This window comes from Mytilus edulis, chromosome 8 (genome assembly GCF_963676685.1).
Source record: "Mytilus edulis chromosome 8, xbMytEdul2.2, whole genome shotgun sequence".
Taxonomy (NCBI): Eukaryota; Metazoa; Mollusca; class Bivalvia; order Mytilida; family Mytilidae; genus Mytilus; species Mytilus edulis.
Window position 1 is genome coordinate 85,487,923 of NC_092351.1, and position 72,089 is coordinate 85,560,011.

The window sequence follows — 72,089 nt, forward strand, 5'->3', positions numbered from 1 at the left end:
TGTTTGCCTCACTTCAAATGACATATTCAAATTCATGATAATATTTCAACAAATGTTCAAAATAATATTGAGAAGTTGTATGTGTGCCCTACTTGTAGAATCCGGATAACACGCGTTCATCTATATTTATAGAACCACCAAAGGGTAAAAGGTGCTTACGCACGCGATTTTCTGTACATCATATTTGAATTAAACAACATGCATGTATAGCCTAGAACCACCAAAGGGTACAAGGTGCTAAGGCACGCGATTTCCTTTGCGTCAAATTTGACATATACAACATGCATGTATAGCCTTTAACCACGGTAGTCGGAGGTAGGACACGCAAACATGTAGCCTTCTGAGTCGGATTTAGAAGAAACGCAAATTCACATTAATTGATAGATAAAAACATATGTTTTATGTCAATTGAAAGAAAAGCGATTGGTTCATAATCGAACCAAATGAACTAAGTAACTTCTGTTCTTCCTTAATTACGATACATATTTATAAAATGTAAGGTCCATTTTGAAAAAAGACACCCGCGAGAAGGATGGTAAAGCATAGCAAGGTATGGATTAATATATATTACTCATTATAAAGTATAATGATTTAGATAATACGAGTTTTATAAATCATCTTAATTCTTATCTTTTTTTTTCCATTTTAAAAGGAATTAATCAGATGTTTTTATGTTATCTATTAAAATTTTTGATTTCAAGTTTGTTATTATGCCTAAACGATTTGTGTCTGAACAAAATTACTTGTTCAGCAGCTATATGAAGGATATTTTCATTAAAAAAAAATGGTTCCGGTTTCATATAAAAATCCTGCTTACTTTTCAATTATTTTATCAATTTTTATTGCCTATAATATTTATGTTAAATATAGTGTTTTTATGAACTCCCTCTCTCGAATTTGCTTTTGAAAATTTTTGCTCTTGTTTATTTTTGACAAGAAGATCTGCATTTGCTAGGTTATTTTAAAGGGCACAGAACCGTAAAAGGAGTTCATTCTGTAAAAATCGGCTGAACATTAAAATGATATATCATAAGTAAAGAGAAATAAAACTTTGCATTGATCAACCTTAGTGTTTTTCAAATTAATACATATATCTAATGAAATTAAAACTGATATTATGCAAGATCACAATTAGGCATGTTTTAAAACCTTAAAAGTATCCACTCAAATATAATGTTGTCATATGAACAATGCGATGAATGCTAAACAGGAGGCATGATCTCCTTACCCTTTCGGTTCAATTTAAATCACCCACGGTTTTAGTAGGGTATTATTGATCAGTGGTTTGATTTTCTATAATGTGTTTTCCGAATTCCTGTTTATCAAATACTGAAAGTTGTAGATTCATTAGAAAGCAAAATGTGAAAGTTCAATTTGTCAAAACATGACAATAGATTAAGACAATAGATAAATCATCAATAACCTGGTGTACATTTCAATCAAACGCATGCGTAGAAATTTTGCTCAGAATCATATATGTAACATCGACGGTAAGTGGCGCTTTCACATTCCTCAATCGGCACTTGTAAAGATGCGCTGTTAAAGAAACAAGTCTTACAGGAAATACTGGATAAAAAATTGCACATAAAAGGAATGCTCTGAGATTGAAATAAAGAGCACATTTGAAGAAGACAAAGACGTCAGGGGAAGGACAGGAGGCTCGGTCACAGATCATTGGTGAATTTCGAGCATGTTGATGAAGGACGTATAATCACAGGAGAAGTATGATAAATCGACGATTCTCTCTTTATCGATTACCTAAATTGTAACACTACTGCTGGTGTTCATGTTGGATGAAGGATGAATACCATATGATGTAGAACCATCTCTAAAAGTACAAAACTAAATGGTATCACCAGCCCAGTAATCTGCACTTCTGTGTTGACATATCAATTATATGGTCATTTTCATAAATTTCCTGTAACAAAACATTGAATTTTTCGAAAACTAAGGATTTTCTTATCCCAGGAATAGAGTACCTTAGCCGTATTTAGCACAATTTTTAGGAAATTGGGGTTCTCAATGCACTTTAACTTTGTACTTGTTTGGCTCTATACATACATGCTATAACTATTTAGATCTCACTGATCAGTCTCATGTAGACGAAACGCGCGTCTGGCGTATTAAATTATAATCCTGGTACCTCTAATAAATATTTTTAACATGTATGGGTAGGCGTGTTTGATGCCGCTGAATTTAATCTTGAACAATTATAGTTATTAACATGATTAAAGTACGCAGTAGAAGATCAAAATAAAATTATTTATTTTAAGAACCAGTAAAGGTTAAAAAGATACATGTTTAGATCAATTAATATTTATCTTGTAAATAATTTATCTTGATTAACGTTTTGTTAACAAATGGGTAAAAGGTGTAGACGTATAACTACGAAAGCCATAAAGGAACAATGAAAAAAATTGACTCGTGATTATCGGATTTAAAATCTGTGATCTCGGATTGAAATCCGTGATCTCAGTTTATTAATCGGTGATCTCTGATTGATAATCTGTGTTCATGAACTGCTAATCTGTTTTCATGAATTGCTAATCTGTGATCTCGGATTGGTAATCCTGAACGGAATAACAACATGTATGACAACTGAATCACTTTTTTAATTGATACATGTAATACAACTTCCATTTACCGAAAGCTAGCTCAAAGTCATTGTAAAAACTAAATATTTCAAGGTTCATTGAAACATTCGGATGATGTTATTTACTTACTAGCGTTCAGTAACAGATATTAGTACGTTTAGTCAACTTAAGAAATGACAAGTTATCAAGACATTAAATAAAATTAAGAAAATAACTTTAGATTTAGTTATCATCGTTTCCCCAGCTACAATCGTATACCCTATAGCCGGCTTTTATTTATGTAAACACAGAGACCATTCGTGCCTCCTTCATCCAAGCCCTACTTATATTGCCATCATTTAAGCTAAAATGTGCCTGTATTTCCGAATCAAATGGTTAATCTCATCTTGCTAACAAAATTGGAGGGTTCTGGTTACGATACCGTCTGTCCTTTTGTTTGTCAAATTTAGCCCGCAACACCCTTTTGACTAAACTTTGTCTTCATGAATATCTAGAATCCTATACATTTTTGAGGTCAAAGGTCAAGGTTACTATTATACTTGTTTATGTGATATCCTTTTGATATTTTGATATCCTTGTTAACACTATAAACTCGATTTTGACTTGGAATATACTTTACCCTTTTGAATATATAGAACCCTATTAATTTTCAAGTTCAGTGGTCAAAGGTCAATTGAAAACAAATTGTTACACCATATAAGGGACATCAATTAAGGCAGAAATCGCCGAGCGGAAAAAGAAATGTAAATATTAAAATAAAAGAATATCAGAGTGTCGTGTGTATGTTGAACTTGCAATGAGACGTTTGAGAATAAACAGGGACGTTTGGATTTTTTTGGAGACATCAAAGGAACGAACTTAAATCCAATAGTGGAATTGTGTGCCGGACTTGTTGAGAAACAATCGTAGACATTTTCGTATTTAGGAACCAATGCAACTGAATGCGTATGTTTATAGGCACGTGACCACAAAATCCCAAATTTGCATTTTAGAAAAAATCATCAAGCATTTATCTTGTGTTTAAGGGGGACTTGTAGCTAGTTTCCAAAATGGCTTTATTCTTATTATTTTTAATTTTAAATCGTTTTAGAATGATAGTAAAACGATGTTTTTTTTTTATTGGGAGATACGGCGAGACAAAACTCCTGTTCCTTTTTTTTTTGCAATAATTTGTTGATTTTGAAGCTAAAATAAAAACATGCCCCCCCCCTCCCCCAACTCTCCCCACAACGGGCAAATGTTTGCCTACTTGTTTTATTATATTTTGAATTCTTTATTAAATACAGTTACATGTATGGTAATAGTTATCTTCAATACCAGTATCTCACGTAATTTATTTTACATTTAGTTATTAATTTTGGGTCTCTAAAAATATTGTTTTGCATACTATTAATAAAGTATTTCAAAGGTCAAGCAGGTACACTTTTATGTCGTATTTCTCTCTCTATATATATGCATTTTTATAAAAATGGTTGCAATGACATAACGATCGTTTAACAGCTTATGTGATCCGAAATTTCAAATTAAAAGAGGGACGAAAGATACCAAAGGGACAGTCAAAAAATCACATCCACAGGAAACACACATTCGAAGGGTTTTATTTGTTTTTTTACAGTTCATTTCAAAGACTATAAACCTGACTTTAGGATGAAACTAGTAAATTTAATTACACGGATAATTATGTTCATGCTTTTTAATAATTCAGATCTGTAATTATCCTACTTAATACTTTATAACCGTAATATTACTGAAATTTACATTGACGTGTTCCGGGGAAAAAAAATCAATATTTGAAAGCGTACATATATTTCTAAACAGCATGCTTATGGCATAATGCTGAGAACGAGGCGTAGGTTAAAGTAACATTTTCTGGAAGTCGCCAACTTCAACTGTCATACTCATTACAAAGTTATATGGATAAATATTTCAAAACACGTTTGTTGTTTATGCTTTCTTTCTTGGAAAGAAGTTCTGGTAAGTACTCTAATCAGATAAATATTTGGTAAACATATTCAGAATAAGTTTAAATTGTTCAGATTATACAATAATGCAATAATATCTTATTTATATGGTGTGTCATATATATTGACATTTATTCACATAGCTACATGATTTGTATTTGTATAATTTTCATTTCGAATTTTATTTATTTTTATTTTTTACTTTGAAGGATGATGGGCCGATTTTCTTCTGTTTCGGTGTATAAAACAATTCTGTTTTGTTCACGCATCGTTGTAAATATAATGGAATCTTTTGGCGACAGTCATACAAGTGAATGGTTTAGCGCTACAAAACCAGGTTCAAGCCACCGTTTTCTACATTTGAGAATGCCTAAATATGACAGTTGTTGTCCATTCGTTTGATGTGTTTCATCATTTGATTTTGCCATTTGATTAGGGACTTTCCGTTTTGAATTTTCCTTGGAGTTCAGTTCTTTTGTTATTTTACTTTTTGAATACTTTCTGAAACAACTTCGGTTTACCTAAATTGTAAAGACAACAAAAGACGATTGATGTATAAGCGTTTTCGAAAATAAATATTTTCAAAAAAGAAATTTATTCTGTCAAGTATAACAACATCATCCAAAGTAAAAATAGAAACATCGCCGGAATAAAAAAAATAAGCTTAAAATAACTTATGGAAACAAATATATACAAAATAATGTTATAATTTCAACAACAAAAAAACCCTCAGAAAGTTCGATTTGCTCGAGTGTGAAATTGACTCTGTATACGAATCGATTAATAGCAAGAATACAGAAGAACAAATTAGTAGATTAGAAAATATTTTTTTAAAGTTTGGTCTGACGTCCATTGAATTTCGTTTCAATTACACTGTGGTACGCTGATTTTTAAAATGTGTTTTACTCAAAATAACCTAACTTACCAAACAAATGTTTGTCATATTATTTAAGGCTAATACTTATTTACGAAAGACGGGCGTTTCGTTTCCATTAAACTCAGCAATACACTCAGATCATAATAGTTAGAAAGCCAAACAAATATAAACTTAAAGAGCATTAAGGACCCATAATTTCTAATATAGTTCAAATTAGATAATGTATGCCTGGGATTAGAAACTTTTGTAAGCAGTTAATTTATAAAAATCACCATATAATTTATATTCATGACAACACCAAAGTGCTGACTATTGTGCTGGTGATACCATCTTAAAATTCCGTTTCGTAATTAGAAAATTCAAAAATGACAGTTCCGGGACTTTAATTTGAGATGATTAGGTATGTACAGTGAATTTTACTTGACCCGTGGTGCCTTTTAACGAAAATATGTGTGAAATTGATAACTCTATTGAATTGGAAATTAAGATATGATGACAAATTATTATAATAATAGGATAAGAAAGACTTAATTTCATATCCGACTAAAAATACAATATTATAGACTTAGTCGCCCAACTTATATAATTTATCAATAGAAGAATCGGTTTTGTAATTTTAAATTATCTCAGGAATAGTATACATTTTTTAAAAGATAAAATAATACAGTCTCAATGAGTCATATCGATCACACTAAAATGAATAATTTTAAATGTATGCAAGTTCTTTAACAATTATTTTACAATGAGCAAGCACAAAACAATAAAAGAAAGCACGATGTCCAACATGCAATATACCGCGAAGACATATACATATTACTTTTTTACTTTTCTACATTGGCTAGAGGTATAGGGGGAGGGTTCAGATCTCACAAACATGTTTAACCCCGCCGCATTTTTGAGCCTGTCCCAAGTCAGGAGCCTCTGGCCTTTGTTAGTTTTGTTTTATTTTAATTTTAGTTTCTTGTGTACAATTTGGAGTTTAGAATGGCGTTCATTATCAATGAACAAGTATATATTTGTTTAGGGGCCAGTTGAAGGACACCTCCGGGTGCGGGAATTTCTCGCTACATTTAAGACCTGTTGGTGACCTTCTGCTGTTGTTTTTTTTCTATGGTCGGGTTGTTGTCTCTTTGGCACATTCCCCATTTCCATTCTCAATTTTACAATATACCTAAACATCGCAAAATGTAAAAAAAAAATGTAAATGACAATGTCAACGACCTGATTTATGACACAAAATAATGTAAAACATATAACAGACAGCAAACAACAATACATACTAAATCATAAACTTTTTAGTGCGGCTACACACGTACTACTATAACAAGGTTAAATATGTTTACAGACCTTTTGAAAAATGTTAATCTCCACCAATACTATTGTGATGCCCACTGAATATATTTGTGCGATTACGATACTGAACACATGAACCAAAAAGACCACCCTCCCTAAAACATGTAAAACTAAAAAACAAAACAAAAATAAAATCCAAAAAAACCAAAACAACACGCTCACTTTCTCTTTTAAAAAATGGAGGTATAAACTTCGCAAGGGTTTAAGTAGTACATTTAGTAATGAGGTCATTTTATGTGGTGTTGTTTCCATAAATCTTTTATACTAGTAAATTTAGACAGTAGTTGAATACTAGTGGCAGTGCGGGAATGTTTGATTAGTAAACAACGTACCCGTGTTCTCCTTTACATTGGATTGATTAATATGACAAAAAGTGTATGGAAGGAAAGATATCTACTTTGAAAGATTTTAAATTTTAAATGATACAGTAGCACAGTTATATTTAACATCGTTATACAAGCGGGAGGTTTGGCTTGCCACAAAAAACGGTTCAACCCACCATTTTTTCTTAAAATGTCATGTTCCAAGTCAGGAAAATTGCCATTGTTATATTATAGTTCGTTTTTGTGTGTGGTGCACTTTAGTGTTTCTGTTGTGTCGTTATTCTCCTCTTATATTTGATGTGTTTCCCTCAGTTTTAGTGTGTAACCCGGATTTGTTTTTTTCTCGATCGATTTATGAAATTCGATCAGCGGTATAATACTGTTGCCTTTATTTATTCTTTAATCATACCCAACTAATATGAGACCATCAAATTAATTTTCAAAAACCTTTTATCAGATGGTAATCGAAATAATATATGTGTGACACGTATACGTATAAGCTATTGCTTTACATGTTATAGATGCCATGATGTTTTCAAATCAAAAGATTTAAAAAGAAATATACAAAATTGCTCTAAGATCTGGATTAGTTTCCCGAATATAGTTCCAGGTTGCTGTTTTGCCTTATCATAATTTATACTCACATCATAGTTCCATGGGTTGTCATTTAGATTGTAATTTGATTTGTCTGCTCGTAGAAATCCAAGATCAATACAGAATTGCTCTGAATTTACTCTTGCCTCTCTTATTCATTATGCAATTATATCATGCAAAAAACTTATAGATAAAAGTTTATTGTTTTTGTTGCAAAATTAAAGAGTGAGTTTAGAATTGAGAATGTAAATAGGGAATGTGTCAACAAGACCAAAGAGCAGAATTGAAAGCATTTCAGAACAGTTGAACGGGTTACGCGATTGTGGCAATACGTATACGGTGGCTTCATTTAATTTCGTGGGTACCAATTTTCGTGAATTAAGGAAAACTCCACGAAAATTGGTATCCAACGAGTGATAATGAATCCACAGTTATCAAATACAGGTACCCTAGCCCCTAATAATTAAAAGGTCTGATATACGTTCATGATTTTTGGAATATTTTATATATATCAACCCGTACAAAATGGTACAAAGCGCAAATATTTCGTTCCTCTTTTCAACAACTTTAGCATTGGGAACATTAGATACATTTTTTGTTTTCTTTGTTTTATGTATTCTTGTAACAAAATTTATGACACTTCTTAGCTTACAAAAGCTTATAAGGAACAGTTAGATTGCACTTTCATGAATATGTTAAGCTTGATTGCATTATTTTGTACAAACATGCCGTATATACATATCCATACAAATAATATTCTTTTAAAATAAGGAAAACAACATTTGCTGTGTGTTTGTTTATAATATCCTAATTAGAGATATAGGTGGAGGGTTTAGATTTGTTTAACTCCGCCCGATTTTTGTATCAGGAGCCTCTGACGTTTGTTAAGTATTGTATGTATTTTTTCAGTTCATTTATATGTTTTTGAGTTTAGTATGACGTTATTTCTCACTAAACTAGTGCATACTTATATCAAGAAGCCAGCTGTAGTCCGCTTGCGAATGCATGATTGTCTCGCTATACTAGAAGTTCTCTGATTTTGTACTGTTTAGTCGGGTTGTTGTCTCTTTGACACATTACTCATTCACATTCTCAGTTATACTTCATAAGAACGCTTTTCATAAGGATCATTCATCAGGAATCCTGACGGTTGAACATTCGAACGTCAAGTATGTATAGGAACCGAAAAAAGATGAAGCAGTATATCACCAAAAGTACATAAAACATGTAATATAATAGCCAAATCAATCTGAGGTCAAATTTTAAATGAATAATAGCTGTAATGGGATAATTGGTGGTTTAATGATAGTCTTCACTATTAGTGCATTGATACAGATATTTTATAATGTTAAAATTTTACGGACGCCATCCCGAGTTGGTTCACCGTTATGCAATAACCATTTCACAGATGATATCGGATATGTATCATATGTCTAAACTAAAATCCCCTTCCCTTTTCACGAAAATGACCTACACACTATTGAGTACCGAATCAGACTATTAATCGGGTTTGTCATATCATAAACAACACGACGGGTGCCATTTGGGGAGCAGGATCTGCTTACCATTCTAGACCACCTCAGATCACCCCCCCAGTTGTTGGTTGGTTCGTGTTGCTTAGTCTTTAGTTTTCTATGTTGTGTGCTGTGTTCTATTATTTGTCCGTTTGTCTTTTTAGCCATGGCGTTGTCAGTTTATTGACGATCTATAAGTTTGACTGTCCATCTGGCATCTTTCACCCTTTTTTTATTTGATAGATCTTTAATATGTATTAAAGAAATGAAATCTGTTTTGGAAGAATTGACTTAAAATGTAAAATAATACAGTAGCACTCTGTAAAATCTGTTTTTTTTTCATAAAAAGCATAACAAATCATAGAAGTATATATATAGGCTTAACCTTACTTGTAAAAATGTGTCATATTGGCCTTAACTATAAAGCAATAATACTTGCAAATCAAAAATATTTAACACATATTAGTTTCCTAAATTTAGTTCCCGAAGTTGTTCTTAATGTACTTAAACTTCATGGGTCGCATATTTAAAAGAAAATAGTAAGGCGATGTTGAATTCATGCGGTTTTGTTATTTTACAATCAATATTTGAGAAATTTATGATGACCGTCAAAGTAAGATGTGTAAAAGAATCCATGTGAAAAAATGTCATTTAAGATTGTAAATTGACTGCTTATAGAAATCCAAGATAGACGCAGAATTGCTCTGAATTTATATTCGGCACACAAACCCTATATTTTACTCTCACTTGAACATTATTCTAAGAGGTTTTGTTCTTTGGCATTGCACAAGTTGTATTTTGGGTATCTAACCGTTTTAGAATTAAAAAAAACAGTAAAAATTGAAGTAAAGTTGAAATAAAGCATTCCAAATATGCATTATTCGTTGCAAATCAGCTCAATATCATTATAGATGTCTCACACAAAAAACTAAAAAAAAAAGTTGATTCTATTTTAGTGGATCGTTCCTGCATATATACTGGACAACAATTTTCAAGTTTGATAGGTTAAGTTATATTGATATGAGCGTCACTGATGAGTCTTCTGACGAAACGGGCGTCTGGCGTACTAAATTAAAATCCTGGTACCTTGGATAACTATATTGTATAGGCTGTGTCTTAACTTAAAATCAATACGAATTATGAGGTTTTAAGACCACACAATCCCCTTAGCCCACTCCACCCCTCCAAAAAAAAATTCAGATAAACGTTCAGGATCTTTGGGATATTTTGTAAATTAAAATCCGATCATGAAGATATGATGCAACCATATTTTATGATAACTATATCGTTGTTGTTTTATAAGTTTAAGCAATAGGCACATACGATACATTTTACAATTATTTTTGTAAAGTAACAAGCTTAAGCCTGTAAGGAAAATAAATGTCTACTGTCATGAATATATAGAACTTAAGTGCAAACTTCTTATTGCCACACTCGTTTATACATATTCTAATAAATAATGATCTTAAAAATAAAATTAACACTTCAAAAAGGCGCTTTTCATGATGAAACTTCACCAAGAACGCTGGAAGTTGAACATAAGAAAGCCAAGAATACATACATTACATAAGAACCGAAAAATTTAATCACGTCTTGACCGAAAAGAACACAAACATTTAACATAAGAGCTTATACAATCTGAGGTCAAATTAACCAGAGAGTGTTGAAAACTTCATTTCTTATTAATTTATTACTTTATTAATGGAAGATGGTAGCAATTGTGTTATAGATCATATCAGTACGTACGTATACTGAGCTGACAAGATATGGAGTAGTAACCCTACAGCAATATTACTATTTCAAAATATATGGAATATTTTTAAGAACCATTATACAATACAACTGTTTGTATTAATACATAGCTACACCTAATAGCTTTTCGTTATGATAACCTCATAATTGGTAGTTTAAAAGTCTCAACAGTTACAAATAGTATTTTTTTAAATAAGTCAATAGCATAAAAGTTGAAAAGTAAAAACCTTTAAAATATCATATTTTTTCAACACCGAATACCTTCATATTGTACCCAAAACATCATATTCTGAGGAAAATAAATGGTAATACGTTCGTTATCAACTATTGTAATAGTAATGTCTAGGAAGTGTTTTAGTATTGCCCTTTAACCTATCCCTTGTCACGATTAACTGCTTAAAATACATAGTGTTTGAAATACTTAGTATCTTCTAACGCAGGAAAAGATAAAAATTACATTTAATTTAGAAGTATTCTGCAAAAACCTTTTGTACTTTTAGGTCCTAAATGCTCCTCAAATTTGTACACAAATCGGCTTTTTTAACGTTCAATTTGAGTTTCACTAATGGGTTTTTTTTGTAGACGAGAAGCCCGTCTTGGGTACGTAATTTAATCCTGGTACACATCATGAGTTAATTGGCTAAGTTTCTATAATACATGTACTGCCGTGTCGAAATTTTGGATAAGCAAAATATGAATCAATATTTACTACAAATCTATAAAGGCTTGACGCAACAACAACAACCCTAACGCTATACCATGGGTTACAATGGCATACTATATTTTAAATAAAGAATTTTATTTTTAGGTGTCATAGTTGAATTTTCATTTACCACAAACAGCAATGGAAAACTACTTCGTTCCAGTGGAACACCTAATATATTGGATTATACTGAGCGTTTGGAAAAATATGGCATCGAGGGTTCAAAAATCACTTCTTTCAAATTTCAAGTGATGGCTAGCAGAGATGCAAATGTATATTTATCAAGCTCTGCCATTATGGATAGCGCAATGCCATTCTACGACATTAATTTTGGTGCATATACTAACACCAAAACAATGCTGGTACGACGCACTGATGATAATTTATTCCCAAAACCATTTGCAACAACTTGGGATACTGTAATCGATCGTCATCGTCTAAACTATGAGGAGTTCAGAGATTTCTGGGTGAGTTGGGATGGAGGAATTATAAAACATGGAAGAGGATCGGTAATTGGAGTTGATATTATTGGTGAATGGGCAGATTCAGACCCGTTCCCAGTAAGCAGTATTGGCGTTTTAAACAGTTATAAAACTGAAGGCGACTGGATAATACACACTACTGGTAATTATGCAGGAAAACACCTTAAATATAGATAATGAATTTATATGGCATATTTATGTGCCAATGATGTTTGTTTGTACTTATTTTTCTTTATTATACACTACAAACGTTCTGTTACCTTATTTATGTCTACGTGACCTTTAACACTTTATATATTATACAACGTAACCAATGTATACACACGAGCATACACACACCACAAAAACACACATAACCATGCCGCACGCTCCTGGATATATTTTGAATATATGTGTAATAGTTAAGCAAACAATTATTGATTGCATTTATTTTGTTTAGAAAGACTTTCAGAAAGTGTTTCTGTTTGGTAAATTTTAAGGATATATGCGTACAAATAAAAGGACTGTACTTTTCAGACTCATATTAGATTGTCACATTCAAGTGGTTGCTGTGTTATGGTTGTTGCATATTGAATCATGATTGTAAATATTTAGAATCAAATGATATTTCTTTTACAGTTGATGGAAATGCATCTAACCATTTCATCAACTGTAGTCCACCGAACGAGCGAGTTGACCTTAACATATATAAACCAGTCATGATTCTTTCTGCAACGATGTGTGCATTAGAATGTAAGAGAGACGAACAATGTATGGGGTTCAACTATAACGACAACAGGTATTGTGCATGATTCTTATCTTAGGTAAAGGCAGAACAAATGGGTAAATAGGAAACTATATTGCATTTCAGAATCAAGATACACAGAATAAATGCTTAAATTGGAATCTGAAAACGATCAATAATTTGATATGTGTATGTGGAGCAGGAGCTTACACTTCCGGAGAACCTGAAATCACCCTTGTTTTTAGTGGTGTTCGGATTGCTCAGTCTTTTTTCCGGTTTGTTAGTCAGGTTGTTATGTAATGTTTTAACTGTTGTTTGTCTGTTGGTCTGTTGGATTTCATTTACAATACGATACACAAGTTATTTAAAACAACAAACATATAAGATTATATTATTTCTACTTTTTGGGGTTATTCTACAACTTGTTGTATTATATTGTATTAACATTTTGACATACATTAAACACACATTTAACATTTCAATTATTAGAGTAAAATTGCAAATTTATATACAAGAAAGCAATATAGGATGGTATATAGACAGTTTTAAATTCTTTTTTCCCTTTTCTCCTGTGTTTGTTCTGAGTTTTTCACTATTGTTTTACGGGTTGTTTCGTTTTAATGAATGGCTATTATTTATTTTGAGTTTATTGAACCATAAAACAAATTTTTGACTCTTCAATTTATGTAAAATGTGAAGAGTCAAAAATTAGTTTTATGGTTCAATAAAATCAAAATAAATTATTGCCATTCATTATAAATAAATTTCTATCAAAAATAAGGCTCAAAGAACTTTTTATATTATTTATATTAACAATAACAACGTACACACATGTTGGCGTATGAATACACAACGTCAGAGTGGGCGTATCGCCATCAAAAGTGACAACATTGAAAATAAAACTAATAATTTTAACCAATCAGAAGACAGTAAAAACACCAAATTTATTTATTGTTTAATATACATTTTTAATGTCTTACATACAACAAATAAGCAATATGTTTAAGATATAGTTTTATTGTGTATTATAGGTGTGAGCTTCTTTCATTCGAACAAGGAGTCGTCACTGCCATTCCTAAGATATCACAAACTGGATGGAGATTTTATACAAAGTGTTATGTACAGCGCAACACGTGTCTTGACTGTTTATTGTAAAGCCACTAGAAAATATGTAATGAAAATATGGCTGATAACGTTCATATTTCATATTGCTTGAAGAGTTTTATAGATTTATCTTCGCCATTTGTTGCCTAATGATTATTATAATTCATGATCATGTCAAATCTGCTTTACGTTTCTTATTGTATACCTAAAGAGTAGAAAAGGGAAGAAAAACAGCCTTTGATTATATGAATGTTATAAAGTTTATTAGTACATGGTACCTTTTTGATAGTGTTATACTTACGCACAACAGAGCTTGAATGTTTTGCCACGTTGTTCCATCTAAATATTCTCAAAAGACTTTTTATTTTGGTATATCATGTATTTGCTACTCTTTTTATGTATAAGTAACATTTCATAGATTTGTCATATACATTATTTGTTACGATTTATTAGATATATCAGTTTAGTTCCCTCTGTAAACCTTCGCTTAAGCTTATAAAAAAAGAAATAAAAAAAAAATAAAAATCAATGATAGTTTGTTCAATATTTGTTTAACAGTCACAGATACATTATAAACGCTTTAAAAAAAAACACTGATGTCAGGTAAGATGGGTTGCGAAAGATTGAAAATAATTTCACACTGAAATATCATAAGAAGAAGATGCAGTATGATTAACAACGAGACAAGTCTCCATCAGAGATCAAATGGCGTAGCAACTTTTATCAACTGGTCATCGTTCGGTCTTTTATCATTAGCTGAACGCGTACTGTACAGCATGCACAGCAAGCTTTTAAAAACCCTGATATAACATGCAAATGTGCAACAATTCAAGTGATAAATTTTAAAACAACGTTAACATAATTTACAACAAAGAAACTAACAACAGAATCATGACTTATTCTTGTAATTTGGGGGATGAAACTTGTTTTCCACTGAGAAAGTGGAAGGATAGTGATTGATTACTAAGAACAATGACATGCTTCCTCCGTTTTGTATATAATTATGTATAATCAACATTTCAAAGGGATTAACTCCTGAAATAATCGATTAGCAATGGTATTCGACATATTGCATGGCATTGATGTTATATACCTTGAATCTTGATAAAACAAATATGGAAATAATTGTACACTAGAAATCACTTACATTGCAATGACCTCTTTGATTTACATTTCAAAGATCGTCACTGATGTTAAAAAATATTAATACATACTGATTTTCTAACTTTTTTTAGATATTTATCTTGACATATTATAGAGAACACTAACAATGTAATAGTATAAAGAATTTACATATTAAAATAAAACGTGTAACTCATTAACAAATGATTGATCAGAACTAATTTTCAAAAACATGACAAATGTTGCTTGGTATTGACGTAATAAATTTTCTATCTAAATTTAATAACTATCTAGAATAAATTGTACGCCTGAAAGCACATGCACTGCAAATTCCTATAGAATTTATATTTCTAATGAACATCAATCGCGTATTAATACTTGATCATCGCTGTTTGTCTATTCGGACCATGGTATTGCTATTATAAACATGTATTGTACACTTTATAAATACATGTATTTGGAATGAAATGCACATTTGAGAGCGCTGAAATTGCAATTTTATATAGAATATAAACTTTTGTTAGGGATATATTACTCTTAAGGCAACAGTAGAATACCACTGTTCAAAAGTCATAAATCGATTGAGAGAAATCAAATCCGGGTAACAATATAAAACCGAAGGAAACACATCAACTATAAAAGGAAAGCAACGAATCACAACAGAAACACTGAAGTGCAACAAAAACAAACAGCAATTCACATACATAGACTACTACTAGCAGATAAAAACTGCGATAGTCCTTACTTGTACAAGGCATTTTAATGTTTTTGTATATTATGCCTCTCGAAAAATCATTGAACCATGAATTATGCTGCTGAACTAAATAACCATTAAGTAAATGCCAATGCTTATAAGACTGCATTTCAAATACCTTTTGTTCACTTTTTATTTACCGAAACACTTATCTTGTATACAATGTGATCGTTTCAGTCAAATATCCATCATGCTGGGATGGGGCCATATAGTCTCCCTAAGAGACTTGCAAATTTCAATAATACAACTGCATAACAACTATCTTTTGGTCACTTTTATAAAGGAGTAGGTCCGGTGAGAGCCGATCTTGGCCTCGATTTTTAGGTTCATCTAACGAAAGATTTTGGACACTTTTTAAACACTTAAACGTCTATTTCAATATATTTTATTACATGTATTAGTTTTTGTAAAAGATTTCAACTGATCTAGTCATTTAAAAACGCTCTGATTCAAGCTTTAATATGAAAAATCTATCAAATATGCCCAAATACATGTACGTCATTTTTCGGATATTTTTGTCAAAACTGAAGGGGCCGCATCCGTGTTCATCCTAAACCTTTATATATGTTATGTAGTATTATCGAATACAACTTACATTTCAATATTACGAATGAACACGAATGCGGCCACTTTCATTTAAGACGGACACCGTCTAAAATTAAACTAAAATGCTAAAATTGTAAAGATTTCAGTAATTTAGCATGACTTGATGATGCTAGTTCCCGATATATGTATATTGTATTGTAACAGCCCTTATTGATGAAGCAGAAGCATTCTACTTTCTAGTAAATAGCTAAAAGATGAAAACTGCTATATTTTTGGGCCAACAAGGGGTCTTACTGAACCTACTCCTTTCCTGTTAACAAAACTTTGAATTTTTCGAAAAACTAAGGATTTTCTTATCACAGGCATAGATTACCTTTGCAGTATTTGGCACAACTTTTTGGAATTTTGGATACTCAATGCTCTCCAATTTTGTACTTGTTTGGCTTTATTAATATTTTGATATGAGCGTCACTGATGAGTTTTATGTAGACGAAACGCGCGTCTGGCGTACTAAATTATAATCCTGGTACCTTTGATAACTATTTACACCACTGGGTCGATGCCACTGTTGGTGGACGTTTCGTCCCCGAGGGTATCACCAGCTCAGTAGTCAACACTTTGGTGTTGACATGAATATCAATAATGTGGTCACTTTTATAAATTTCCTGTTTACAAAATTTTGAATTTTTCGAAAAACTAAGGATTTTCTTATTCCAGGCATAGATTACCTTAAGTAAGCCGTTTTTGGCACAACTTTTTTAGAATTTTGGATCCTCAATGCTCTTCAACTTGTACTTGTTTGGCTTTATAAATATTTTGATATAAGTGTCACTGATGAGTGTTATGTAGACGAAACGCGCGTCTGGCGTACTAATTTATAATCCTGATACCTTTAATAACTACTGACAGGACATTAGTGGTTCCTAAAGAACGAATCATCTGTATAATAGATATCATTGACCTTTTTCTTGTAGTTACTTTTAAGATGGCTTATACAGGCAAATATGCATAAGTTTCACAGTTAAAAGTAAAATCACAAAAATACGTATACTGAACTCCAAGGAAAATTCAAAAAAGGTAAGTCCTCAATCAAATGGAACCAGGTGCTCCGCAGGGCGCAGCTTTATACGACCGCAGAGGTCGAACCTTGAACAGTTGGGGCAAGTATGGACAAAACATTCAAGGGTGATACAGCTCTGAATTTGGATTGTGATCAAATTTTTGACATTACATGGGTTTTTTTTACACAAAACAAATGTCAAGATTTTACAAATCAATTAAAGATTTCTTCTTCAAACTTTTTAAATCTAAAATTAAATAGTTGACACAGCATAGGTTTCTGACACAGAATGAATGTGGTCTAATGAACTTAAAAGTTGTTTTTTGCCTTTGAGCAATTCACTTTGCTGTTGAATATTAATCCTCTCAAAAAAATGTTTGAAGAAATTTTCTTTTTATTTATGAAATCTGAAATGAGAAAAATTTAAACCGCCCCCCTTTTTTTTCACATCCCCGTTTCCCTTTTTCCAAAACTGATATCAACTCAAATTTCTAATGGAGTTTGCAACAATAACTACTCTTTTAAATACATCATAAAATATTAAAATGTAAAAATAAAGTGCTTGTTATCACTGAATGGTAAAGATTGGTTGGTAGTAAAAGTGAATATACATTGTTTATTGTATAAAACAATAAAAAAAACTTCATCAGCAACATTTTATATTGGCAAATTTCCAATGAAATTATTTACATAAAGTTATTGGCAAATAAAAATAGAAAATGACATCATAGTCATGTCTGGCAAATGTCCAACATACATTATCTAAAAACATTTTAGATGAGATAAGGAAAAAAAGCTTCATCAGCAACATTTTATATTGGCAAATTTCCAATGAAGTTATTTACATAAAGTTATTGGCAAATAAAAATAGAAAATGATATCATAGTCATGTCTGGCAAATTTCCAACATATATTATCAACTACTATTCTATACAAAGAAAGATAACTCCAATTGAAAATTAATTGCTATTGCACAATATTGTGCAATTAGATATTTCTTGCTATTGTGCAATACTGTGCAATACTGTGCAATTGAAAATTTCTTGCTATTGCACAATACTTGATATGGAATCCTGATTTGGACCAACTTGAAAACTGGACCCATAATCAAAAATCAAAGTACATATATAGATAAAGCATATCAAATAAGCCCAAGAATTTAATTTTTGTTAAAATCAAACTTAGTTTAATTTTGGACCCTTTGGACCTTAATGTAGACCAATTTGAAAACTGGACCAAAAATTAAGAATCTACATACAGTTAGATTTGGCATATCAAAGAACCCATTTATTCAATTTTTGATGAAATCAAACAAAGTTTAATTTTGGACCCCCATTTGGACCAACTTGAAAACTAGGCCAATAATTAAAAATCTAAGTACATTTTTAAATTCAGCATATCAAAGAACCCCAAGGATTCAATTTTTGTTAAAATCAAACTAACTTTAATTTTGGACCCTTTGGACCTTAATGTAGACCAATTTGAAAACGGGACAAAAAATTAAGAATCTACATACATAGTTAGATTCGGCATATCAAAGAACCCCAATTATTCGATTTTTGATGAAATCACACAAAGTTCAATTTTGGACCCTTTGGGCCCTTATTCCTCAACTGTTAGGACCAAAACTCCCAAAATCAAACCCAACCTTCCTTTTATGGTCATAAACCTTGTGTTTAAATTTCATAGATTTCTATTTACTTATACTAAAGTTATGGTGCAAAAACCAAAAATAATGCTTATTTGGGCCCCTTTTTGGCCCCTAATTCATAAACTGTTGTGACCTCAACTCCAAAAATCAATCCCAACCTTCCTTTTGTGGTCATAAACCTTGTGTTAAAATTTCATTGATTTCTATTTACTTATACTAAAGTTATTGTGCGAAAACCAAGAATAATGCTTAGTTGGGCCCTTTTTTGGCCCTTAATTCCTAAACTGTTGGAACCAAAACTCTCAAAATCAATCCCAACCTTCCTTTTGTGGTCATAAACCTTGTGTCAAAATTTCATAGATTTCTATTCACTTAAACTAAAGTTATAGTGCGAAAACCAAGAAAATGCTTATTTGGGCCCTTTTTGGCCCTTAATTCCTAAAATGTTGGGACTAAAACTCCCAAAATCAATCCCAACCTTCCTTTTGTGGTCATAAACCTTGTGTTAAAATTTCATTGATTTCTATTCACTTTTACTAAAGTTAGAGTGCGAAAACTAAAAGTATTCGGACGACGACGCAGGACGACGACGCCAACGTGATAGCAATATACGACCAAAAAATTAAAATTTTTGCGGTAGTATAAAAATCAAAAGTTCAAACACATCAAACGAATGGATAACAACTGTCATATTCCTGACTTGGTACAGGCATTTTCTTGTGTAGAAAATGAAGGATTGAACCTGGTTTTATAGCTAGCTACACCTTTCACTTGTATGACAGTCGCATCAAATTTCATTATATTGTCAACGATGCGTGAACAAAACAAACAGGCACAATAGGTGAAAATGTCAAAATTAGTTAATATCTTAAGACCATGATGACTGAGGGGTTGGACCAAATAATTTTCAAGGAATTGAGATGGCTTATACACTGCATACGATAACATTGACCACCACAAGTGGTTTTCTTTGAAATGACTGCTCATCACAACTACCATGACTACTAATACATGTAAATACGCATACATTCAATTTAAAACAGCTGAGAGGTGGTGCCAACAAATACTGCACGGAAATGAGACGTTTCGATGATAATTCATCTGCATATAATATATATATCTTTGACTTCCACTAGTAATTTCTTTTAAACTGACCTAAGCATAACCACTAAAAAATGTAAATAAACACTCGTTTCTGAAGGCTTATATATATAACTGCATACCAATTGTTGAAAGTGCCGCCGATGCTGAAACAGCATATTTAAGTCCTGCTTTCTAACTGAGCCAAGGCGAAACAAAATGAACTTAATTGTTAGAGAACACCAACTGCAGTGAGTAGAATGATTGCAGAGGTACATATATCAATCGTATATCACCATGTGCTCCTTAGGTGTTCCTCTTCATTTGATTTCTAAAAGAGAACCTAGTTCAACTATATATTTATCAAGCAGGAAAATGATTTTGTCATTTTTGCTGTACTATTTCTATATGTTCTATGTTACATGGTAATCATAATAGAATATAACATGTATAACATTGATATTTTTATTAATTTAATAAAACCAAAATGTATAAATTGATCAGACTGAAGATGAAGTTGGATATACATTTTGTTTGTATATCATGTATGTGGAAGGATATAAATGGGTTCTCTTACATTCCTTGATGAAGCATAAACAACATCTGGGTAAACAATTACATTTTATTTTTAATTATTTTCAGCTTTTTACACTCAATACCTTAATTTTACAGAAATAGTGTTTCTTAAAATATGGCATTATCGTTGCTAATGTCTTCACAAGCTGCAACCAAGTGATGGATGAACTTTTTGAAAATATCAGTCCTAAAATTATCTTCTTTAGAATCATCCACAATAGAAAATTGGCTTTGAATTATTCTTATTCTTTTTGTACTCTTATTTTTTACTGCCTTGTACAACTTGAAACCTGATGACAATACAAGAACACCAAGTATTTTAGACTGGAAATGTAAATGACAAAGCATGTATTCAACCACCTGTCGTTCTGTCCTGTGTTGATGATACTTTTCTAATTCTGATTTAATTTCTACAACACATATGCATTTAGGAACCATTGTGCAATCTTCATCCCAGATAACTAAGTCAGGACTTTTAGAAACAATTTTTGGCAGTAAACTTTTACACTTCTCATACACATCCTGATCATGCTGATGAACTGCCTGTGTATACTGATTATTAGTCATTGCATTTTCACCATATTTGACATCTGAATCAAAATTGTCACTGCCAATATCATTGTCAAAATGTTGGTTACAACCTTTATTTGATCGAAGACTGTATCTCAATTTACAGCTATAGAAGTCTATGAGGTGTTTTGCTTCCCCTACAATACATTGTCTTCGTTTTCCTGTTTCTGATGGATGTAGCCATATTAAAGATAATACTTTGTTCCAAGCTTGTACAGCTTGACGATGAGACATTCCATTCACATAAGCAGTTTGAATGCTTTCACTCATCTGTTGGAGAAGACATCCCATAGTTGTATCAAGTAAACTGTTTTCGTTAGGCAACTGAATTAGAGCCGGCTCTGGAAATAAAAGTAAGGTACATTTAATAAATCTTTATTCTTTAGACATTTATTTATTAACTTACAACATGATTCTTTATTGATTAATTATTTTAGAAAACAATTAGCTTAAATAAACTTTAAATCATGTGTCAAGGGTACTACTTATACAAGTGATTTCAGGATCAATTTTTAAAGTAATTTTTAAAATCATTAAAACAAGTTAATTTTATAAGTAAACATGAGAACACTTTGCTTGATATTTTTCTCACAAGCTTTTTTTATTGGTTTAACAAAACTATTCCACAAGAAAACAACTTTATACAACATGCAGAAATTAACTTTTGCTCAATGGGCCTGTTACTTTTTGAACTTTAGTTGAAATATAAATAAACTTGATTAATTTGTAGATTTAGTACATGACCTTGAAGTTGATCCTTCTAAGTGTAAAGAAGATCATGTTACTTAAAAATGTTGACTGCTGTCTGATGATTAGAGTTGTTAATGAATATTAAATTCAGGAAAAATTCCCAAGCCTTCTTTCCAAAGCTGTTGTCTTTTGAAGTTGACATGTTGACAGCTGACTGATTGACAATTGATAAATGGTTGGACAAATATTGTATCATACATTTAATGCATACCTTCAATTATTTTCCAATGTTCATCTTTATTTTTTGCTTTCGGAAACCATCTGAGTTTAGATAAGGAGTCAAAACACACATCTGTCAATTCCATTACTTCTTTCAATGTTCCTGTAAGTGGTAATTTCAAATTCATTTCATGAATGATTTGATTTTCCTGTCCATTAATTGAAAGTGGGAATGTCATATTATTGATAGTATATGAATCTCTGTCTATGTTCTTTTGATACACATCTTGAAGATTTCTTGGGAAGAAATGAACAGTCACTGGACAACCTGCATTTTCTTCACCAATTATTTCCATATGAGATACAGCATTCTCATATGTTGAAAGTACCACACACGGCTCTGTGATGCTAGGCTAAAAAATATAAAAAAAATAAATGTTTAACCCATATTATAATTAACAAAAAAACGTGAACAAAATAGTCAATAATACATAATATTTATACAGTTATACAGTACACACAGAGTACTAATTCTCATACTCCAAACACAATGTAAAAACTTGATGTCACACCAAGAAACTCCAGCAACACTCTCAAAATCTTGTTAAATTTAATTAGAGATATATAATCTGTTTTTATAAAAGAATCCTGCACAACTTTACTTATCAAAATTATATTCAGCATTATCATGATTATTGTAAATATTGCCATTGTTGATTACATACACTACAAACCATTAAAAGTCTGAAATGGCCTACATCTGTACTCGACTGTACTGATTTTTACTCGACCAGTCTGAATTCGTCTGAAATTGAATCGAATGTACTTTGTGTGGACTTCTTTATGTTGGTGAAACTCGTCAAACTTTGCGTAAAAGAATGAATCAACACCGGTCTGATAATAAAGATCCTCAATTTAGGGTTCTTTATAACCATTTTAGTCAACCGGACCATGATCCTTCTTTATCTATGAAAGTACGCATCATTGAGAAAATTTATCACCACACAAATAGCCCTGTACTAAGTACTCCTTTCCGCAAAGATAGAGAAAATTTCTGGATAAGGGAGTTAGGGACTGCAATGCCATATGGTTGCAATGACAATATTAAAGGAGTAGGAAATTTGTCAAGTCCTGCCTGCAGTGATGTTAATGTAATGAGTTTATTTAATACTACCTTACGACAACAACGTAGTCATGGGCAAAAACATTACCATCGGCCTAATGTAAAAAAGTCTTCCAAATCTAGATCACCATCTGGGAGCTTTGATGACCTTCTTTCACATCTTCATCATCCACTAGGGTTACATTACATAAGAACTATTCTCTTTTCACTGCCAGTTAATTTTCTAAAACGTTTGAGAGATTATGCACTTGACAAAGGAGGCACCAATACATTTTCTGCAACATACAGACTAGTCAGTATTATTTGTGATGTAGCTCTTTTCCGTCTTTTCAAACCAGTAAGATCGGAACCTTTACATGAGGAAAAGAGGAGATTCCTTCCTATTGATTTTGCCAATAGAGGAATTGATGCAATCAATATCTGCAACGTTCTACATCACAAGGAGGTAACATCTAAAATTCCTATTTATTTTCAAAATCAGTCTGTTCCTATTGTATCCTACAGTTACACCAAAACCATTGCACCTAAAATATTTAACTATAAACGAGCATTGCAGGACCTTGACTTAGAACAATACCTAAAACAACCTCCGACATGTGACTGTGGCATATTTCGTAAATAGTGACAAACAAAAAGGTAAGATATGCTACACAGAAGAACAAGTTGTCAGTATGCTGGAGTTTCTTATCGACAACATATTTGTTGAGTTTGGAGGTAGACTTTTCCAACAAATTGTCGGCATTCCTATGGGAACAAACTGTGCGCCTCTTCTTGCCGACCTCTTCTTATTTTCATATGAATCGGAGTTCCTCCAGACACTTGTAAAAAACAAGAGAATCAAAGAAGCCAGATTATTTAATTTCACTTTCAGATATATTGATGATGTTCTTTCCATAAACAATCCGAACTTTTCTGATTGGGTTCCATTAATATATCCCCCAGAACTAGAGATTAAAGAAACAACAGACACGGCTTCCTCCGCCTCATTTTTAGACTTATATCTCGAATTTGACTTACACAGTCATCTCAGTACCAGAATCTATGACAAACGAGACGATTTTAATTTTGAAATCATAAATTTCCCCCACCTTAGTAGCAATATACCAACTTCACCTGCATATGGGATATATATTTTCCAACTTATTCGATATTCAAGAGCTTGCAGCTCCTACTCAGACTTTGTAATACGTCATCAGTGTCTGAGTAGAAAGTTGATGAAACAGGGGTATGTCAAAGAACGTCTCGTTCTTTTTCTAAAAAAGTTCATCGGAAGGTACCAAGACCTTGTTGATAAATATTCCGTATCAACTTCTCAAATAATACACGATGGTCTTGATGTATAGATTCTTCGTACTGGTGTTGTTTATCATCTTAACAACGTGTTTTATAGTTCTTTCATTTGTCTTTGTTCTATTATTAATATTACTTTTACTGTTAAATGGTTTCATGTGATATCCGTTTCACGTGGCTCGGTACTTATACATCTCGTCAATGTGTTTGTATTGGCTTTCATTTTTTTGTGGTTTGTTTTGTATTTGCGACTTTTTGTATTTCTTTTGTTCTTATAACGTGACTCTGTACTTTAAAAGATCCCATCAGTATGATATTGTTCTATTATATGTCATTATGATATATTTCTATTATGAATTACAATATACGTTGAACCACAAACGTCAAAATCATTCAATCGCGTAGTGGTATTAACTATTTTTGGATTCTTATAAATTCTATATATAACTTTTGAACTAGTTTAAATCTCGGTCTATTTCTTAAATTTATTCTTACATACTTTTGATTTTTTAACCCTGTATGCTAACATTCCTATGAAAATTTTAAAATTGTTTGTACGCACATTGAACGACAAATTTATGTGACGTATAAAATTTGCTGACGTCAGACACTCAATAAATGTGTTCGTAGATAGTAGATGTTTTTGTGTTCTGTTAAATTGTTCCTTTTAAAATTGTTAAACGATGATGACTGATGTACCCATATTTTGACTATTATATTTATTGTGTCTGTTTATTTAACGCATCAATGTAAAAATATCGGAAATTGATGAGACTGTCATTACAAAAGTGAGAGGGTTAGCGCTATAGAACCAGGTTTAATCCACCATTTTCTACATTTGAAAATGCCTGTACCAAGTCAGGAATATGACAGTTCTTGTCCATTCGTTTTTGATGCGTTTTGTTATTTGATTTTGCCATGTGATTATGGACTTTCCCAATTGATCTTCCTCTAAGTTCAGTATTTTTGTGATTTTACTTTTTACTTGATAGTACTCGACTGTAGTCTGAACCATACTTAACAGTCTGAATGTGTACTTAACCATTTTATGCGAGTCTGAACCGTACTCGACCTAGTCTGAACCGTACTCGACCTAGTCTGAACCATACTCGACCTAGTCTGAACCATACTCAACCAAGTCTTAACCAACCTAGACCTATTCTTTGTATATATCAACTGAATTTTATCAATTTAGGAATTCTTTTAATAAAAATGAAATTTGAACAGCAACTTGAAATTAAAATTGTATTCAATACAGTATTGAAATTAAAATTTCACAATAATCAATCATAATATAACTTCAACTCAATATTAATCAACACATACATAATGATGTATATGTATATGTATATTTTCAATATTATTCAAAATTTTATAAATATTTCGGAAGTATTTTATGGTAACTGGACTATTTTCACCATTAACTTAAGCCTAGTATAGATATATGGTGTCAGTTGAGTTCAGGTAATAATGCAGTGAATGTTTTTATTAAGATAAAATAGTATATAAAACAACTTAATAAATTTAAAAAAAATGAGAGCTTAATTGTTTTGTTTTATAAAACCAAGAATTTAATATAATCATGATAATAGAATTTCCATAGCAATCCTTGATAACCTTTTTAAAAAAGGAAATGTATTCCAAAGTAACAGTAAAAAAATATTTCAATTAATTTAAGTATTTTTTTTTGTCAAATTAACATGGCATACATAAAGCACTTTAATATGTTCTTATTACCTCAGTACATGTGTGTTTTACAGGTAAAAAGAAAACCCTATTTTCTTAAATTCGTGTATTACTTATCTAGTACAAACATGTATATTCGAAAGGCCTTGTTATTTAATTTAAACAGGATGTTGCAATTTTGAATCAATGTTATTTAGAATTTAATACCTCTGGCCATGTGTGATATGTGAGTTTTCCCCCAAGCAGAGGTTATACTTTATATTTCACCACTAATCAGACAAACACTTTTATTTATTTATTTAATTTTATCCCTTTTTTATATAAGCTATATAATATATTTTTTTTTATTCTTAATATAATCAGAGATATATTTCTTTTATAAGGTTAATTTTTTTATAAATTTTGTTGGCTGTTGTTATATATATATATATAAGTTAAAAAGAAATTTATTTTAACAGTTTTTTGGTCTAGTATGGTTCAGACTGGTCGAGTATTGTTCAGACCTTTGGTTAAGTATGGTTTAGACTGGAAAAATAGGTCAAGTACATGTCGAGAATGGGTTAAGACTGTTTCAGACTGGTCGATTAATAGTTCAGACTATTTTCAACGGCAAAGATAAAGGTCAAGTACGATTCAGTCCGGTCAAGTATGGTTCAGACTGGGGTCGAGTAATGTCAAGTAAAAGTCAGACCAATTCAGACTGGTCGAGTAAAAATCAGTACAGTCGAGTACAGATATAGGCCATTTCAGACTTTAATGGTTTGTAGTGATAGTACGACATAATGAAAGAATGTAAATAATTTTCCAATCTAACAAGGACAGATATCAATAAAATATATATGTGTATAAATTTTTTTTAAATCATTTCATTTACCTTTTCATAGCTTTCAAAAATAAAACTGAATATGAAAAAAAGTAAAATCACAAAAATACTGAACTTAGAGGAAAATCAATTCGGAAAGTCCATAATCACATGGCAAAATCAAATAACAAAACGCATCAAAAACGAATGGACAAGAACTGTCATATTCCTGACTTGGTACAGGCATTTTTAAATGTAGAAAATTGTGGATTAAACCTGGTTTTATAGCGCTAACCCTCTCACTTTGATGACAGTCTCATCAATTTCCGTAAAATAATTGAAATAGGAAGAAGTGATAAGAAAAGTTGACCTGTACATGTAATTACATGTCACTGTCAGACCATGCAGTAATGTTTTGTTGATTTTTATTCCTTTAAACTGCAATCAACAGGTCATAAAACCCTCCCAGATGGGAGTAATGACTTGGTGATTAGGGAGAAAAATCTGTGTTTTACAGTGTAACACTGTGTTACACCGAAATCAGTGTTGGGAGCATCAGATTACATCCTCTCTGTGTGTACTGTAGCATTATAAAATGTAAGACATCAACATGTCCAAAAGACCAAGGTTAAACAGAAGCTATTGCAGACCTAGTCCTGGAAACAGTATATGAAGGTTTGATGTAAACCTTGACTCACACAAGTTGAATGCAAATCAAATGAAAAATAAAAATTCTACACATTTAAATTGTCTATTTTTTATTGGTTGGACAGGCGGGTACATGACATTCAAATAAATTGTCACCTGCTCAGCAATACAAATAAGGCATTGTAATGTGAAGTTTAATAAATTAATAATAGGTACACTCCTGAACATTGCTGAAGTCAAACATCAACACTAGACATATTTATACTTTTTCAGTGGCGGATCTGGAACTTTTCCTAAGGAGGGGCCCGCTGACTGACCTAAGGGGGCCCGCTCCAGTCATGCTTCAATGATTCCCTATATAATCAACCAAATTTTTCCCACAAAAGGGGGGGGGGCCCGGGCCCCCCAGGGCCCCCCCGGATCCGCCTTTGTTTTTGTACCTTTCTGAATGGTTTTTATATTCATGATATTCATAAAAATAATATTTTGAGGCACAAAAATTGACTCTCTTATTACATGTATTATTTTTATCTTTTTATTTTTTGAGAAATTACATACAAGAAAATTCAAAATGGTGGCTTTCTTAGTTTAAACATTTTCTGATGGGTTTAAAAACATAAATCACAAATTTCTTTGATAATTTTAATTTGGTAATTAGAATCCATTATTTGTTTTATTAGTTGTTATTGGCTTTGAATGAGCTTTCAATCACTGTGAATACTCTCATATCTGTACTTAGTGTCTATTTTGTTGTTGGGATGTACAAGTACCCAGTCATGTCCACTTTGTGTTATTGTTAGATGTATTGTATAAATGTAGCCATCCAATGAGTTGAGCCTTTTTATACTTATTTTTATCATGTTTATAGTTAGTTCTTATGAGCAAATAGCATAACATTTTGTAAACTAATGCTGAGTTCCGAGTAATTCGAATTTGATTCACATTAACTAATTCAAATTAGTTTAATTCGCCTTCGAAACATTTTACGTCATAATAAACGGACCCGGTTTCGGACTATAATTATAAACATATATACTATAAAAAAGTCATGTAGTTCAAATAATAACCTGAATTTTGACGTCTTGAAAGAATAGTGTATATTTTTTTGCTTTGATGCTTTTATTATAAAATAAAGTAGCCTTTTAAAACGTAATAATTATTTGGACTTGACTAGCATTTAACCCTTAATTAAAACAGGGGCGAGTTCGATGACACACAGGCACTTAGTCCAAATACAATGTAGTTATGACGTCTTGAAAGGCTATAAATTTAAATATGTGTTTGCTTTGACGCCTTTGGTGTCCATGTGAGGCCTCAAAGCTAACAAATATATTACCCTTTCAAGACGTCATATTTATTTGGAATACATTTTGTAACAGGCATTAGATGTTGAACTTTCTTTCAATAACTTAATTAAATATGTGTTATGTATCTGTATTGTATGGTCGTATGTGTTTTGTAGTTAAGTCGTGAGAGTTGTGTCCCTTTGTATGATGATGAGGCATATTTGTCATGTGATTTATCTGTCTCTTTGAAATAAAAGTGCTATGGAAATAGATGTGTTTTTATTGCTGTTTAGCAAATGTAACTTTAGCGGCATGTACGTAATATGGTGGAGGACTTCAAAACGACCCCTTTGAGTGTATTTTATGTGAGCTGTCCCCAAGATGAAGAACAAACTTTTTTAAGTCTAAACCATGGGGCTGGCGGCGCCATTATTAAACTTTTGACCACGTTGAAATTTGGAATGTTCGTTCAGTGATGTATAGCAGTACCATGCGGTTGACACTGGAACCATTTTTTGGATTTTGTGTAAAATTTGGATGTTTTTAATTTGGATTTAGCCAATAATCAGAAGTCACAAATTTATGGGAGTTTTCGTCAACAAAAGAAAACGGTAAAATTCAAGGAACTGTTTTTAAACAACATTGTTTACATGCATATTAATATCAAAAGTATTTCACTTTATTATCATTTGAACTTTGATTTTCATTTAGATTGTTGGACGCGATCGAAATTTCTACACAAACAATTAAATTTTTAACCGCAATTTGGCGTTGGTCAGTCTGACATCAAGGATTGCAGCTGTGTATGTTTATGTGTGTAGAAAACCGTAGCATGTGTTATGTGACGTCCCGACGTATCATCTTACAGTACTTCGAAAATAATTGCTTATTAATTGGCGTTATCTTTACTAACTAATCAGCTTGACCTATATGTGTATTTAGGATTTAGCAGAGAAAATGTGTTGCAGTTTTGAACTATTTAAATTATACTACAGACGGTACGTGTGAGATTTATCTCGTCGTACGCTACCCTGTTACAAGGAAAACACAGACTTATTTCGAATATTAATTATGAATTCAATTTTGTCTCAATGATTTTTTTAATTTTTTATATCAATACATATATTTCTGTGAACAGTTGGACTGATTTGATAGCGGATTGTCAGTAGCGATGGGATAATAGTCATAAATAAAACCTAGGTTGATATTGACATTTCTGGAGCTTCTCATTTGTTTCATCTTTATCTTATTTTGTGAGTGTAATGTATGAGAGATTGGACATGTTAGAGAGGGCGAATTAGTCGTACATTTTGTGTACTTTCTTTTGACTGCATATGTAACTTATGAAATGTTTCATTGATGTAATATTTACTATTTTTAAGAGGAAAAGGTCTCTGATGATTATCTATCAATTTGTTGTATACAGCTACATTTATGACAATATTCTAGTATTTTCCATAAATTTAGTAGATTGAGTAAATGTATCAAATAAAATTGAGAATAGAAATGGGGAATGTGTCAAAGAGACAACAACCCGACCAAACAAAAAACAACAGCAGAGGGTCACCAACAGGTCTTCAATGTAGCGAGAAATTCCCGCACCCGGAGGCGTCCTTCAGCTGCATATTTTTTTTATGTTGAATGAACGTAATGCGTGCAAAAGGTCCTAAGGGGGAGATCGAGATGCCAGACTTTCGGAATTTTTTTCTGCATTGTTGATACTGGTGTGTATGGATGCTAGATTGAGAACTGGTCAGCCACAAATATTTCAGTTATTATAAATGTATTTACAAAGATTATTTGGAAAATTGTTACTGATTTGAGTCTTAATATACGGAAGTGATTATATAGTTTGAATTTATTATATTTGAATTTTTCTTCTTCTTGAAATTGTATATGGATAAAACACATACACCATTTTGATAAAATTTGGGAAATTTTCTTTTTGGGGGCGGGATGTCAGTCAGGGGTACTACTTGTACAAGTGTATTTTATTTACTTGAAGAAGTGAAAAAAAATATACACATATAAGTAAATAAATAATGTTTGAATAATCTCCCCTTAATTTTCTGAAAAATTTACTTGTATAAGTAAATTTTTCTTACAATCCAATAAAAATCCTTAAGTTTTGAGATGTAAAATCATGCCTTTAATGATTTTTCCCAAGTTTGCTCAATTTTTTTCATTAAAGTTCAATGTTTCATTTCACTAATTCATCAAAGAAACTGATTGAGCAAAGATCTTGTATATTTGCGCAAGGCATTCAAAAATTGCTCCTTTGGGGCTTGTAAATGAGCAGTGTTAAGAAGATAACAGACAAATGGGACTTTCATTGTCCATGAAATTACACTTAAATGATTAGTAAAGACATCTGCAAAGGGTACACAATTTAAAATTCTATTAGAGCAAAGAAATCTTAAGAATTCAAGAAAAGAAGATAGGATGATTTTTTTACTTAATAAATACAAGTAAAAAATTCTGAATGCCTAAGGGACATAACTAAGCCAATTTTTTTTTTACCTATACAAGTAAATAAAATTCACTTGAATAAGTATCCTACAAATTTACTTATATGTGTATATTTTTTTTTACTTCTTCAAGTAAATAAAATACACTTGTACAAGTAGTACCCCTGACTGGATGTTATGTATCTGTATTGTATGGTCGTATGTGTTTTGTAGTTAAGTCGTGAGAGTTGTGTCCCTTTGTATGATGATGAGGCATATTTGTTATTAGTCCAAATAATTATGACGTCTTGAAAGGCTATTATAATTTTTTTCTTTGACGCCTTACATCGTCGATGTAAGGCGTCAAAGAAAAAAATTATAATAGCCTTTCAAGACGTCATAATTAGTCCAAATAATTATGACGTCTTGAAAGGCTATTATAATTTTTTTCTTTGACGCCTTACATCGTCGATGTAAGGCGTCAAAGAAAAAAATTATAATAGCCTTTCAACATCGTCGATGTAAGGCGTCAAAGAAAAAAATTATAATAGCCTTTCAAGACGTCATAATTATTTGGACTAATTTGTTATGTGATGTTATCTGTCTCTTTGAAATAAACGTGCTATGGAAATAGATGTGTTTTTATTGCTGTTTAGCAAATGTAACTTTAGCAGCATGGGGAGTCAAGTATATGTCCCCCCATGTACGTAATATATGGGCAATGGGAAGATGGAGTCCTGTGTTAGGCTGTGAGGTGATTTTTTTGTTCGTTAGTTTATATGGTTCATAAGTGTATCTTTTTTTTTTTAGAAAATGTATTATTTTTATGAGAAATAACACTCTTTTAAACTTTTTCAGAGTTCTCATTACAGACGGTCCGAGACCTCTTGTGGCCGAGTTGTCCAATATTCGTTAGTTGTACACGTAAACCATTGACTTACTGTAATGTGTAGCTTTGGTGATCTCGATGAAGTGTTTATTTTCTTTTTTATCGGCGATAATGTTGACTGAGAGCTGTTCCTCTTTTTAGACATGTTGATAAATTTATTGTGTCTAGGGCAGAACAAGTTAGGGGAAAGGAACGCAATGATAATACGCCCAGAGGGTCACACTAACTACCAGCATACATATATGACAAGAAGTGACAAGAAAACACATTATTTTATGTTCAATGAATAATATTCACGCTTCGATGAAGTTTTCGCTATATGATTTGATTAATTTCAGTTCATTGAATTAACCAAATAACGTGTATGGCTTATTTTTTCTTAGTAAATGAATTAATATAGTACATATATGATGATTTTTTTCAAGTTAATGCATGTGTTGTGCATTCAGCTTTTATGTGTATTACAGAATGTTTAAATTTCTACAACAATTTGTTGTTAAAGATCTGAAGTAATTTTCTCAAACACGTAGACAACAAAAAATTACCAAGTTATACGGACTGGGACTAACATAATAGTCCGCATATCCAGAAATCAACGCCACTTTGCTTATTGAATATTATAATAAAGAAATCGGATACGGGTCACGGAAATTACATTAAAATGATAGGGAATTTTGAAAAAAATGTCTGTTTTAATTTAATTTAAGTGATAGACAGGTTGCCGGGGCAGAAAATGAATATACACAACAATATACACCACTTAAACGAAACATAATGACTGTTGTTGCAAAAATACAGGTTCCTGAGCTATTTTAAAAATCGAAGCGAGAGGCTTTTAACATTGCAGTGTAAAATACAGGCTAAAATGGCTGAAACGTCAAATTTGCAAACTTCGTGTTGAAAATTGGCTTACAAGGTCATTACAAAAACAGGTTGCCGGCACAGGCACTTGTTTCTGTCAATATGGGGTTTACTATCCATACCCAGTACAAAAAAAAAAAAACACAAGGTAGCTAACGGAAATTTTCAATGTGTTCGCTTCAACCAATATTTTTTTAATTTCCCTGGACTTTTTCACGAATAAAAGTACACCAGTCTGTCGGTAATTGATTTATCTTGACAATGAAACAACTTTCACGTACCTTGAGAATACCCCTCAAACAGTATAACACACTTGAGATGACAATTATTGACCTTTTTCCAGACCATTGAATTTGTAAGGACTTAACTTCCGGATAACTTAGGAAGTGAATATAACTGTGCAATCCCATTGGTCACATTTTTCTTGTTACTGGTAACTAGTATAAATAAACAGGTAACCAGATGAATTAAACCAATGGGATTGCACAGATATATTCACTTCCTAAGTTATATTCCAAAGAATAAGCAAGTCCAAACCTTGTATGTGTAGTCGTTGAACTCTAGGTTCCCACGTAAAATTAAAATGTCACTATTTCAAGAAAAATTCACTAAATTCGCGTTCATTGTTTTGATTTTGACCGCCTGACAACTTTACGGAAATATCAAAGTGATTGTAAATAAGGACTCTGTGACGGGCAACTTATAATATCCGTGTTTTAAAGATTTTAATGATATCAAGCATATCAAGCCAGTCTAGTTCAAACTACTATCACGTGGTACAATTCTCATTTACATATTATGAATATTAATTAGCAAAACCACTTCTAATTTCTGGCTATGGCCATGCAGTATATATATGATAAACATATTATAAGGGCGTTTTTCAATAAAAACGTGATTTCTTGTCCCAGCCACCCTAAAATGAAATGTGTTTGATCTTTCCAAGTAATTTTTCAATTTAAGACTTAAATTAAAACACTGTTTAAAAGCAAAACATTGAACAGAACAATTAGCACTGTTCGGCACGGCTGTGTTCATGATATCATATGTTACAGTAAATAGGTGAAATTAGGAATTACATGTAATTACTAAAATTTAGGAATTACATGTAATCCCCAATGCACTTAGTTAATACAAGTAATTCCTGAAACGGCCCAGTTATTACCAGTAATTACTAATTTTAAAATGAATTTTTACACCTATTTACTAACTGTAGAGACAATGTTGTAATATGATCAGCTAATAATTTGTTTAGTAGTCAATTTTTTACTGGTGCACTTGCAAGTGAATAGTTGGACCTCAATGAATACGTATGCATGTGACCTTCAATTCAACCCCTAGCTGAAGATATGTTTCCGATGCATTCAGATTTGAAATTATAAGGTTTTGCGGAACCCTTATCACGCTTACTTTTGCTGTTAGTCGCAGGCTCAACAAAAATGGGAAAAAAGTATTAAAATGTTCCTCCAGATACTATCTTTTGACTAGTACTGTAAGAAGCTTCTGTCCAAATTTGGTTAAAATCCAGGATATTTTGAGAAAGTTATTAAAATTCTACAAACTTTAACCACAGTGTGAACTTCAATGTAATGTTAACTGACATAAAAACTAAGTCCATTTATAAGTAAAATACGGAAAAATTAATTTTATTTTTACACAATTTACTTCTTGAAAATTATCTTATGATCATAAACAAGTTTCTGTTCAAGTTTGATAGAAACCCAGGATAATTTAAGAAAGTTATCAAAATGTAAAGAACTTTGAATGAATGAATGTATTTTATTGCAGAAGCAAACATGATGCTATGGCAAAATAACATAATATACAATTACAATAATGACAGTAAACAAACAGAGAACAACACAATAAGGTCATAATTACAACTGCTATGCAGTTAACCACATAGTGGCAAATTTTCGAGCACAACATTTGGATACTTTTTTCTTGCACAGATGTAACATACTAAAATGTGAAAAACTATTTCAGTTAAAAATTAAAAATAAGTTAAAAAAGCTGTGCAAATTTATCAGGGTTATAACTTTTCAGGTGAGTCTTCCTGGTTAATCACCACTCCACTCTAGATCTTTGCTACTATACTGTTTATTTTTATTTTATTTCATATTTTCATCTCATCTTGTCATGTGTGTTTTGTGTTATGTTATATAATTTTTGAAGAACTTCTTTGTACCATTGTCACTTTATGGCGTTTGAGAAAAAAAGAATCTTGAAATCTTAAAAATCTTGTGGACTCTTCTGATGACAGAATGGTTTGCTATGTCTCGCTTTCGCGACAATAGTCACAGTTTCGACAAAAAGAAACAGAATTACAACATTGAAAGTAAAACAAAAGGGATGGACCATTTAGTTGACTTATACAAGTAAAAACGATGATAAAATTTTATTGCAGGTTTATAAGCTTATTTTTATAAGTTTGGAGGTCTTGGAAAACTCATAAAAAAGAGAAACACTGAAATATAAAATGTGACTCTTAACACCATCAAAGTGTATAAATGATTGTGTGAAGAATGTCAGCTTCATCGCATTTGCCTGACAAAAGTAGTCTTAAATAAACCTATTTTGTAAAAGGAATTTAACTTGTGTCATTGGGCAAGTATGCCTGATGGAGATTTTAATTTAAAGAAATTATGAGATTTTAAGAATATAATATCAAGATTATTCAACCAAATTTGGCATTATCGAATGTCTATCAGCAAAAAGAGGTGACGAAGTTGCCTATAAACTTCTCACAAATGTATTTCTCAATAGTGGATAGATATCATTGTCTTGCATGCTGAAAATGATTTTTAGGAAGTTTCAAAACTTTTAAACTGTGACAACCATTTTCTAGTTTCAGTTCACAAACACAAGAGAGTACTATACACTTTTGATGTGCCTTATATTCCTTAATCCTTAATTAAGGAAGCCCTAAAATACCTTCCCTTTTACTTTCTTATTTGGTATCTTGAATTATATCTTTAATTTTAAAACAAAAACATTATATTAGTAAATAGCTGTAAAAATGACAAAAAAAAATCAGTGAATACCAGTAATCACTGAAACAACTAGTAAATACATGTAATTACTAAATTGGCTAGTAATTACAGGTATTTACTGAAATGTTTAGTAATTACGTGTAATTCCTAATTTCACCTATTTACTGTAACATATTCATTCATATAAGTAAGTAAGTAAAACTTTATTTGGATTCGGCATATTGACAAACAATACAAACATAAGCTCTAATACGCTCTTCACCGAATATAAAAACATATACAATAACAAATAAAACAAGGCATGCAAAATGCAATACATAATAAAAAGCAGCACCAAAAATGAACTCTAAGCAAATAGCATATACATGTATTTTGCAAAATACCAAAACATATATATGAAGCACTCATTTTTTTTTTTTTTTTTTTTTTTAAATTTGCATTTTAAAAATTATCTTAGTTATTTCAAAAAATTTACAGGTAAACTTATCTCTCTTATTACACAACAATGAAAATACTTTAATTCAGTATAATTCTGACTATATATACAGTCAGTGATTTGTATAAAACATCTTATTTTAAAACAGGTTGATATCATACATCTTGTTGACACCTAAAATACATAATTTGCATATATCTAAGCCATTAATGCTTACTATGAATTTAAATTGCTCTAACTTTGAAAAATAGAAAGGTATAACATAAAATAATAATGTTTTTAAATAATTCTTCACTTGGCTTTTCAAGTTTTACATGTAATACTAAAATGAAATTCATCTTCAACTTCTAAATTACACAGTTTACAAATCCTCTCCTCTACAAGCAGTTTCAGATATCTTTCAATTTATAAATTACCATTACTAAATTATTATTGTAACAAATATTGTTCTGTTGAGTTTTTTTTTAAACCATAAGCAATTCAGCACATAGTATATCATAACAGTACTAGTTCGGTATAATCGTAGGCAATACTACATAGTATAAATCATTGTCATGAAAATTTGATATACATGTAAATGTGGCGTATTTCCATTATTTTCCTAAATTAGAAAACTCCAATACATTCTTTGTTCACAATAACTGAACTAATTTAAAGCAGACGCATTTGCACAATGATACCTTTTAGTAAACTATTTTCTTAAATTGTCATATTTTGGACATTTTGAAATAAAATGAAACTCATTCTCGATATCATCATGGTTCAATAAAATACAGAATCTTCCATTTCTTGCTCTTTTGTGAATCTACCATATTTATTATTGAATTTGTGTCTATACGTAGTTATAAATCTAAGACATTGTCAACTTAATATAAAAAAGAAGACGTACAGCATGATTGCCAATGAATAAATTCTTCACAAGAGACCAAATGACACAGAAATAAACAACTATAGGTCACTTTATGGCCTTCTACCATGAGCAAAGCCGTAACCACAAAGTCAGCTATAAAAGACATCGAAAAGACAAACGTAAAACAATTCAAACGAGAAAACTAACGGCATAATTAATGTACAAAAAACGAATGAAAAACAAATATGTATAAAAAGAAGGACGAAAGATACCAGAGAGACAGTCAAACTCATAAATCGAAAATAAACTGACAACGCCATGGATGAAAATGAAAAATACAAACAGACAAACAATAGTACACATGACACAACATAGAAAACTAAAGAATAAGTAACACGAACCCCACCAAAACTAGGGGTGATCTCAGGTGCTCCGGAAGGGTTAGCAGATCCTGCTCCACATGTGGCACCGTTGTGTTGCTCATATTATAGCAAATCCGGTAAATAGTCTAATTCGGTAGGTCACATTAATGAAAGGGAAGGGGATTGTAGTTACAAAGTACTGAACATATCCGGTATCATTTGAGAAACGGTTATTCCTTAACCAGTGGCGGATCCAGAAATTTTCATAAGTGGGGGCCCACTGACTGACCTAAGAGGGGGCCGGCTCCAGTCACGCTTCAGTGATTCCCTATATAAGTAACCAAATTTTTTCCCAAAAAGGGGGGGCCCGGGCCCCCTGGGCCCCCTCTAAATCCGCCTCTGTTAACAGTCAACCAATTCGTGATGGCGTCCGTAAAATTAACGAAGGGATGATTTCACCTATTGTAACACTTGGTTTAATAGCTTCCTTGTGAGAAGCAACCTCTATCAAGAAAATCATGATAGGATGTAACACATCAACGAACGGCAACCACTGCGTTACAGGCTCCTGACATGGGACAGGCACATCCATACAGAATATGGCGGGGTTAAACATGATAGCGGAATTCCAACCTTCCACATAACCTGGGATAGCGGTGTAACAGTACAATATGAGAATGAACTATAAAAATCAGTTGAAAAAGCTCATCACATGGATACAAAAAATAGAAATATGTCTTAGTCTTAGATGCATGATTTTTTTATTAGTTGTTAGTGGCTTTGAACTAGCTGTCAGATAACTGCGAGTACTCTCAGATCTGATCATTACGTCTTTTTGGGTCGGGATGTATAAGTACCCGGCCACGTCTACTTGTATTTTTGTCCATCTGATGAGTTAAGCCTTTTTCAACTGATTTTTATAGTTCGTTCTTATGTTGTACTGTTATACCACTGTCCCAGGTTAGGGGGAGGGTTGGGATCCCGCTAACATGTTTAACACCGCCACATTATTTATGTATGTTCCTTTCCCAAGTCAGGAGCCTGTAATTCAGTGGTTGTCGTTTGTGTATGTGTTACATATTTGTTTTCGTTCATTTTTTTACATAAATAAGGCCGTTAGTTCTCTCGTTTGAATTGTTTTACATTGTCATATCGGGCCTCTTATAGCTTACTATGGGGTATGGGCTTCGCTGATTGTTGAAGGCCGTACAGTGACCTATAGTTGTTAATGTCTGTGTCTTTTTGGTCTCTTGTGCACAGTTGTCTCATTGGCAATCATACCACATCTTCTTTTTTATACGGTTACTAGACTGCGGTTTGATAACATAGCATGCAGTGCAAACTTAAATGCATAGATTATTCAATGAAAAAGGTGTACTATATCAAATTTTTGCAAAATCTTTGTTTGTTATTACGAAAAAGCCCCGACAAAGACTAATTTAATATTGAGTCGTTATTTTAAATTATTACGAATTGTGTCTAGAAAACGATTTTTTGTGTATTTTGCTTTTTGTTTACCTTTTGTATTTGACTTGGTATAAATTATTTATTGAAGGAAAGGGGGAAACCTTGAAATAGATTTTTCAAATGATAAACATCAGCTATAGAATGCGTAATACCTTCATTGTTTAGTGAATAAGCAACAACTTGTTGACACATAAAACAAGCAATAAGCTAACGCCTATCTTAGTAGGCAGTAAGTTATTGCCTGAAAATTTCAGGCTTTAAGCTTATTTCCTGAAATCTGATGATGATTATTCATCATATGGCCGAACATAATTTAAGGCAATAAGTTAACTCTGTAATTAATGCATATTTGGTAATTTATTCTTGGTATAAAGGCGTTCCTAATTATATTTATAAATAAACGTTTATTTGACAGATCTTAAACAGTAAGTTTATTTAGTAATTTTAACAATTAAAAAACAATATTAACTCATACTTTTTCATGTTTTTGTTGTATTACAAAATATTAAAAGGATTTAAAAAATTGATTGTATCCAATTAAAAAAAGGGGGAGATTCTATAGAATAATCATAATATTCATTTGAAAATTTGTACACTTCACTAGTCGGTTTAAATTGAACAAATATAGACAAAATTAAGATATGATTTTGTGATCACACCATTTTCCAATTTTTTTTATTGGATAAGTACATTTTCTTAGTTAACAGTTCCAAGACTTATGATAACAAAATGATTTTCAATCAAATTTCTAACAAGTTTTCATATTTTAAAATTATTTGATGCGTTTTAATATAAATAACCTATTTTATTAGTGATTTTATTTCTGGTCTTTTGTGGACAGTTGTCTCATTGGCAATCATACCAATCTTCTTTTTTTATATTTAGGATGAAACTGGGCCATAAAGTTTTGCATTGGTAAAATTAGATTTTTTTCTTTTGCTCATATTCAAACATATGTTAATTGCAGTAATAAAATAAAATATTTGAAGAACTCATTATTTATATGAAAGATGCTTGATTATATATTTAATTTTAACTAATTACAATTAGTTTGTTCAATTCTAAATATAAAACATTGTTATATTTTTTTCTTATATAAATTCTAATATAAAACGTAAACATTTTTGACTTATGTTTTGTTTCAAAGAGTAAATTTACAATTATAAAATCAAAATTGTTTATTACTCTTAAATCTAATAATTAATTGGTTTTTAAGGTGGTATCTAACACTACAGGGAGATAACTCTGTAAAATCAGAAAAAAAAACGTTTTAATTACGTTGTATGGATAAGGTTATATTTATGGCAAGCCGTTCTCGTCAAAACTATGTTTAAACCCTTCTTTCGAAAAAATACACACTGAGATTAAAAAACTAAAATAACACACTGAGAAATCGAAATTACACACTGATATTTAAAAAAATAAAAAACACACACTGAGAATTCAAATTTACACACTGAGATTTTAAAAAGACACACTGAGATGAAATAAATTGAAAAAACACACACTGAGAATTGTTAATTACACACTGAGATTTCAAAAATACACACTAAGATTAATATGCAAATTACTAATGAATATTCATGAGATGAATAATTCAACAGATTAATATCTTGATCTCAAGAACTCTTGTCATTATAATGAAATGCGATTCCTTCAATCAACATTCGTAATAAATTTCAAGACTTAACATCGCTCATATTCATAAGTTTGTTGCCTTAATTTCAGTTCAGGTGTTGGGTACCACCTTAAATTAAGGTTGTTGGTTAAATTTGATTTAATTTTTCAATTTTTTCATTTGCTACTTTCTTTGACGCCAATACTTAGGACAGCGGTTAGGACATCATAGCTAAGATAATCATAAGATAGCTTCGATGTGCATGCTAAAACATGTTGTAAGTCGGTCCTAACTTTATTTTAATGTATGTCCTAATATTATCTTAAAGGACCGATCTTAGGACACTTTCGAGAAACAGGCCCCAGTTCTCATAATGTTATTATGTAACACATATATATTTTTTTTTAAATGAATAATTGTCTTTTATTTACTCGCATTTATATTTTAGACTTAAGCTTAATGCCTGCACACATTTATCAGGATTTACCCTTAAATCCAAGGATTTAAGACTAATGCCTAACATCATTTAGGCAATAGACTTACTGCCTAGGCGTTAGCTTATTGCCTCGGATTTCACTTATTGCCGCTAACATATACATCAATCAAAAAGCAAGCCAAAAACACAAAACTGAACAGTATGAAATTTGCTGTTTTGTGTTTGTTGTATTATTTCAGAAGAATCTTAGTGTTAAAATATACACTTCTGTTCACGTGCAAGTGGTAGAGTTTCTAAAAAAGAGTCCGACTATTGTTGATAAGAAAAAAGAAAAAAACAAGAAATCCGTGACGGAGTTTTTTCTTTTCTTTTCTGTTTGGTCCTAACAATATATCACGTGAGTTCTGTCAGATTTATATTTTTTTATCAGCCATCAGTATTCACGTAAAATTAGGTGTGAAATAGAAGGAGAATCGGTTGTTGGTTATACGTTAATTAAACATCAGCCCAACGACAGAAAAAGCAACAACATCTTGTTGCAGACATTAAGTCTACGACAAATAGACAGGTCGACACATTGTCGATATGTCTTGCTCTGAACTATCTCTCTCTCTCTCTCTCTCTCGCTCTCTCTCTCTCTCTCTCTCTCTCTCTCTCTCTCTCTCTCTCTCTCTCTCTCTCTCTCTCTCTCTCTCTCTCTCTCTCTCTCTCTCTCTCTCTCTCTCTCTCTCTCTCTCTCTCTCTCTCTCTCTATATATATATATATGTTTAAATTCAACAGAAACAATCAAAGATCTGCTATTAATACTCAATTCTCTAAATAAATGGGGAAAAGGGGGAATAACCATTAAGATATGATGAACGACCTTAGTTTTTTAAATGTTATATCCTAAATAGAATAGAAAAGGGACTACTAGCAACTAAGATTTAAATCTTTCGCCTCATCGTACGTACGGGTTTCACTCTGACCGGTCGAAATGTTATAAAAACGTTAAAAAGAAAGGAGATATTATGATTTGAATATTATATTCAACCGAAATATTGGATAATGAAATTATTTTAAATAATTCGAACCAGCAACACTGCTGAAAGGATTTTGATTTAATTTTAGATTTCTAATTCGTATAAGAATACCTTTACAACAGATACTTTGCTACTGGTTTTATTTCAGGTAAGAAAGACTTTCTGAGTAAGTATCAGAAAATATCTACAACACCATATTGAATAAAACCGTTTTAGATTATGATCATGAAAAGAAAAAAAAGGAGGGTTTCATACGTGTTTTTAATCCAAGGTAGTACTAATTCCTTATAGTTTTCTTGGGTGCTTTGTCATGCTTTCTAGATGTTCTATTTTACCAAGGTAATGTGTGGCATATCTGAAAATGAATAAGAATAAGTATCTGGTCTTATTGACTACCATCTGTTGAACAATTTAGAAAAGATGATGTGTTGAGGGGGAAATCTTACACACGTTTTATCTGTCAAATAGGGACTAAATATCAAATTGTGAAACAGCATAGTATAATAATTTCAAGTATATTCTGGAAAAAGTAAAGTAAATCAGATATCAAATAAGTATAACCAACTGTTCATTTTTGTTAAATCTTTTTCAATTGTCATTGTTTTGCATTTTTTTTTTATAGAAACAACCCTACAAGGTGAGCATACATTCTTTTTACTTTCATAAGTTAGTATTAAAAACCTATCATTTTGAAAAAAATCATATAATTGACTATGCTACCTTTTATTTTGATTTAACATAAGATTTTTTTCTATAAGCGTGCATAGAAGTTTATCTTTAACCTTCTGTTACAATAAGCATATACAGATATAAGAGAGAGGGGAGAGATACGAAAGAGACATTGGAATTCATAAGTGAAATAAACTGAAGGTAATTGTTGTACATATTATTTTTATAATAAATGATTCTTAAAACAATAATTATTTCTGAGAGACTTTGATGCAACCATTATCATTCTGCACTTTCTGTGCCGCATTTTGCACTTTCTGTGCAGACGTTCAATGAAAGCCCACAAACAATCGTGAAATTTACTCAGCACATGGATATGTGTTAAACAACAATATTAAATGGTATTGTTTTCAAAACTTAATATAAGCGTTCGCAAGATATAATTTAACATAGAAAGAAAAAACGTTCAAAATGACACAAAAAAAAAACAACCCCAACAACTATAGGTCACCGCACGACCTTCAGCAACGAAAGAATCCCATATCACATAGTCAGCTATAAAAGGCCACACAATTACAAAAAATAATGTAAATCAAACGACAAAACTGGCTGCCTAATTTATGTTCAAATAAGAAAAGATTTTTTGATTATGTTCACGTTGTATTTTACAGTTGGCAAATACATTGACGATTTTTGTAATTTTGTATCTATATATTAATCGATTTATTTCACTTGACTGGGCGGAGTGTAACCGGTTCGCTCATAATAAACCAATCCATCTATATATAGGTGTTTAAGGATAAACTCAACAATGAAGTGTCCAATCATTGTTTTGTAAATTCCTTTGATGACACTGATAGGTGGTTAGAAATCAGTAATAATTATAACGGCAATCATCCTTATCACAAACATCTTCAAAAAAACTGTCCTAATTCAAATTAAAACGTAAGCTCCGCCTGATCAGTTGAAATAATATTGGTAATACGCATTGCCGGTGTATTTTGCATAAACGTAAACATAGCTGAATATTAGAAAAAATAAAACACTCTTTTAAGTTCAGCAATAACTTGTATTTCATGTCAGTAAACCACTAAATCTAAAAATTAGTCAGACAAAATATATAGAAAATAGAATTATATTCTTTTCTAGTATATCATATTGAATTTCCTTTCTGTTATACTACAGCTATTAATTTATACTCGTTGGTTCTGCTCATGACATATAAACCGAGTTTAAAACTAATCCTGAAAATGAATTTAAACTGTTTATCTAATTTTGGAAAATCTTGGAAAGCCGATCAAGAATGAAGATAATATTGTTTAACATATAGGTAAAATAAAGGGAAATAAAAGACAGAAAATCCTAACCTAGTTTAACTTTATTTATTTTAAAAAATTATGATGGAGTGATGTAAGAGGTAAATCATGATTTGTTGCATCATCAGAACGTTTTGATACGTTAAATTTACAAAGGATGCGATATACAGTGATTTTTTTCAGTGGACAAATATGAGTATCCATGTATTCATAGTCAAAGCCTAAATGATAAATACGATGAAATGTTAAACTGTGTAACTATATAATAAGTAATTTCAATGATAACTTATATTGTGAATATAAAACTTTATTCTAACTTGTCATTATAACAATAATGCCTTTTTTAGCATCTGCAAAAAACTATCGGTGAGTTTTTTTCATGTTTATATCACCTTTCCTCTCTTATGATTTATCTTTGTTTTTTATTTTGTTTTTATTCCTTTTTTTTCTAAGTTTGTTCGATGTTCGTTCCAATATTTGAATGTCTAATGATATTGCTAAAATAAATTCAAAGTTATCTCAGAAGTAAGAAGATGTGATATGAGTTCGAATTGAAAAACTCCACATCCAAGTCAAATTGTGTAAACATGAAACAATCAGATGTTCAAGAAAATACTTCAACACGGATGCTTGGCTCACACCGATCCTAAGCGAGAAAGGTTCAGCAAATAACCTATTAAAAACAAGAAAAAGAAAAAACCAACAATATCAGTTAATACATGTATATATGTGTAGGACTCTAAAGCGCGATGGTACTCTAAAGTGCGATGGTCACGCTAAAGTGCGATGGTCTACGCTAAAGTACGATGGTGTCTCACGCCAAAGATTTTGTTTGTTCGCTAAAGTGCGATGGACCAACAGGGTAAGATTCGAGGGATTAAAACATCGAGGTCTTTTTACACAAGATAATTGGTGTAGATTGCCATTCACACAGTCTATCACTAATGGGAACATTTTAATTAGATTGCATTGTAAATTACAAATACAAAATAAATTTTTGTCGGAATATGTAACATTTTGTTGAAGCCTTAATCTAAACAAGAGAGAGAGAGATAATGTTCGGTGACTTTTTTTCTTTTTCATTTTTTTTTTTTTTTTTTTTTTTTTTTTTTTGAACTTTTGATATTTTATTTCAATGTACAGAAATTATTCTTTTTGTTACAAATCAGGATGTACTGTTTTAAGTGAACATGTCATGCTGTCCATCAAAGACCTTTGATTGGAATATTACATTAATATTCCTATACTTATTCGTATTCTATATAATAATTACGAATAGTATTACATGTCACAGTAAAAAAAGTTTATTTTATTTATTTTTTTTTTTTTTTAACACTTGAATATAAATTTATTGCACTAAAGCTGTTAACAATAACCTTACCGCTACAGCTTTAACTGTAAGGTACCCTGAAATTGTTAGTATCTATAAGAACAGGGTTTCATATAGATAAGTATTATTTTCTTAAATTTTATATTAGAATATTACAACTAAGTACAATGTTCAATAATAATATAATACAATTCAAAACTCTGATCTGAAATTAATGATATACTTTTTTTCCATACATAATTAAATAACACCCATATAATACACTTATCCGAAATTGATTGTCTGGTGTCAATTATCTCGTTTAAAAATTACATGATTTAAGAGTATGTGATATCGATTTTCTTGATCGGATGGTTTACCTTGTTTAAAGGTGAGAGAGAGCATGCTTTTTAAAGGATGTATGTTGAATTTTGCGACTTAATTTCTTTTTATTTGGATTTTAAACATATTAGGTAAGTCATTTCTTTATTTATATTAGTTAAAGTGTTCTAGAAATATCTTCTTTAAGAGTATTTTATTTTTGGAGAAATTAAAGTTTGAAGCATTTGGACTGTAGTATATTCTTGTAGATTGTAGGATCTTACGTATTCGTCTAATTCAAATTTAAACAGATTGAATACATTAGTAGATTTATTTCTTTGATTGGATACATAGTATGATTTGTAGATAGCAAATCCTATAAGTGTCAGAATTATATTGAATCCGATATACTCCTTATCTGTTATTTTGTAGCCTATTACAATATCTTTTAAGTTAATGTTTTTATTAAAATTCATTTGAGATAAGTTTTTATTAATGATTTCCCAAAATTCTTTTAGAAATTTACATTCGATAAAAAAATGTTGATACGTGTCTTTAAGTTGACAAAGTTGACAAAATGGACTAGTGTCGATTTTCCATTTGCAGAGATTTTCTCTATTTGGTAAAATGCAACTTATTAATTTCCATCTAAACATTTTAAGTTTATTCAGTTTTAAATGTTGGTGTATAAACTTAAACATATAGTTGGTAAAATTATAATTTATTTGTAATTCATTTTTCCATTTATTTATGCCAATGTTTAGAGAAATTGTTTTTTGAACGAGCAATTGATACACGTTTTTGTTGCTTAAATTTTCAGTTTCAATGTTTTCTTTGTTTATATTGATAAATAATCGGTTAAAATTTACTTTTGATTTGATGGATTCTTCCGTAGCTAAAGCTTTTAGCCATGAGGTTGGAATTGAGTTTTTGACTTTTGAAATTTCTGCTATCCAATTTTTAGTGTTTCGCAGTTTTTTAAATATTTTATCTTGGGCAATTTTTCCATTATCGTCAATAATATCGTTAATATAAATAAAATCACTGTGTATCCAGTTAAGCATAATAAGCGGCTTGTTTTGAAATTTTATAAATTTATTACCCCATATAACTTGCTTTCTTATTTCGACAAAGTTTTTCAATTCTGTGTTGTTCGTTTCATGAAATAGAATCCAACTTTTTATTATTTCTAAGTAAAATTCTGGAATGTCCTTAGTTATGTAATCTATTTTTTTAAAGTTTGGTTGTTTAAATTCATTCTAAAAATGAGGAAATTTTCTCCTAATTTATTTAAAAATAGCTTTGGTATCAATGTCCAATTTTCTTGTTTTGCCTGTAGCAATCTAGAGACCCATCTTATTTTAAGAGAGGAGAAGTAGCTTTTTATGTCAGTCATTTTTAGCCCTCCCTGGTTGTAATCTGCTACCAAAGTATTTCTTTTAACTTTGTCTTTCTTACTATTCCATATGAAACTAAAGATTTCTCTTTCTATATCAACTATTTTTGAGTTACTTAAAACTGTAACATTTGCTAAAAAAGTAAATTGTGGTATAATGAGAGTTTTAACTATTAGAATTTTACCTAAAATGGTTAAGTTTCTTTTTTTCCACGATGTAATCAGATTTCGACTCTTTTCAAATCTATTATCCCAATTTAATTTTTCACAATCTTTTTTATTAATGCCGAAATATATACCTAGCACTTTAACAGGTTTGTCCGTGAAATTAATCTCATCTACTTTATCTCTACAATGCTTTAGTTTACCAATCCAAATTCCTTCCGTTTTATTTTTGTTAAGTTGTAATCCAGAATAGGTTCCAAAAATTTCGATTATATTTAATGCTGTTCGGATTTCTTCTTTAGATTTTAGGAATAGAGTTGTATCATCAGCCACTTGCGTGATTTTTAAGCAATGTGTTTTACTATCAATTTTTAATTCTATGCCTCTTATATTGTTGTTTTGTCTTAGTTGGTTAGCCATTATTTCTACTGACATTACGAAAAGTAAAGAAGAGCACGGGTACCCCTGCCGGATACCTCTTAGGGGTCTAAAGGGGGCAGATATCCAGCCGTTATTAAATATAGAACTATTTATATTTGTATACAAGGTTTTTATCCAATTTACGAAGGGTTTATTAAAACCAAAATATTCTAGAGTATGATACATAAAATTCCATTCTAATGTGTCGAAAGCTTTCGAAAAATCTATGAATAAAATTGCTCCTTCTATATTAAACTTATCTGCGTAATCTATTACATCTTGTATTTGGCGTAAATTAAAACCTATAAAACTGTTCTTTATGTATCCTGTTTGATCAGCATTAATGATTAAATTTAAGATTTATTTTATTCTTAAAGCTAGAGTGTATGAGAGTATTTTGTAATCACTATTCAATAATGATATTGGTCTATAATTTGCCAGTTCTAAAGGATCATTTTTTTTATAAATTAGATTCAGTAAACTTTGTCTTTGCGTAAATGGAAGATGTTTATTTTTAAAGCTAAAATTAAAAATTTCTACAAGCAGCGGTCCAAGAAGTTCCCAAAACTTTTTATAAAAGTTTATACTTATTCCGTCCATTCCTGGACTTTTGTTTATCTTTAGATTATTGACTGCAATGGTTAATTCTTCTAACGTTACGTTTCCGTCACAAGACTTACTTTCTTCTTCTGACAGTTTATAATTATGTTTTGTTTCAGAAATGTATTTTTTAACATCTATATCCGGTTTTTGTTTAGTGTCATATAGATTAGCATAAAAATTTCTTTCAAGATTTAATATTTCATCTTGATCTGTTACTATTTCCCCCTTATTGTTTCTCAGTTTAAGTATTGTCTTTTTCGTTTGTTTAGATTTTTCAAGACCTAGAAAATATGCATTATTTTTTTCTCCTTTTTCTACCCACTCTTGTTTTGATCTTATTTGAGCTCCTTTTGCTTTGTATTCATATTGATTTTCTAGCTCTTTCTCTAAAGTGGATAATTTTTCTTTTATAAAATCATTATCTTCATTATTAGATTTTTCATATAATATTTTTAATTGTAGTTCTAAATTACGCGTTACATTTTTTCTCAGTTTAGCTTTACTTATACTGTACTGAATACTGTATTCCTTTATTTCTAATTTGAGGGAGTCCCACAGAAGTCTAGGATCTATTTCATTTTTTCCTATCTCATTACTATGTTTTTGTATAATTTTATTTATTTTGTATTCGTATTCTTGTTCGTTGAGAATACCGTTGTTAATTTTCCAATACCCCGGGCCTCTTGTTTCAGATGATACAGATTGTAATTGTATTGATACTGCTTGGTGGTCAGTACTTTTAATAAGGATAGGCCTAATATCACATGACTTTACGTTTAACACGAAATCTTTTTTAACTAGGAACATGTCAATTCTACTAGACTGAACTGGATTTTTACGTCTCCATGTATATTGGATCTTTTGAGGGTTAACGTGTCTCCATATATCTATAAGATCATTTGATTTTATTAGATTTTTTAGGCTATTGACTGGTTTACTTGCTTTTTTATGAATATTTGAACTTTTCCTATCTACATTTTTAAGGGCGTCGTTCATATCTCCTCCTAAAATTATTGTACTTATTGCGTTTTTGTTTAAAAAGTCATTTAATTTTTTGTAGAAGCTATTTCTTTCAGATTCTATATTTGGGGCATATATGTTTATAAGAGAATATATTATATTTTCAAATTCAATATTTATCATAATTATTCGACCTTCTAAATCTTTATGCTCGTCTATTAATTTATAGTCTAGTTTGTTATTAATTAATATTGCTACTCCTCTGCTGGAAGTCGTTCCGTGACTATAATAACAAGAATGATCTGATTCTATAGTTAGAGCGTTTTCTAGGGATGTATTGAAATGAGTTTCTTGAATAAAAAATATTTTACATTTCTGATTTTTTATCCATTGATAAGTCTCAATCTCTTTTGTTTATCTCGAAGTCCTTTAACATTTGCTGTACAAATGTGTAGGTTATTTAGCATATTTTGATTAAAAATTGTTCGATTTTTTTATTACGTTTACTTAGTGAGCGTACTTTACGTTTGGGTGGCATTTTTAAAGTATTCTTTTTAACGTGGGAGTTACCTGTGAAAATAATTACTTTAAACAATTTTCTTTTTTGTAATTGGATTATAACAATATTGTTATAGTCTGTTTCACGATAGTGTTTTGATCGATATCTACATGTTAATTTTGAAACAGCATATAAAACATACTCATACACAATTACTACATACTTGAAATATATAATACATATTGTATACAGAACTATAATAACTGAAATTACAAAATGACACATGTTTTGCTGTTTACAAACTAAAACAAATGTATGGTTTTGACAGTGAAAAAATAATAATCTATTTCTAGTTTTCTCACTTAGTAATGTGTAAATATTGTCAAATCTATGAAATTCTAGTAGAGTACTGCTTGTTTTTGATGTTTTGTTTTTCGTAACATTTTGACAGTGTTTATTTATTTTTTTCTTAATATTTTCCTTTTTTCTATTTTCAGTTACTTTACATGATTTATGGTGTTCAGATGTTCTAAGAAGAGATGTTATGGTAGGTAAATCTTTTCTTCTGATTTGATATTTTTGAGTACGTTTACTATAGATAGAAGTTCTAATCCTAAAAGGTTTTAAATAGAAATCATACAGTTTAACTTTTCTAATATAATTGTTTTTATCTGAATCATTTTTTGTTTTTGGTATTATCAAAGATACTTCTGTCAATAGTAACATTAGCATAAAGATATACATGTATATTATAATACAATGTTTGAAAAGTTTTACTTTTCTTTTTTTCATATCTACTCTTGTAACATTTGTTTTTGAATCCTTGTTCCATTCAATTATCTTTATATAATTACTTAATACACACATAACATAAATACAATAGACAGGACAAATAAACATACATGTTTTTTTTTTGTTTTTTTTTTTTGTTTTTTATATATAAAATGTTCTATAATTTATAGATGTACGGATTGTCTTTTCCCATCTGGTTGATTGGGTGTTGGTGGGGTTCTTTCCTTTGCTGCTTTTGATTTATTGTTGGGGGTTAAAAATTTCGAAATGTCAGGTTGAGATGATGATGAATTTTTGTTTGCTTCTGCTGATTTTGATGCCTGTTGTTCAGAGGAGTCACACTTTTGTTCTTCCTTTTTTGCAGACTTGTTAGCAGCTTTTCTTGCTTTCTTTCTTTCTTTTTTGTTGTTTCCTGGTGTTGTTTCTTTGTTCAGTGACATAGAATGTGCCAGAATGTCTTCACCATCTCCTTCTGTTAAATTAGATTGTTCATCAGTTTCCTCTATTTTGTCATTTTCTATGGGAGTTTCATTTTGTTGACTTTCTTCATCTATAGCTATTGTTGTTTCTTGTTGCTCTTCTCCTTCTGTTTCAGATTGTTTTTCACTGTTCTTTTTTATAAAGGTAGGGCATTCAAGCATTTTATGACCATATTCATTGCATAATCTGCATTTCCACTCATTTGGACAGTTGTGTATATTATGTCCTTTCAGTTGGCATTTGTTACATAAGAACATGTCTGTATCTTTCAATTGACCAAAGTGATATATTCTTGCTGTGTATTTACCTATTGTAAGAAATCTTGACAGTGGTTTGTCAAACTTTTTGCATAACACTATTCTGTCACCTGTCCAGCAGTGGGTAACCAAGTTGTCAACCCTGAGTCTTTCTCTGTTAATACTGATGACATCTATGTTTTTTTGTCTTAATTCTCTGTCAATTTGACCGTCATCTGCTGATAGTGGGATGTTTTTAACTCTTATTGTTGTTGTTAACAACTCATCCTTTTGATAGTATGGATTCTGAGAATGCAGGGGTATCGTCTTGTTTCTTAGGGTGATACCTTCTGTTAGCAACAGCATTCTGTCTTCCGCAGTGTCTAAATATATTCTCCACATTTGTTTTATTCTTTGTATGCCTCTTACAAACTGCGGTTTGATCTTGTGTTCAAGTGCTTTGTAGATTTCAACATGTGTTATCCAAAGTTCTTTTGGTGGAGATTTGTTGCCAAAGAAGTCTGATTATTTAATGAAGATAGGTTTGACTCCTGTAAGCTTTGGTTCAGGATCACTGTAGGCCTGATAATTTGCATTATGATGTTTGACAACATTGGAGAAAGATGGCGCCGAGATATTTTCGCTACCACCGGACGGAGATTTGTCAATTTCAGGTTGTTTACCATCGAAATCTTGCTTGTTGCTTTCATTTTGTTGTTCTGGTATCATTGCTTGATTGTTAGACATTGTTTTTAATGACTTACTGTTCTATAAATATACACTTTTTATGATTTTTTCATCAGAGCTATTCACCACTAGACCTTGGTTAAGGGGCGATAATTCCAGATCTTTTCTTTTTTCTTTTTCATAGTGACCACACAAACATGTTATATTTTCCTTCAATATACAAACGAATGTTTTAGCCGACTAAATCAAATTATAATTTACGCATGAAAACAAGTACTTTTATTTTACCGACGTTACTTTCCAATAAAATCGACAATGTTTTCAAGGGAACTGCAAAGTAAACAGCAACATAAACAATGATGCAAATGTTTTTTACGTAAGATACCATGTGGAAAATTTGAAAATAAACCTGGTCTTATTCAAGACTACCTGTTGACTTTTTTATGATTTTATGAATTATTTTTTTTTGAATTTGCTTTTTAGAAAATTTGATTTGTGTTATTACTGATAAACCAATGAAACAACGTGAAGTTACGGTTTTAAATCATTCTGGAATGTATAGTGGATTCAACATCAAATAAGAAATAACATTACTAATTTATTAGTAATTACTGTTAGAAGTATTTGAATTAAAGTTTTTATTTCGCATTTTGTTTTATAGAATCAAACCTTTATAGTGAGTATACATTCTTATTAATTTCATGAATAATATGTAAAACCTACCAATTCAGTAAAATCATATATTATATATTTGACTTTAAAACCTCAATTTTAATTAAAACATAAACATCATAAACTTATGTGAATGTGCATATTTTTTTTTATATCGTTTCTCGAATATATAAGTTTAAGATATTGTATTATACAAATATAGCCTTTGCATGATGTCGATACAATGATATATTGACCTGAAAAAGTATATTGAAAATCAATATCAACTTAATAGTTTAAAAACTTCAAGAAATTTGAATAAACACAGTCATGGTACGATAAATCTGTTTTTAAAAATCGAGTTCACAATAACTTTTAATATAACAAAAATAGATGTTCCGGGGTATTACCCGTCAATGTAACCAGTTCAGCAATATAAGTGTGCAACAAAATGGCAGGTAAATAATATTGAATAACACTATTTTTGTCTTAAACATGTCTCATTTTAGAATTTATATATAGGATATTATTTTATCAGTTGAATGAAACTGTATTAGGCAAGTCAAGCTCAATATTGACAATTTAAACTTTTTGCCGTCTTTGGTTGACATAATTATGTCGTGTTTGTCGTACCTCCGTGTCCTTGTAATGCTATCATATCTGAAATGTTGAAATAAACAACAAGTAATTATGTTCATCAATCCAATAATAGATTAGTTGATCTGGTTTAAAACTTTATTCTGTTAATAGTAATGAGTATGCACTCTAGAAATTTATCAGTAGTAACTCTGTTCACACTTTTATCGTTTGACGCAAATGTCATTGATGTTTGCCATGCGTTTAGTCTTTAGCTTTAACACAAGTATAATACAGTCAAGATATCTACAGTTATATGCATATAATTTATCACAAAAATAGTTCAATAGAAATTGAAATTACGTTGTTGCCATTTGAGTTGTATTTAGTTTTTTTGAAGTATTGTTATTATGTCGAAGGTTATGTGTTATTTCGCGCTTCTTGTGTCTTTTTGAGATGTATTTATGTGATTTTCGCAGTGGTTACAGCGCTGACGTGTGTTTTTTTTTTTAACAAGTAATCGGATAAATATTCGACGAAAAATGTCGTGTCAATGCAAATGCTTTTGCGTCTGCCAGTTGAATAGGGTATTTGACAAGCTAAGGTTGGATATGAGATAGGATTGATGCACATAGTACTGTCGTGGAGTCATATTTCAGTAATACATATCATTTCAGTGAGGAGTTATTTGAATTATTCTTAATCGGTCAACCAAAATACAAAAAACGTAAACACATATATAATAAGATCTATTTTTTAAATTGAAAGAAACAAGTCATATTGGGTAAATCGTTTTTGTTCCAATAAAAAAAACCCTGATTTTTAAATATAACTCAATAGATAAAAGCAACAGTAGTAAATCGCTGTTCAGAATTCATAACACGATTGAAAGATAAACAATCCGGGTAACAAACTAAAACCGAGGGAAACACATCAACTATAAGAGGAAAACAAATAACAACAGGAACACTGGAGTGCAACAAAAACAAAGGCAAACATACATACATTTTTGTAGAAACGAACAATTTGACAACTGCATCGTTCCTTACTTGGTACAGGACATTTTAAGATAAAATTGTAGGTTAGACCTGGTTTCATGACTAACTAAACCTCCCGCTTATATGGCAATGTTAATAGAAACACACTAAGTTGAAGGGACCTCAACGTCAACGTATCCGTGCAAATAAAAGTGTATACAAAAGTACAATGGCAGATAATTACTATTCAATAAGAAACATTTAGAAATCTCTGGTTTGAATTTGTTTTAATCAACAAATAAAACACATTCTAAGCAAGCAACTTCTTCCAACATGTTGTGCAAGCTGCTTCCGGGCTCTATACTAGATCCACTGTATGTTCAAAAATTCAAAAGAAGTAAAAAAAAGTATTATAAAAAAAATGAACTCCAATGTAAATTCAAAAAATGGAAATCTATAAAATCTAACAAATTCTAAATTTGACCCTTATATCCCTGTCTGCACAGTAACGCCCATTCTGTCAGTGTCTGTTTTTTTCAATTTTACCTAAATTGCACATTCGAAATAAATATAGTCAAAATAAAACCAATTGATTACACAACGATAACGAATATCTTTCGTATGAAGCGTTCCTTTGCTCATTTTCAAACCGGGCTGTACAATTCTCGAAACTTCCACTCCACAGTTTTGTTACAACAATGTTGCTGTTATTTATCTGTTTTGTAGATTTTTTTCTTATTTTTAAGCAAATTTTGTGGTAATTTTGTTACCATTTTATTTTTTTTATTTTTTTACAAACTTTCTCTATTTTTGGAAAATTTGATTATATTTTAAATGTTGTATCCACATGTGCAAAAAGTTCAGCTGAGGTTCAGGCTATTCACACCTGATAATTAACCAGTCAGATAACAAGATTCATAAGAAATTATCAGAAATATATTTCATGCATAAAATTATACATTATCAGATGATCAGGAACACCATTATACATGTTTATATTTTCAAATTGCAATCTTGGACAACTTGGATCGATTCGACATCCTATGATGAAAATTTTAGTAGGATTACTTATTGATGATACAAGACTGTTTACGTCTTTAGGTTGACTAAAACAAGTTTAAAAAATCAATATCAACTTAATAGTTTAAAAACTTCAAGAAATTTGAATAAACACAGTCATGGTACGATAAATCTGTTTTTAAAAATCGAGTTCACAATACCTTTTAATATAACAAAAATAGATGTTCCGGGGTATTACTCGTCAATGTAACCAGTTCAGCAATATAAGTGTGCAACAAAATGGCAGGTAAATAATATTGAATAACACTATTTTTGTCTTAAACATGTATTCAAACTATTTCATTTTAGAATTTATATATAGGATATTATTTTATCAGTTGAATGAAACTGTATTAGGCAAGTCAAGCTTAATATTGACAATTTAAAGTTTTTGCCGTCTTTGGTTGACATAATTATGTCGTGTTTGTCGTACCTCCGTGTCCTTGTAATGCTATCATATCTGAAATGTTGAAATAAACAACAAGTAATTATGTTCATCAACCCAATAATAGATTAGTTGATCTGGTTTAAAACTTTATTCTGTTAATAGTAATGAGTACGCACTCTAGAAATTTATCAGTAGTAACTCTGTTCACATAGGAACACTTTTATCGTCTGACGCAAATGTTCTTGAATGTTTGCCATGCGTTTAGTCTTTAGCTTTAACACAAGTATAATACAGTCAAGATATCTACAGTTATATGCATATAATTTATCACAAAAATAGTTGAATAGAAATTGAAATTACGTTGTTGCCATTTGAGTTGTATTTAGTTTTTTTGAAGTATTGTTATTATGTCGAAGGTTATGTGTTATTTCGCGCTTCTTGTGTCTTTTTGAGATGTATTTATGTGATTTTCGCAGTGGTTACAGCGCTGACGTGTGTTTTATTTTAACAAGTAATCAATTTGACAACAACTGCCCTGTTCCTGACTTAGTACAGGACATTTTAAGATAAAAATGTGGGTTGGACCTGGTTTCATGGCTAGCCAAACCTCCCGCTTATATGGCAATGTTAATAGAAACACACTAAGTTGGAGGGACCTCAACGTCAACGTATCCGTGCAAATAAAAGTTTATACAAAAGTAAAATGGCAGGTAATTACTATTCAATAAGAAACATTTATAAATCTATAAACCCGTAATAAAACATGCAATCAATCAATTCTATTTTTGAAATTGAAATCTCTGGTTTGAATTTGTTTTAATAAACAAATAAAACACATTCTAAGCAAGCAACTTCTTCCAAAATGTTATGCAAGCTGCTTCCGGGATCTATACAAGATCCACTGTATGTTCAAAAATTCAAAAGAAGTAAAAACAAAAAGTATTATAAAAAAAAACGAACTCCAATGTAAATTCAAAAAAGGGAAATCTATAAAATCTAACAAATTCTAAATTTGACCCTTATATCCCTGTCTGCACAGTAACGCCCATTCTGTCAGTGTCTGTTTTTTTCCAATTTTACCTAAATTGCACATTCGAAATAAATGTGGTCAAAATAAAACCAATTGATTACACAACGATAACGAATATCTTTCGTATGAAGCGTTCCTTTGCTCATTTTCAAACGGGGCTGTACAATTCTCGAAACTTCCACTCCACAGTTTTTTTACAACAATGTTGCTGTTACTTATCTGTTTTGTAGATTTTTTTCTTATTTTTAAGCAAATTTTGTGGTAATTTTGTTACCATTTTTTTTTTTATTATTTTACAAACTTTCTCTATATTTGAAAAATTTGATTATATTTTAAATGTTTTTTTCACATGTGCAAAAAGTTCAGCTGAGGTTCAGGCTATTCACACCTAATAACTAACCAGTCAGATAACAAGATTCATAAGAAATTATCAGAAATATATTTCATGCATAAAATCATACATTATCAGATGATCAGGAACACCATAATACATGTTTATATTTTCAAATTGCAATCTGGGACAACTTGGATCGATTCGACATCCTATGATGAAAATTTTAGTAGGATTACTTATTGATGATACAAGACTGTTTACGTCTTTAAGTTGACTAAAACAAGTTTGAAAATCAATATCAACTTAATAGTTTAAAAACTTCAAGAAATTTGAATAAAACACAGTCATGGTACGATAAATCTGTTTTTAAAAATCGAGTTCACAATACCTTTTAATATAACAAAAATAGATGTTCCGGGGTATTACTCGTCAATGTAACCAGTTCAGCAATATAAGTGTGCAACAAAATGGCAGGTAAATAATATTGAATAACACTATTTTTGTCTTAAACATGTATTTAAACTATTTCATTTTAGAATTTATATATAGGATATTATTTTATCAGTTGAATGAAACTGTATTAGGCAAGTCAAGCTTAATATTGACAATTTAAACTTTTTGCCGTCTTTGGTTGACATAATTATGTCGTGTTTGTCGTACCTCCGTGTCCTTGTAATGCTATCATATCTGAAATGTTGAAATAAACAACAAGTAATTATGTTCATCAACCCAATAATAGATTAGTTGATCTGGTTTAAAACTTTATTCTGTTAATAGTAATGAGTATGCACTCTAGAAATTTATCAGTAGTAACTCTGTTCACATAGGAACACTTTTATCGTCTGACGCAAATGTTCTTGAATGTTTGCCATGCGTTTAGTCTTTAGCTTTAACACAAGTATAATACAGTCAAGATATCTACAGTTATATGCATATAATTTATCACAAAAATAGTTGAATAGAAATTGAAATTACGTTGTTGCCATTTGAGTTGTATTTAGTTTTTTTGAAGTATTGTTATTATGTCGAAGGTTATGTGTTATTTCGCGCTTCTTGTGTCTTTTTGAGATGTATTTATGTGATTTTCGCAGTGGTTACAGCGCTGACGTGTGTTTTATTTTAACAAGTAATCAATTTGACAACAACTGCCCTGTTCCTGACTTGATACAGGACATTTTAAGATAAAAATGTGGGTTGGACCTGGTTTCATGGCTAGCCAAACCTCCCGCTTATATGGCAATGTTAATAGAAACACACTAAGTTGGAGGGACCTCAACGTCAACGTATCCGTGCAAATAAAAGTGTATACAAAAGTAAAATGGCAGGTAATTACTATTCAATAAGAAACATTTATAAATCTATAAACCCGTAATAAAACATGCAATCAATCAATTCTATTTTTGAAATTGAAATCTCTGGTTTGAATTTGTTTTAATAAACAAATGAAACACATTCTAAGCAAGCAACTTCTTCCAAAATGTTATGCAAGCTGCTTCCGGGATCTATACAAGATCCATTGTATGTTCAAAAATTCAAAAGAAGTAAAAACAAAAAGTATTATAAAAAAAAAACGAACTCCAATGTAAATTCAAAAAAGGGAAATCTATAAAATCTAACAAATTCTAAATTTGACCCTTATATCCCTGTCTGCACAGTAACGCCCATTCTGTCAGTGTCTGTTTTTTTCCAATTTTACCTAAATTGCACATTCGAAATAAATGTGGTCAAAATAAAACCAATTGATTACACAACGATAACGAATATCTTTCGTATGAAGCGTTCCTTTGCTCATTTTCAAACCGGGCTGTACAATTCTCGAAACTTCCACTCCACAGTTTTTTTACAACAATGTTGCTGTTACTTATCTGTTTTGTAGATTTTTTTCTTATTTTTAAGCAAATTTTGTGGTAATTTTGTTACCATTTTTTTTTATTATTTTACAAACTTTCTCTATATTTGAAAAATTTGATTATATTTTAAATGTTTTTTTCACATGTGCAAAAAGTTCAGCTGAGGTTCAGGCTATTCACACCTAATAACTAACCAGTCAGATAACAAGATTGATAAGAAATTATCAGAAATATATTTTATGCATAAAATCATACATTATCAGATGATCAGGAACACCATAATACATGTTTATATTTTCAAATTGCAATCTGGGACAACTTGGATCGATTCGACATCCTATGATGAAAATTTTAGTAGGATTACTTATTGATGATACAAGACTGTTTACGTCTTTAAGTTGACTAAAACAAGTTTGAAAATCAATATCAACTTAATAGTTTAAAAACTTCAAGAAATTTGAATAAAACACAGTCATGGTACGATAAATCTGTTTTTAAAAATCGAGTTCACAATACCTTTTAATATAACAAAAATAGATGTTCCGGGGTATTACTCGTCAATGTAACCAGTTCAGCAATATAAGTGTGCAACAAAATGGCAGGTAAATAATATTGAATAACACTATTTTTGTCTTAAACATGTATTTAAACTATTTCATTTTAGAATTTATATATAGGATATTATTTTATCAGTTGAATGAAACTGTATTAGGCAAGTCAAGCTTAATATTGACAATTTAAACTTTTTGCCGTCTTTGGTTGACATAATTATGTCGTGTTTGTCGTACCTCCGTGTCCTTGTAATGCTATCATATCTGAAATGTTGAAATAAACAACAAGTAATTATGTTCATCAACCCAATAATAGATTAGTTGATCTGGTTTAAAACTTTATTCTGTTAATAGTAATGAGTATGCACTCTAGAAATTTATCAGTAGTAACTCTGTTCACATAGGAACACTTTTATCGTCTGACGCAAATGTTCTTGAATGTTTGCCATGCGTTTAGTCTTTAGCTTTAACACAAGTATAATACAGTCAAGATATCTACAGTTATATGCATATAATTTATCACAAAAATAGTTCAATAGAAATTGAAATTACGTTGGCATGAGTTGTATTTAGTTTTTTTGAAGTATTGTTATTATGTCGAAGGTTATGTGTTATTTCGCGCTTCTTGTGTCTTTTTGAGATGTATTTATGTGATTTTCGCAGTGGTTACAGCGCTGACGTGTGTTTTATTTTAACAAGTAATCAATTTGACAACAACTGCCCTGTTCCTGACTTGATACAGGACATTTTAAGATAAAAATGTGGGTTGGACCTGGTTTCATGGCTAGCCAAACCTCCCGCTTATATGGCAATGTTAATAGAAACACACTAAGTTGGAGGGACCTCAACGTCAACGTATCCGTGCAAATAAAAGTGTATACAAAAGTAAAATGGCAGGTAATTACTATTCAATAAGAAACATTTATAAATCTATAAACCCGTAATAAAACATGCAATCAATCAATTCTATTTTTGAAATTGAAATCTCTGGTTTGAATTTGTTTTAATAAACAAATGAAACACATTCTAAGCAAGCAACTTCTTCCAAAATGTTATGCAAGCTGCTTCCGGGATCTATACAAGATCCACTGTATGTTCAAAAATTCAAAAGAAGTAAAAACAAAAAGTATTATAAAAAAAACGAACTCCAATGTAAATTCAAAAAAGGGAAATTTATAAAATCTAACAAATTCTAAATTTGACCCTTATATCCCTGTCTGCGCAGTAACGCCCATTCTGTCAGTGTCTGTTTTTTTCCAATTTTACCTAAATTGCACATTCGAAATAAATGTGGTCAAAATAAAACCAATTGATTACACAACGATAACGAATATCTTTCGTATGAAACGTTCCTTTGCTCATTTTCAAACCGGGCTGTACAATTCTCGAAACTTCCACTCCACAGTTTTGTTACAACAATGTTGCTGTTACTTATCTGTTTTGTAGATTTTTTTCTTATTTTTAAGCAAATTTTGTGGTAATTTTGTTACCATTTTTTTTTTATTATTTTACAAACTTTCTCTATTTTTGAAAAATTTGATTATATTTTAAATGTTTTATTCACATGTGCAAAAAGTTCAGCTGAGGTCCAGGCTATTCACACCTGATAACTAACCAGTCAGATAACAAGATTCATAAGAAATTATCAGAAATATATTTCATGCATAAAATCATACATTATCAGATGATCAGGAACACCATAATACATGTTTATATTTTCAAATTGCAATCTGGGACAACTTGGATCGATTCGACATCCTATGATGAAAATTTTAGTAGGATTACTTATTGATGATACAAGACTGTTTACGTCTTTAAGTTGACTAAAACAAGTTTGAAAATCAATATCAACTTAATAGTTTAAAAACTTCAAGAAATTTGAATAAAACACAGTCATGGTACGATAAATCTGTTTTTAAAAATCGAGTTCACAATACCTTTTAATATAACAAAAATAGATGTTCCGGGGTATTACCCGTCAATGTAACCAGTTCAGCAATATAAGTGTGCAACAAAATGGCAGGTAAATAATATTGAATAACACTATTTTTGTCTTAAACATGTCTCATTTTAGAATTTATATATAGGATATTATTTTATCAGTTGAATGAAACTGTATTAGGCAAGTCAAGCTTTATATTGACAATTTAAACTTTTTGCCGTCTTTGGTTGACATAATTATGTCGTGTTTGTCGTACCTCCGTGTCCTTGTAATGCTATCATATCTGAAATGTTGAAATAAACAACAAGTAATTATGTTCATCAGCCCAATAATAGATTAGTTGATCTGGTTTAAAACTTTATTCTGTTAATAGTAATGAGTATGCACTCTAGAAATTTACCAGTAGTAACTCTGTTCACATAGGAACACTTTTATCGTTTGACGCAAATGTCCTTGAATGTTTGCCATGCGTTTAGTCTTTAGCTTTAACACAAGTATAATACAGTCAAGATATCTACAGTTATATGCATATAATTTATCACAAACATAGTTCAATGGAAATTGAAATTACGTTGTTGCCATTTGAGTTGTATCTAGTTTGTTGAAGTATTGTTATTATGTCGAAGGTTATGTGTTATTTCGCGCTTCTTGTGTCTTTTTGAGATGTATTTATGCAATTTTCGCAATGGTTACAGCGCTGACGTGTGTTTTATTTTAACAAGTAATCAATTTGACAACAACTGCATCGTTCCTGACTTGGTACAGGACATTTTAAGATAAAATTGTGGGTTGGACCTGGTTTCATGGCTAGCCAAACCTCCCGCTTATATGGCAATAAGAAACATTTATAAATCTATAAACCCGTAATAAAACATGCAATCAATCAATTCTATTTTTGAAATTGAAATCTCTGGTTTGAATTTGTTTTAATCAACAAATAAAACACAGTTTAAGCAAGCAACTTCTTCCAACATGTTGTGAAAGCTGCTTCCGGGCTCTATACTAGATCATTCAAAAACGGGAAATCTATAAAATCTAACAAATTCTAAATTTGACCCTTATATCCCTGTCTGCACAGTATTTCTCTTTGTTTGGAAAATTTTATTATATTTTAAATGTTGATCCACATTTGCAAAAAGTTCAACTGAGGTTCAGGCTATTCACACCTGATAACTTCAAGAAAAGTATACACTATCACAAGTTGTCCTTAAAATATAGTTATGTTGCTTTGCTGTTTCACCAAGGTATACAGTACACTTTATACCACACTTGTATTTTGTTCGGAATCATTTTAAGTAACCGAATTAATCATGTTAATAAGATAAGATAATGAGCAATATATATCTTAGGGTTGGGCCGGTGTACATCAATTAATCATTTTTTTATCTTTCTGTCCCGTTTAGATTCATTATAAAAAGTTCTTGTCCCGCTACAATTCATTGAAAAAAGGGTAATTCCCAGCTATTAAATAATAAGAAAACTCATTTATATCAAAAGTTAATGTGGTATTTTTTTTTAACCAATATGTGCACAGTTCAAATTAAATATTTGTAAAAATTATTCTGACTGTATTGAGAACCAAACACGTTTTAACTCCTTTAACAATTACTGGTTACAAAATTACAAGAAAATCATTTGTACCTATATGTAAATGTACTGCATTCATATTGTACAAGCAGTACCTGTACTTATAGGAACTGTGTATTTATCAGAACGATAGGGTATAGACATTAATCAGAGCCTTAGAAATGGTCCATACCCATTGTCACTGAATCTTATATTTATTTGTGTAGATGTAATTCAGCATATAGATTCCTATATCTGTTACTGATATTGAATCACGAAACTATATTTAATGGTTCCTTTGTGTGCCTAATTTCTTGAAGTTTAAACTGGCTAATTAAATAATTTGTGTTTACTACTTGCCTCACACCAATCTCACAGTTGAATATGTCTGATAATTTCTTACCGAGTTTGTCTCGTGTCTTTTAAATTTTACCCCTGATACCACATTTTTGCAATTAATTTCACAACCCTAGTCTCCAAACGGTGTCAAAAGCAGACTTACGTACAATAAAATCCCGCCTAATGAAAAGTAAATAATGACTAAGGCGTACAAGACGAATATATTATCTATAGTTGAATGTACTTTACGAAAACCAACCTGTGAACTTGAAATAAGGGAGATACAATCTGACAGTTTACCAAGTCTATTATTTAGGATAGCCGACAATAATTTGCTGAAACAAGAATTCAAGGTAATGAATGCCCCTGTTACAACTTAGATCCGACCTTGTACCCCCTTTTTTTTAATATTGACACTTATATTCCAGCATCCCATTTTTCTGGTATTACTTCAGAAAAAAAAATCAAGTTAAATTATTTTACATATTCAGGCATAAGAGTGTTAACAATACTCTTTATATATTCATTTAGGATACAATAATCACCACTTGATTTATTATTTTTCAATTTACTTATAGCGTTTTTAAATTCTTCTTCGCTGATAATACCATTAAGGGTATAATTAATGTCTTTTGATATAGTATCATTATCAAAGACAAAATCTCCAAATTTTCATCTGCATCGTTTTTGTTTAACTCCCTAAAATATTCATACAAATATTCAATAGATATATCGTTTACATTATTTGTTTTCAAATTGCGAACTTTATTCAAAATCTTCCAAAAAGATTTGCTATCACTTTTCGAAAGTTTTCGAAGATCAACTGCAATCTTTTGCTGATATTTCTTGTAAGCAATGTTTAACGTGCTTTTATATTTTTTGCTAGATTGGTTCATCAATCTTCTATTGTCGGCATTCTTCACAAAACTATACCTCTTGCGAGCTTTATGAAAACCCTTTCTATTTATCGCACATAAATTGTTAAACCAGGGTTTAAATCATCGTGTTTTTTAAAACTTTTTTTTCTTTTTAACTTTGCAGAACATTTCTTGAGCAGCATTATGAAAATGTTGGACTATTTTGTCAACAATAGCATCAATATCACTCTGACGTACTTCATCACATTACGAAAGATTTTCTATAATAATTAATACACCAGCCAATATAGCCTTACTATCTGTTTGAATACAATTTACTAATTCTGACTACTTCGATTCGAATTCCATTTAACAAATATTTGATTGGTATCATTTAAATCGTCTAATTTGCCTCGAGTAAGTGCAAGTAGTGAAGCTTGAAATTCAAAATAAAGCGAACTGTGACAATCAGAAAATAACGGTTCAAATTCAGCTATAGCAATTTTTTCAACAAGTAAAATAACTTAGAACATTGTAGAAGACACTTATATTTTTGTTCTTGCTTCTACACCTTTATCATCATCGACCTTCGAGTTAACACTATAAATATTTAATGTTTTACATAGATTCAAAAGTCTGTGACCATAATTGTTTGGTTTACAAGAACATCCACTCACTCGGTGCAATGGAATATTATTTCTCAGTAGATTTTGATAATCAAATAAATATTCCAAAATTTTATTATCTTTATCAAGATTCAAAATAATTATAATGTTGTCATCTGGAATAATGTAATCAGGTAACACACTAGTTTTAGAATTAAAATTACCAATCAAACCATTTTCAAGTTTTTCTTTTTTTTTTAAAGCATTTAGAGCAAATCTAACATGAGGGTCAGATTGTTAATCAGGTCCAGATCTATCTGCCCTGAAATTTGCAGCTGAATCGGACAACCCATTGTTAGATTTCTCCCCCTGAATTGGTGATTGTAAGTAAATTTTGCTGTTTTTGGTTATTATCTTGAATATTAGTATAGATAGAGATAAACTGTAAACAGCAATAATGTTCAGCAAAGTAAGATTTACAAATAAGTCAACATGACTGGAATGGTCAGTTGACCCCTTTAGGAGTTATTGCCCTTTATAGTCTATTTTTAATCATTTTTCGTAAATCTTAGTAATATTTTACAAAAATCTTCTCCTCTGAAACTGTTGGGCCAAATTAATGCAAACTTGGCCACATTCATCTTTAGGGTATCTAGTTTAAAAATGTGTCCGGTGACCTGGCCATCTTGGCCGCCACGGGTAAAAATAGAACATAGGGGTAAAATGCAGTTTTTGGCTAATAATTAAAAAAACAAAGCATTTAGAGAAAATATGACGGGGTTAAATTGTTTATCAGGTCAAGATCTATCTGCCCTGATATTTTCAGATGGATCGGACAACCGGTTGTTGGGTTGCTGTCCCTGAATTGGTAATTTTAAGGAAATTTTGCCTTTTTTTGTTATTATCTTGAATATTATTTAAGATAGAGAGATAAACTGTAAACAGCAATAATGTACAACAAAGTAAGACCTATAAATAAGTCAACATGACCAAAATGGTCAATTGGCCCCCTTAAGGAGTAATTGTCCTTCATAGTCAATTTTAAACAATTTTCATAAAATTTGTAAATTTTTACTAACATTTTCCACTGACACTTAACTGGACCAAGTTCATTATAGATACAGATAATTGTAAGCAGCAAGAATGTTCAGTAAAGTAAGATGTACAAACACATCACCATCACCAAAACGCAATTTTGTCATGAATCCATCTGCGTCCTTTGTTTATAATTTACATAGACCAAGGTGAGCGACACAGGCAAGAATTTGACAAATTTAATTTGCATCAAACACGTAGTTGTCCTTAATTTTAAAAGCTTGGATAATACCCCCCCCCCCAAAAAAAAATGTTGACTGTTTACATTTTTGTAGCCTAACAACTGCACCAGTGTAAATACGCTCGGTCTAATCAGTTGCGGTTTTTTACCCGCAAGTCTCTAAGTGCCAAGCACATAAGAATGAAATGGAACTCGTCCTCAAACCATTGTCCGTATAAACGATCTACTAAATGTACATTTAAAAAACGACCAGTCTCATTATTTAATGAATGTGATGATAGTCAACAGCCTATAAAAGGGGGGCGGGGTATATTTAAACAAATAATATTGTAAATCTAGGTTTGTGATGATATTTCTGTAAATAATACACTTGCTACCCTTTTCCAACATAGAATATGATTCCTATGTTTTAAGATCTACAAGACGCTGTTTTTTTAGTGGAAAACATTTTCACGTTATTGTCAGTTAGTCTGGCGTTGTCAAAATTCATGTTAGCCCAAGTTGTGTAGTTTATCCTTAATAAGTTAACCATTTCATTGACCTACGAATTGTGTTTACACAATTGCAAGAAGCTCTCAGATCCTCGTATACTCGTTTCAGAATACACAATTATTTGTGTTTTTAAGTTTAAGCCAACATTTAAAAATCTGGAATTTATGCTTTACTATTAAGGGAATTCGTCCGAGTTCAAAAAACACCATAGCAGTATTGGATGGTTGTTTAAGTTCGAGATTTTTTTTACAAATCATAAACTTTTTTTTTTATTTCATTTGCTTGGAAAATCCAAAGAATTCGCAGGCATAAGTTAAAACACTACCAACGTAAATATAAAAAAGCTACAAGAGAGTATGGTGACAGTTTATGCAATTAGAAATCATTGCAAACATCGATTTTTTTCTGCGTTTAACAAGTTTCTTTTGTGCATTTTGAAATGTTCTGTTGAAGTTCAAAATTAATTTCAGATATCAAAACTTGTCATCTGCTGTTGTTAATCCATTTTTCGTTCTCTCTTATAAAACATCAGTTACGGAATATAACTATTGGTATCTTATCAATATTAAAAATCTGTTGTGTATATATGATTCTAAAGAACTAAACATGGATTGTAGACCTTCGTGTTACTCCAACAACTACTCCTTCTCTAATTCTTAATTTAACCCTTTTTGGATCTATTGTTTAAGGTCAAGTTACAGTAAATGGGCTATGTCACAGATGTTGGTTAAACTTTGCATGCAACTTTGGCTGGTTGAACCATAATAACTGAAAATTATAAAAAAAAATAATGCATTTATCTTTATTTTCTGATATTCAACTAATTTAATTATTTCAAAATAGGTGAACATTTGTATAGGAAGCAATCAATGTGGCTTCAAATCATCAAATCTTCAATTTCAAGTCCATAGATTTTTCTTAAAAAAGTTATATTTTGTTGATACATAAATTTACGTTTTAATGGTGTCAAAAAATAAGAGGGTCGCTGCCTTCGTTTTTACGATATACATTTGTACATCATTCAAAGTGGTGTTGTAAGTGAAAAAAAAAAAAAACATATACGTCATTGCGTTTTAGCCGTAGAACGTCGATTTTTTTTAAACGTTTTTCACTACCATCAGGGTAACAGATTGGTTAATATACCAAATGACCATTTGTCATCATTTAAACGGAAATTAAAGTATCAACAACATACAATTTATAAAAAAAAAATATTAATGGACTGGAAATTGAAGATTTATTAATTTTAGGAATGTTTTTGCTTTTTATGCTTCCTATACAAATGTTCACCTATATTGAAAGAATCCAATCAGTATTATTTCAGAAAATAAATGCATTATTTTTTTTTTCGATTTTTAGCTATAGTTCAACGAACCAACGCTAAATTCAAATGTTTACCCCAATCCGTGACATAGCCCATTTACTGTTCCTTGATTTAAACAAAATGTAATCAACTTGTGGTTGCCGATAATCTCAGTAGATGTTTGGCTATACTAAAAGGTCATAACCTTTATCAGCTCTCTGGATGAATCGAAATGTGTGTTAGAGAAATTGACAACTTTATATTTGTATGATGTAGGTATCAAGAATGTGGAAGGCATCCGTAGGGGATTTTCGTTTATCAAAAAAGAAAAGTTATTTGATAATCATTAAAGAAACACATTCTTAAGTATATAATAGTTATATACTTACTCGTGGATTATCGGATTTATCCAATCTCGATAGTTGAATTGTCGAATTGTAAAGTTCGCAGAGGCTCGGACTTTAAAATTCGATAGTTTAACTATCTCGATTGGATCAATCCGATATTTCACTGGTACCAATGTAAGAATCAATATATATCTTAGGATTTTTTGTTATCCCATAGAATTTTTGTTATCCCACAGGACCTTTTTATTTGTAATGAAATCCCTTCTGATTTTTATTAATCCTATCGGATATATTTCATCCTACAGGATTAGTTTAGTAGAGAAATATCCTATAGGATAAAAAATATCCTGTAGGAAAGGCTTTTATTTCTCCTAAGGGATTTTCTTAGTTTTAAAAAAAAATATATATCCTGTAGGATATCTTTATCCTCCTAAGGGATTGTCAATCAAAATATCCTACTGGAGTATGTCTTTATCCTATGGGAGAAAATAATATCCTACAGGATTTTGTCATTCTTTTCACTCGTATTGCCGAACCAGGCGAGCTATACCAAACACAAGTTTGTTTCGTTTAACCTATCCCCAGATGTACATTATTGCCAATTTTGATGATTCTACCGTTGAAAAAAAATCTGCTTCTTATTTGCACTCACGAGAATTGTTGTAGGTAATACAAGATTAATATTATTATAAATGTCCAAATGGTCAATACAATATTTTGAACGCAATCTATAGATACAAATTAGATATAGATATATGAAAAACTATCCTTACATACAAAATGATTGTCATAATATTAAATAAATTTGGAATACAATTGTCGTTTTACGTAACAATTGGTGAAAAGGCACATATAAAAATTATATAAAGGTCTGAAAACGAATAAACACGAAGGTATTTGTTCTACCCCGGACATAGATAGAATTTGGCACCATCATACGGTGTTTACATATCCTAAATCGTTCGCTATGCCCGTGTATGCGAGACGTTTTGGATTTCAATGAACGTAATCTATCAATGCATTACTGGTAAATTATTAAGTCAAGGAGTTCGTTACCACAAATTACTTAAAGAAGATAGTTCCATAGATACAGTGAAGTTGTTTACCGAGCCTATAAATTTACATTCGATCTGAGTAAACTTATCGATGCTTTAAATACAATTATTGTAAAAGGTTACCATTTCAACACTGATTTAAGTTCTTTGAATATTATTTTTATCTGTATAAATATTGATTATGATAGCAATATTTGGTATTGTACAAGGTCATGTTTTCGTCTGACTGCATGATAATGACGTCTTTATACTATATCATACTATGGAACGCCAACACTGTCTTGTTATGACCATTTTCATTATATGATGTGCATTTACCTTTATATGATGTGCAATTGTCATTATATGATGCGAAAACACCTTTATATGATGTGCAAATATCCCTATACGATGTGCAAACATCCTTATATGATGTAAAAACATCATTATATGATGTGCAAACAGCATAATATGATGTGCAAACATACTTATATGATGTGCATATATACTTATATGATGTGCAAATATACTTATATGATGTGCTTATATACTTATATGATGCGCAAACATACTTACATGATGTGCAAACATTTTTATATGATGTGAAAACATTCTTATATGATGTGCAAATGTACTTATATTATGTGCAAAGATCCTTATATGATGTGCAAATATACTTATATCATGTGCAAATATACGTATATGATGTGTTTATATCCTTATATAATGTACAGTTACCATTATATTATGTGGAAATATTTTTATATGATGTGTTTGTGTCATTATATCATGTGCTTGTAATCTTATATTATGTGGTTTGGTTTACTTCATTTTATGATGTCGAAACGTCATTATATGATGTTTCTTTCATCGTCCTTATGGTCAATGAACATAATTACGATTATAATGATTACTGTCTACGTCATAACTGATTCCGATCTGCTTCTGTAAATTATAAACCCGGCTCAAATATGTGTCCATCACTAGCGAGAGTGTAATTAATAGGAAACATGAGAAATGCAATTTAACAAAATCAACGTTTCAAACATTTCAGACGGAGATAAAGATCAATTAATACAGGAGCTAATTGGAGAAATTTGCGGCTGTGGCGAAAATATGATAAAACAAATGTTGAGACTCTTTATAGGTTGCTATTTGGGTTTAGCAAAGGCTACGTGTTGCAGGTCGTACTTTGACTTATGAGTGTTTACTGATGTCATACATTGACTTTATGAGAGAATAAAGATATAGATTTAGAGGCCATAATTATACCGATATGGATGATTGCTTGGTTTTAGTTAACGCCACTTTCATGCTATTTCGTGGCGGTCAGTTTATATTGGTGGAGGAAGCCGAAGTTCCCAGAGAGACCATCCGACCTTCGTTTGGAAAACTGACAATTCTGGTCAATTAAGATAGGAGTCGACCTTACCTGCCACATGCGGTATTCGAACTCATACACCTAAGTGTCGACAGACTATTGATACAGTAGTTCGACTATTTTTACCACTCGACCAGCGAGCGTCCATCTCTTTCACCCGAAATGGTGTAAAGGAGATATGGAATAAACTTCAACTCGGTGTATTTCATTTGCTTTCAGCTTTTTATTATGTTTTCGTGCATATATTTCACAACTTCAACATAGATGGTTATGGATGTACATGTATGCTTGATGTGCAGCGGCAAATTGGTATGCATATTCGTACAAGTCTTAGAACATGTTACAGCTATTTTCCTAATGTATGTAGTTAAAAGGTTTGGTTGGCCTGCTTGCTTTGTTTGTATAAATGTTTGTGCAAGCATTCAACAACATCATACAAGCAAACAGTTATAAAAACAAAGCAATCAAGCCTATCAAACCTTTAAACTACGTTCGTTAGGAAAATAGCTGTAACGCGATATGAATATTAACCCTGTTTTTTACTAGACCGACACCCTGAGCCGGATTTGCTAGTTCACAAGGTAACTTTCCGAAGGAAGACATGTCACCTTGCACGGACAAATTTTTCTGATTTTGAGTCGACCAGCTTTTGCTCTTTTTCCGTAATTTCGAGTGCTTAGCAAGGAATCAACAAATATCAATTTGAAAGTTTTAGGATTTTACCCGGCCGGGTTTCTCTATAAATAAGTTATCAAGATATATAATAGCCAATAAAACTACAAAACTCTGAAAAGCCAAAATTGCCCAAAAAGGACCTTTACTATAGAGTATACTCAGACACATTGCACTATTTATTTTTTTAAATCTATTATAGTTTCCAGGATAAACGCAAAATATATAAAGCCGCTGCCGTAAATCTTTAATTGGAAAAATTCAAAATACATCTCTCTTTCTGTAAGAGAACAATAGGTCTCAGTAAGCAATACATAAATGCAGTGTTTACGTTGATTTAAACATCAATCTGATTATATTACAGGTATTGTGTGTTCAAGCTTTGATTACGCCGATCTGAAAACGCTCAATTCAAGACCAATGGGATTCTCTGGTTTTGTCGGATTGATCCACACCTTCAAAAATATGAAGACTGAAATTTCATTGGCTGATGTAATATCAACGTCAAAGTGTTGACAGATCCTTGTAACCAAAGCTTAG

At 30.9% G+C, this 72,089-nt stretch overlaps 2 protein-coding genes across 2 annotated transcripts; one reads left to right on the forward strand and one right to left on the reverse strand.

The window, feature by feature from the left end:
• The first annotated feature begins 11,922 nt into the window (after window positions 1-11,922).
• Window positions 11,923-12,330, forward strand: LOC139484472 (C3 and PZP-like alpha-2-macroglobulin domain-containing protein 8). Its single transcript, XM_071268205.1, has one exon. The coding sequence runs from the start codon at window positions 11,923-11,925 to the stop codon at window positions 12,328-12,330; it is 408 nt and encodes a 135-aa protein (XP_071124306.1).
• Window positions 12,331-20,804: 8,474 nt separating this feature from the next.
• LOC139486498 (uncharacterized) lies at window positions 20,805-32,602 on the reverse strand. The gene is made up of 3 exons (XM_071271397.1): window positions 32,473-32,602; window positions 22,302-22,662; window positions 20,805-21,681 (listed from the first exon to the last, which is right to left on the reverse strand). The coding sequence occupies exons 1-3, from the start codon at window positions 32,563-32,565 to the stop codon at window positions 20,879-20,881; spliced, it is 1,257 nt and encodes a 418-aa protein (XP_071127498.1). The 5' UTR covers window positions 32,566-32,602; the 3' UTR covers window positions 20,805-20,878.
• Window positions 32,603-72,089: the final 39,487 nt, after the last annotated feature.

Bases quoted from the DNA above. Each gene is read 5' to 3' on its own strand.
- LOC139484472 (XM_071268205.1), top strand. From the start codon at position 11,923: ATGGCTAGCAGAGATGCAAATGTATATTTATCAAGCTCTGCCATTATG.
- LOC139486498 (XM_071271397.1), bottom strand. From the start codon at position 32,565: ATGTCTAAAAAGAGGAACAGCTCTCAGTCAACATTATCGCCGATAAAA. The intron at 22,663-32,472 runs GTAAGTCAATGG...TATATTTTTTAG, and splicing joins CACCAAAGCTACACATTACA to CCTAGCATCACAGAGCCGTG. The intron at 21,682-22,301 runs GTATGCATTAAA...TTTTATTTCCAG, and splicing joins ACATTGGAAAATAATTGAAG to AGCCGGCTCTAATTCAGTTG.